At 43.1% G+C, this 72,089-nt stretch overlaps 1 protein-coding gene across 1 annotated transcript; it reads left to right on the forward strand.

Moving 5' to 3' along the window:
* The first annotated feature begins 10,960 nt into the window (after positions 1 to 10,960).
* DACT2 (dishevelled binding antagonist of beta catenin 2) lies at positions 10,961 to 27,817 on the forward strand. The gene is made up of 4 exons (XM_050949055.1): positions 10,961 to 11,194; positions 16,803 to 16,935; positions 19,165 to 19,452; positions 24,276 to 27,817. Exons 1-4 carry the CDS (start codon positions 10,961 to 10,963, stop codon positions 26,072 to 26,074), a joined length of 2,454 nt encoding a protein of 817 aa, XP_050805012.1. The 3' UTR covers positions 26,075 to 27,817.
* Positions 27,818 to 72,089: the final 44,272 nt, after the last annotated feature.

Raw genomic sequence — 72,089 nt, forward strand, 5'->3', positions numbered from 1 at the left:
TTGCCTCATCTGCAAAATGGCGATAAAACTTACTTAGATCCTGGGCTGGAATCTGCTGCATCTGTGCAAAGAAGCATTATACTTTTTTCCTGGTTTCCATTGCTCACTTTCCAATCTGATCTCCAGCCCTTTCTGGTCCCCTCAACCTCTCTAGTCTCCTCCATGAATCTTGTCTTCAGTGCCATTCTGAGCCCTTCTTTCCCCTGATTCACCCAGACTGATGTGACATAAAAATTCATAAAACTACTCTGGGCTTCTGATGTGTCCCCACACTTCCACAATCTCCGGAGCATTCTATGTTTCTCCAGTTCCCCCATCAACCACTAGGTCTCATATTCTCTCACTGCTCCCCGTGTGTGTATGTGTGTGTGTTGTGTATATATTGGTGTCCTATTCCCTGTCTGTGTCCTGCTCCCCACGTGTGTGTGTATACTGTGTATATGGGGGGGGTGCTCTGCTCCGTGTGTATATAACTGTATATATTGGTGTGGACACACGTGCATCTTTGCATTATCTGAAATAGAGGCATTTACATGTAGAAAATAAAGTTCAAAAGTGTGAATGGGCAGGAGACAAGTGAACAATGGTGTATTTAATGCTGGATACTCACAGTTGTGTGGGAAAACTCATCCCCATGTTTGGGCTAGGAATGTTGCAAGGGGATCAAACATAACCCTGTGAAAAACAAACTGAAATAATCACAAAAACAGATGGACATCCTCTAATCCCCACTAGCCTAGGGCAGGATTTTACTCATGTTTTTAGAAGATTCCCTTTTCTAAACACCGCTATCAACCAAAATTTGTTTTTTCTAGCAGATGCTGTAGCTGCCAGCTATGCTCGAATTTCCTCACTCCCTATCCATCACCTTATAAGCTTCGGTCAAAAAGTCACTGTTTCAATTCAAATCAAATTCACTGAACTCTGACAAGAGGTTGTCTCACCAATTATTGCTTTCTCTCTAACTAGAGGAAGTAATCCTTGCGACATCAGCTGCTTCGAGGGGAATGTTTCCAAAGGCAGCTCTTCGGCCACTTGGATATAATGCTCAAAGATTATTTTACTTACAGTCACTTCACACAGGGATGCATGATAGGGCACATTTATGGAAAAAAGTTTTGTTAACTCAGAGTAAAGGGTTGCCTAACACTGCCTTCTGCACCTCCAGAACATGCAGGGTGGCTAAGTGTACGCCTCCTGAAAACCAGCAAATGTTTCCCCCACAGCCTGAACCCTGCAGCTGTTAAGATATGCCCCAACCAGGGCCAACTCCAGGCACCATCCCAGCAAGCAGTTGCTTGGGGAGGCCAACAGTGACGGGCGGCATGTCCAGGTCTTTGGCAGTGATTCGGCGGTGGGTCCCTCACTCCCTCTCAGAGCGAAGGACCTGCCACAGAATTGCCACCGAAGACTGAAGCGGCGGCGGTAGAGCTCCTGCAGATCGTGATTGCAGCTTTTTTTCTTTCTTTCTTTTTGCTGCTTAGGGCAGCGAAAACCCTGGAGACAGCCCTGGGTAAAGAACTAAATCTTGGGAAGGTTGGCTAAGGCAGTGTCAATTCAAATCCTACAGGAACCTCTGGGACCAGAAATGCTAGTGTAATGTTTACTGCTTCTGTGCTGTGGTTTGGACAGTGACCTAAGTGATGACAGTAATTTGAATCCCTTGAGGAATCAGGAATACAACTCCCCCCTGCCAATTTTGGCCCAGGCTGGGGCATCTCAAGGGTTCTCTCCTCCCTGTCTGAGCAAAAATCTATATCCACTCTATCTGGTGTGCCAGGAGACTCAAGTTATTGTCTCCAAATATCTCTGTCGTGACAGAGCAGCCCGTCCACAAACTAGTTCTAGTTGCATCACCTATCCTGCCTGCAGTGGAACTGACTCTCGCCACTCAAAGTCTGCATGCCATAGGAGAATATTGCACACCGAAGCTTAGCTCTTGCAGCAAGGGGGCTCACCTGAATAGTTATGCAGGGAGCCCCAGATTTGCTTGAAGTAGCCCTGAGCTTTGTGGTTGAGGCATCAAGGTTGTGCTACGTTGAAATCCCAATAGGTTCAACTCAGCCTCATCATTTTTCAAAATTAGTTGATTTCTTTGCAAACTGTTTCAGGAAACAGTAGGTTTCACTGTGTAGATGGGGCCATTTTCTCTTTGGCTCAATATCCTCACCTGATAACTTGCTTCATGTATCTGTTAGTAGAAATGATGAGAAACTGGAATTTCTGACCTTTTTTTTAAAAAAAAAAAAAAAAAAAAAAAAAGGTTGTTCAGAATTGGAATCAAGAGCCACAACTTGGAAAATTCCTGCAAAATGAAAATTCTGAAAAATCAGTATGGGACCATTGAAACATTTCATTTTACTAATGCTGAATTGTTTTGTTTTGATAAGGTAAAAACATTTTTGTTTCATCTTTATCATTTTGATTTATTTTTGTTTAAACTTAATATTAAAATTAATTTGGTATAAAAGTTTTAAAACAAAATGAATTAAAGATGTTTTTGCCTTATCAAAACAAAACACACAACTGTGTCCAAACAAAGAGTCAAAATTGTTTGTCTACTTTTTTTCCATGAGAAATTTAATGGAAATTAACATGTTCCTGCAAAACACTTTGAGAGAACTGTATTTTTCAACAGAAAATTGCTTTTAATGGAAAACATTTTTGACCAGCTCTGATTATTACATTTTACGTGAAGTAGTTCTGCCTGAGCTCCGTTTAGTCTCTATCACCTAATTTGTCCACTTTTTAAAACTTCTTACTATTAAAAAAAAAAAACCAACATACTAACCTTTCATAATTTTTTTCTCTTACTGATAATGTGCCTAGTGGTTAGAGCACAGACCAAGGAGTCAGGGCCATTGGATTTTGTCTCATTCTGCTCCTGACACTGAGCAAATCGCCCCTCCTCCCTGATCCTCAGTTTGCCCATCTGTAAAATGAGGTGATAGTAGTTAACTTACTCACTGGGGTACTTTGAACCCTAATTAAATGTCTGGAAAGTGCTCTGAGCTGCTTACGTGAAAGGTGTTATGTAAGTACAGTTTCATTAGGTTAGATTCATCCCTCCGTATAATTCCATTGACTTCAAATAGGTTTCCATCATAAATTTATTTGGCCCATTATTTTTATAGTCTCCTTTCTTTCAAAGAATGTAATCCCAACTTCTTTAATTTTTACTCATTAATGTTTTGTTTTTTTGAGGGGAGTTGTATTGTCATAGTGCCTAGGAGCCCCATTCATGGACCAAGACATCATTGTACTATGTGCACACAGAACAAAAAGACAGTCCTTGCCCCCCAAAAGCTTACAATCTAACATATTTTTGTCATCTGTTATGGACTACTTCTGTGCAGAAGGAAGCAGCAGGAGGTACAGGGAAGGATGGGGTAGTAGTGGGGAGTGGAACTGCTGAAGTAAGAGGCAGCTGAGTAATTGGGGGAACTTTTAGTGTCCAGGAAAAAAGAAATTTCTACTTGACTTCAGTGATTGGACAAGCCATACAGTAATTCAGTTAAGAAAGTCTTGTAAATTTTATGTCCCTGTGATCTGCATTCACTTAAGTGGCATTCGTAGAAATTCCAAGATTATAAGTTAGATATGGAAAAGACTTCACAGATAATTGAGTCCTTACTATACAATAATTCCCTTGACAGAGGAATACAGTACTAGCATACAGGTCTGCTACAGTGACAGTACCACTTTAAAATAATGGAACTCCACAAAAAATATTTGAAACTTGGTTCTGGCATTAAAACATGGTTCAGTTCAAGCTTCTGCCTTCATAATTTAGAGGTGGCACTGGTAGCACTGCTTATAGTTAAGGTTGTCCAACTCTTCCCATTATAGGGACCCTGTTTTCAGTTGCTTATAACTTTATCTGTTTGGATTGAAATTTTCTATGCCAGGTGTCTGCCTCAGGCTGAGTTCCTTTAGAAAGTGTCACCTAAAATGGTTCCAAGAACAAGGTTAGAGGAAAATATGTTGTTAAAACAATTATTACAACCTTATGATTGAGATGCTATAACACTTCCAACTGAGCATGCTTCAGCCCCTCCCAGCTCCTGTGTGCTGACTGTATAGCCCATGCCATGCTCCATCTCTCCAGGATGCTCTATTCCAGGGCTCTATGAGCTGAACAGGACTATATCTGCAATTGCTCCTCAGGGCTGCACTAAGGGTATGGCTACACTTGCAGCTGTACAGCTCTGGAAGTTAAACTTGTCTTTGTACAGCTGAGTAGGGAAAGTGTTGCAGTGTGGCCACACTGACAGCTACCAGCGTGCTGTTGTGGCCACATTTCAAGCATCTGCAGTGGCACTGAGAGCAGTGCATTATGGGCAGCTATCCTAGCATTCAAGTTGCTCCAACGTGCTTTTCAATAGGGTGGGGTGGGGTGGGGTGTGACAGGGAGCATGGGGGAGAGAGAGAGTGGATTTTTGGAGCCAACACTGTCAGCAGCTGCAAGTTCCGACCCCCTCCCCCACTCCTCTCTCACTCACTGAAAGCAAGTAGCCTTCTTTGTTTTTTTCCTCGCAGACCAGATAAGCAGCCTCCCCGAAACGGATCCCTTCCCTCCCTCCCGCACGCCTCCTCTCTTCAAGCAAACACTAGCTGTGGGTATTCCAAAGGGAGTTCATTCACAGCAAACAGGAGCTGTGGTTTTTATTTTTGTTTGTTTGTTTTTGTTTTTTAGATAAGCAGCTCCAGGAGCCCGGAGTTCATAACAAAACAAACAGAGGCATCATAACAAAACAGACAGTAATCTTTACTTAAAAGTATTATGGGACGCTTCTGGGGGTCAGTTACAGCATAGTAAGATTATTCCTTGTTTACACTGGCACCCCAGCGCTGCAGCACCAGCGCTATTCTCTTTATTCCTCTCGTTGAGGTGGAGTACATGCAGCGCTGTAGCCAGGGAGATACAGCTCTGTATGTGCCTTGCCAGTGTGGACGGGGAGTGAGTTACAGTGCTGTAAAGCCGCCACCAGTGCTGTAACTCTCAAGTGTAGCCAAAGCCTAAGTCTGTCCTGCCACAGGGCACCAGAACTGAGAGCTAGGAGACTGTCACAATTGTGCTCTCAGTACTCCCCCTGCTGGTGTCCAGGACACAAGGAGGAAGCTGCCCCACCATCTGGAATGAAGAGGAGTGAGAATTGGCAGGGAGGGGTTTGCAGGAGCCAGAGTGGGGGGACAACAGCCAGTAAGGTAAGTGTATAGGAGGAGAAAGGGGACAGGAGTTACGGTGGGCTGAGCGGTGGAGTAGAGCAGGAGTAGGCAACCTATGGCATGCGTGCTGAAGGCGGCAGGCAAGCTGATTTTCAGTGGCACTCATACTGCCCCGGTCCTGGCCACTGGTCCGGGGGGCTCTGCATTTTAATTTAATTTTAAATGAAGCTTCTTAAACATTTTAAAAACCTTATTTACTTTACATAGAACAACAGTTTAGTTTTGTATTATAGACTTAGACTTATAGAAAGAAACCTAAAAACATTAAAATGTATGACTGGCACACAAAACCTTAAATTAGAGTGAATAGATGACGACTCCGCACACCACTTCTGAAAGGTTGCCGACCCCTGGAGTAGAGTGAGCTAGAGCCAGGCTGGGGGCACTAGATCAGAAAGGTCTATAACATGAGAGAGCATTGCCATCCAGGGCTTAGAATTGAACCCAGGAGTCCATCTACCTTGTGCTGCTCTCACCTGGGATTCAATTTATAGAAATGCTGAGGACTCACGACTGCAACTGAAGTCAATAGGAGCAGGACTTTGGACACATGAAGAGTTATCTAATGATATGTACGCTAAAAAAAATCAGGCAGTAGGTATCTCAAATTGGGCACTCAAAATTAGGGAATACTTTTGACCTTTCTCTTCACCTCAGTTCCCTATCTCTAAGATGAGGATAATAATACCCCTCACCTCACAGGGGTATTCTGAAAACATATTAATTCATGCTTATGAAGCACTCAGATGCCACAGTGCTAACAACTATGAAGAAGTTCACAAGGAAATTAATAAATCTGTCTTCAGAGTGAGGTAAATGAGGCATGGGACCACTGACGGATGAGGCTAAAACGAACTACTTCATAGCTACTTATTAAGTGAACGCCAAAACTGTATATTGGAAAGTTTGGGGCTGATTCTCTTTCACTCACGCAGGTGTAAATCAGGAGTTATGCCTCTTGACATCCATGGAGTTACACTGACATCAGCAGAAGGCGAATCAGGTGCTAAATCTACTGGAAATCAAAAGCAAAAGCAAAAGTAGTATTCACTGCTGCAGGATTCTGTGTACTAATGCTGGTCAGCAAAACCAAGTATTTTGCTTTAATGTCCCTTTTGTTTTAATCCAGTGCTAAGTACAGTACAGTGAAAGTTGCATAGTTCATCAGTATGAACCTTTTCCCGCCATCATTTCTTTTCCACCTCCAATTTTATGGTTTGAATTTTTGCAGGTGGTCACACCTCTGTCTCTCATCTAGTAATAGAATAGATTACAACAAGCTATTTGCTGAGTTAGCTAAAAAAGATTAAGTGGCATCTTCAAAGGTTCTGGGGAAGAAAGTAATCAATACAACTAAGGAGATAATCAGGAAGCTGGTTTAGATAAAGATAGCACTGAGATATGCCTCATTTGGGACTGAATGTAGGGGAAGATAAAAAGATGAAAGAAAAGGAAGAGCAAAGAATAATAGCTCTCTGTGAAAGAAAGAAAAATGTGACTTTACATAATCTAAGGCTATATTCATATCTAGCATAAATAGTGGTGTATGACTGACTTGTGTGGGGTTTGAATAAAATAATCTGTACTGCATGTCTGTTTTTAATATGTGCTAAGCCAAGTGAATTTCAAAAACACTTAGTTATCTTGTGTGTCATGGCATTTTGCAGGAATCTAACAGCATGTTGTGCACTGGTTTGTTGCCACCTTCCACCCCAGAGGTGGCAGCCTTTCATGTTGTTAGTTTGCACACATCAAGAGTAGTTCTGTTCCCATGTTGGTTTCACTTTCTACCAGCTGTGTCTGACAGTCAGGGCCTAATCATCCTGCTTGCTGAGCTCTGCACACCAGGGGTTCAGTGAGAAAAGAAAACTGATGTTCATGAAAGAGTGGATAAAGCTTGCACAAGGTACCCTTTTTGACCACCCTATTGCATATCCAGTTGGTCCTTCAGGAATGTGCAATAATGCTGTGAATGGCAATTGTACCCACATGGAAGGATGGCATCTGTACCATAAGTAGAGCCATGTTGGGAGATCTGGTTAGTGTTTCCATCCCCGAACCAGTTACAGCACAGCTCTATTTTGTAGTGTAGTAGCATAACCATATTCATGGGAAAGCCTTAGATGGCGGCATAGTGAAAATAAGGATCAATCCCATTTGAACTACAAAATAGTAATTTGCTGCAACTGGGTCAGGGAACAGCCATATTATAACCAGGTATCCCAGTATGGTTCTGCGTGTAACACAGATTAAGCCAATAGCCTTGCCTACCTTAGCATTTTTCAGGAAATCTTCCTCTGTCTTATTACCAGCAAAGTGGTTCTACAGAGAGTAGTAGTGGCAGAGGCACAAGTGTAGACCAGCATTTTTACCACCATTAGTTCTACACCCGATTTGAGCAGGCCATATGTCCTGCCTACATTAATGCTCCTGCCATTGCTGAAACTAGATGGATTCCTCCCCCCAAAACTGTTAGTATAGAATAGATGCAACCAATGAGGGGGACATGACCAACCAAAAAAGATAGTGAAAGGAATGTGTGTGAGGAATGGTTGCCAGTGCAGCATGGTCCCACCATCCCACAGCAATGTACTCAGGACAAGGGCAACTTGATACTCAAGCTAAAGCAAAATTTCTTTAGAGCAGAGGTAGGCAACCTATGGCACACATGCCGAAGGTGGCACACAAGCTGATTTAAAGTGGCACTCAGGCTGCCCAGGTCCTGGCGGCTCTGCATTTTAATTTAATTTTAAGTGAAGCTTCGTAAATATTTTTAAAACCTTATTTACTTTACATATGACAGTAGTTGAGTTCAGGGCCGGCTTTAGGCCGATTCGCCCGATTCCTGGGAATTGGGCCCCGCGCTTTAGGTGCCTTTTAAATTTTTTTACTTACCCTGGCTGCGGTCTGCTCCGGGGTCTTCCATGGCCCCGGCCCCCGCTCCCGCTCCCCTGACCAAAGCGCCGGCGGGAGCGTGGCTGCCCCGCGGCCCCGGCTGGAGCCCCGGCTGGAGCTCCGGCCGGAGCGTGACAAGCCCCACGGCCCCGGCTGGAGCTCCGGGCCCTTTAAATAGCCCCCAGAGCCCTGGGGTAGCAGGAGGCTCTGGGGGCTATTTAAAGGGCCAGGGCTCCAGCTGCCCCTGCCACCCCAGTCCTTTAAATAGCCGCCGGAGCCCCGCCGCCCCTATGCATTCCCCAGGGCTCCTGCGGCTATTTAAAAGGTCCGGGCGGGGTAGAAGCAGGGGAGTCCCGGGCCCTTTAAATAGCCCCCAGAGCCCTGGGATAGTGGGGGGCTTGGGGGCTTTATAAAGGGCCAGGGCTCCAGCTGCCTCTGCTGCACCCCCTGCCCTACCCACACCAGCCCCGCTCCCCCGCTGCCTGCAGCCAGCTCTGCACCCCCTGCCCACAGCCAGCCCCTACCAAACCCTCTGCTCTGTCTGCAGCCAACCCCTGCCACACACCCCTGCCCGCACCAGCCCTGCACTGCCCATCCTGCCCTGTCTCCAGCCAACCCCTGCTGCACCCCCCTGCCTGAAGCCACCCAGTCCCATACTCCTGTCTCCAGCCCTGTCAACCCCTGCTATACCCCCCCATGGCCCTACCTGAAGCCAGCCTGCCCCCCACTCCCCTGTTTCCAGCCAGCCCCGCACCTCTTGCCCTGCCTGCAGCCAGACCCTACCTCCAGTCAGCCCCTGCCCTGCCTCGAACCAGCCCCATGTCCACAGCTGCCCTGCAGTTCCCAGGCCAGTAACCTGCACACCTGCTTCAATGAGGGGGGGCAGGAAGCAGCGAGAACCCACACATGTGCACACCCCCAGGGAGTGGTGGGGACCCACACATGTGAAACGGCAGTCATTAATAACCAATCAACAGCATATATGATGCAATGTACATAATATACAATTGTATTATTTATATAGTTGTGGAAAGTAAATAATACATGGAAGAAATGGAAGGCTTTTTTTTACACTTTTTTAAGTCATCCCTGCCAGGGCCCCACCAAAAGTGTTCGAATTGGGCCCCACACTTCCTAAAGCTGGCCCTGGTTGAGTTATATATTATAGACTTATAGAAAGAGACCTTCTAAAAATGTTAAAATGTATTACTGGCATGCAAAACCTTAAATCTGAGTGAATAAAGGAAGACTCGGCACACCACTTCTGAAAGGTTGCTGACCCCTGCATTAGAGAGTATGCCAGAGAACCAGAAGAGGGGAAGCATGGGCAGCTGGTGAGTGTCTCTGTTAGCCCAGTATTATTTGCTGCTTTGAGGAAGCATATACCCTTGCTGAACTGATCTCAAGTATTTTGAATGCAGCACACAGTGATCTCCGCACCTGAGATCTGGGCAACTGATGGCTACGGTAGCAACGATTCATATCCTAGTGGCAGCAGTAGGAAATGTGTTTCCTGCGGTGTGCCTCATCTACGTCCATTGTGTTCATTGGACCCCTGTAGTGTCAGTGCTTCTTTTCTTCCTCTACACTGCTCTGGCCTGTGTATTAGTCTTGCTGTCTGCTGACCAAATGTCTTCTAGGATTCCTGCATGCCACTGCCTGTGTTTGAAATTGTTAAGTGTAGGCATTTCTGGGTAGCAACAGCTTTGTTGGGTTAGGTTTCCACTGTCAGCTGCGCTTTCAGGCACCATTTACCATGTACCCTCAACCCTCCATATGATCTTTTCTGGGGTGAGACATGCAAGCCAGCCACATCAGCTCCTTACACATAAGTCTCTGGCACCCTATCTGGGTGACCATGGAGGAAGCACTGTTACTGCAACTTTGAGTGCAGTTTTAGAGTGTTGCCTAATCTCCATCTGGGGGATGGGAGAGGGCAGCAGATCGTGAGTGAGAGATGAAGTTACAAAATGTGTATTTTGTATATGAAATTGTACATATGGCTAGAACTAACTTTACACTGTGTGAAACCTCAATGGACCAAATTCTGATCTCACACTGGTGTAAATCTAAGATAATACCATTGGTTTCAGTGGTGTTACTGGCAGATTTACAGTGGTGTAAGTGAGATCGGAATTTTGGCCCTTTGACTTCAGAGGGCTTGCCTCGGCAATCAGTGCAGAATTTGGCCCCCAGTAAGAAGGTAAGAAAACGTGTATATCCAGATAGCTGCTTGCTGTGTAATGTAAAACAGCTGAGCCTCAGCCCTTACTGCACCTCCCCCCGCCACACATTCCAGACTTTTACTGTATTTTGAACTAAAACTCCTTGGGATTAAGGCTGCACGAAGCCTCCTCTAATCACTTTGCTGCCGGATTGATGCAGCCTCCACGCGTGGGCCACAAGACGGCGCAGAGAAGTTCTCTTCATTGTGAGCCGTGTCCCTCTCTTGCTGGGGCCCGCTCCCCTGGGCCAGGGAGGGCAGAGCAAGACGTAACCTGGGGGGCTGGATTTGCCCTTGCCGAAAGAAGGCTCAGCAGCCAGTCACCCGCACCAGCCGCCTCCCGCCAAGGGGAGGGGAGCTGCCGAAGGGGCGGGGGAGGAGGGAAAGGAGGACCATCCGCGGCTAGTTTCCACCTCTATCCACGCAGATAGCTGGCCCCAGGGCGCAGAGCCATAGGCACAGCCCTCCCCTCTGCCTCCCGCCCCTTCTCCAAAACCGCAGGAGCCGCAGTGGCTCCGCAGCACTCCCTCTGCTCCGGGAGAGGGCGAGCAGCTCCGGCCCCCCTCGCTGCTTGCCCATTGCCATGGCCCGGGCGGGTGGCAGCCTCTAAAGATGCTGGGGGAGAGCCAGCAGCACCGGCCGGGCGGCTGGGATCGCTGCAGGGTCGGGGAGAGGCTGCACGCGGCCCTGGCCGGCCTCCAGGAGCTCCAGGTGCTGCGGGAGAAGCAGCGGGCGCTGGTGAGCGGGGCCCTGGCCATGCAGCCGCAGCCGGCAGCCCGCGGGGACCAGGCGCGTAGCAAGGAGCACAGGCTGGAGGCCACGCTGACTGCCTTGAAGGAGCAACTGGTAAGGGCTGAGGCGCCACGGCAGCGAACCGCCCAGCTGTTTGGCCAGATGTTCTCTCTAGAATACGGTGTTCGTCATCTGAGACGCCGAGAGTGTGTTCTGTGTCTGGGGGCAGAGTGCCGATTAAGCGCGTGTGTGTAACTGTTTCTCTCCATCGATCATACCCACCTATAGAGGGTAGGTTAGACCTCCGGTGATAACACACTGAAACACGAACTGGCCCAGTAAACAGGCTGGGTCTGTACAGTATTGAGTCCACGCAGCGGTAGAAACACGAGCTCATGCACAAGCGCCCGTTTGTGGATGCGCTCGCTGTTGTCTTTAACTTGTTCCATTCATAACTCTATGCCAACGTGTGGTGTGAGAGAAAAAGCGTTGCCACTGTGCAGTGCGATAGAAAAATGATTTTTCCTCCCTTCACATCATGACGCATGTTACTAAATGTTTTTTTAAGTAACATTTCCTGTCTGTATCAGATTATTTGAGCAAGTTTTGGATTTGGTTACTCCGCACATTTGGATATTTCAAGTTTATTATAAAAAGTGTGAGTGGATTGTCCAGTGTGAAAATGATTGTCTGGGGCAAAACGGTAGGAACGAAGGATGAGTGATTTCCAGGACACTGGTATTTGTGCCTGTAATTAACGTCTGTTTTACCTTTATTAATTATAAAAATATTATAAATATTTTTTATTTACTGTCATTTAGCCTGCTTGGAATAAGAATAGTGGCTGCAGCTATCCATTCCTGCCAAATGGTTTACAGCCTATTTCTGTAGTTTGGCATTGAATCTAATTCTTTTGCGCATAAAATGTATGTTTTGGCTAAGTATGTCAAAGACACTTTGTCTTTCACAACATACCAATTCCCATCTTATTCTATGTGGTATGCAATTTTGTTTGTTTTATACGTTTATTATTTAAATAGAGTAGTACCTAAGTACACAATTCTCCCCATTACAAGTTGACATCTGATGTAGATTTAACAAAACTGGAAATCAGCTCTAAAAGTCTTGTTTCTGGACAGTGGAAGCTTTGTTTAGAGCAGTGATTGACCACTTGATAGATGTAGGCTCTTGTACATGTCTGAATATGCATTTGAAGGAAATCTGTTCTTAATTATTTAGAAGTGTCTTTGAGTGTCAGGTAGAAAATGTAGCTATGTCTTTTGAGGGAAATAATTTTGCAAAGACACGGCTGGCAGTATTAAGCAGCACTGACAGCCTTCTTGCATGCCAGTCATAATACATGGGCACTGGTACATTCAGTTTCAGAATTCATGACTACAGCCACTGTTATAAGGGGTTTTTTTATTTAATAAGATTTGGTCACAGTTTTTACTGAGTGCATTTTCATCAGACTAAAGTACATAACATAAATATAATGTGAAGGTCATGTGCCAGACAATGCTGAATGCTCTAACCTGAACTGTTTTTAAATAGGACAAGGAATAAAGCTGATGATTAACTTGATTTAAGTAGTATACATATCAGACTTGTCAGCACTCATCTTATTTAAAAGTAACCATTTAGAGCTGAAGATCAAACTTTTTCTAATGTATATATGTGGGGGAGTAAGGGAGGGGGAAGGATCAGGAAAACTGCTGGCTTGTATCCCTTAAATACTTTGTTCTGGAACGGATTGCCTGATCAAAAGAGGGAAATAATTGAATTTGTTTGATATTAGCCTTGCATTTAACATTTGTAAATTTTTGTGGAAGGAAAAAAAAATCTAAATTAGGACTGAAACTAGTTTCATAAAAAAAGAATACAATCAAAGGCTAGAGGCTTTAATCTCTCTAGTACTGGCAATTACACACATCAGTAAACTCAAAGTTAATTCAGAGCTCTCTCCCTCCCCATATTGGTGTTAGACTTGGTCATCAGTTATCAATCAGGTGTGAAAACAGAAAGGATATTCATTAAATGTAGGCAGTTTTATCAGACAGAATCTCAGAGTGAAAATTGGCTTTAACCTTCAGGGAACCTAAGCACCACTTGTGAAAACACAGCAGCAAGCATATCTTGATTAAAGTCAAAATTGCAGCACAAGTGTACTGCCAACCACTTGATTACCTGTCATTGATAATTTTAACTAATGGCTGCACTTTATGTTTTTAACAAAAAAGAAAAGATGATTTAAAACATTTATTGCCTGCTCAAGACCACTGGGTTCATATAAACACTTAGTGACCTCTGACCAAAGTGATCCATTGGTGTTTGACACAAGGTGTTGTGCTGTAATTACACATTTGTTTATATATTTTCCAACTAAGACATGAAAGTGGGTGATTAGTTTTATCAGGACTTGTCTGGCTATTAATTATGCTTTCAATAGGGTGAGGCAAACTAGACCATAAAATTATACTTTTGAAATAAAAAGCAGATATAGCTGCAGGAATCTTGAGAAATGTATTGTCCTAGTTCACTCTTGGAAAAGGACTGCTTTCACCAGGTGGTGTCACTGCAGTCATGGGAAATAAGTAGAGATACTTTTTTCCTGGGGGATGATGCGAAAAGGCACAAGAAAGGCGTGAGTTCTAATTAATCTATGGTAGAGTCTAGATTTCCAGGTCCCAGATTGGCAAACACAACATAGGTAAAGTTCTTCCCCTCCTCTAGCAGCTCTTAAGTCAGAAGACGCAGATACAACATAGGAATGGTTAAACATGGGTTGGTCTTGCAGTGTAGGTGAAACCAAGTTTTAAGCATATGCCTGAACTGCACTACAGCCTTTGGACTTTAGCAGGGTTGTAGCCTAGTTCAGGGACACAGTAGGGTGTCTTCTTCATAGCAAGAGCAAACCATATCAGGTTCGCAATTGGATCCCTCCTCTCCATCCCCAGTATTTGTAACAGTGGAGATAGGATGAAACTCTCATTGCAGAGATGGTGAAGGGGAGCAACATTGAGTGGCACTACCTAGTTGCACTGACTCTTAAGAAAGCTAATCTAGTTTCCTGAGATGACATTTTGGTAGCATTGAGTAGAAGGAAGAGGAAAGAAAGTACTCAAACTTAGTAAAAAATAAGTAATTCTGAGGTTCTTTAGGTATGTAACTGGGCAGAAATTCAAGGCAATATCACCCACTATTTCTCAAATGTTTTCCCAAATAATATTATTTATAAAATGAAGGCAATTGAGTGCAATTATTTTGCATTGTCTAGTTCCAAATGAATTATCAGATTATGAAAATGTGTTGAAGGGACATATAGGTTTATGCTGAAATGTCAAGAGAAAAGACGTTCCAGTCTCTTGGGTCTTGACAGATTCTATACACTTCAGATTGTCATTATCTCTCTGGTTTTATATGGGAGAGAGAGGGAAACGTTTAAAAAAAAATTGTGTACCAGAAATCAGATGAAGTAATGCGTACTGTCAGAGCCTAAACTTATACCCACAGAAGTCAACAGCAAAGCCTCCATCACTTCAAAGCTGCAAAGCTTGGCCCTAAATGTTTGGCCAAGATTTTCAAAGGTGACTGGTGATTTTCAGTGCCTCAGTTTGGTGTGCCCACCTGCCTTCTGAGAATCAGGTTCCTTTAAGGGTCTCAAATTGGGCACCCAAAAACTGAGGCCATCAAGAACACTAGTTGCTTGTGAAAATTGTGTCCCAGTTGCCCACGCAAGCAGTGTACTGCAAACTTCTTCACATCTGTACGCCTCAAAGCAAATAGATAGTTTCATTCTGCCTCATGAAAAATTCATTTTGTGAACTGAGAAATCTTGAGTTTAGGATTTATTGTTCAGGGTGCTGCTTGCTGCTTTTTTAAAAAAATAGTCTGAGTTATCTGAATAATTTAAAGAGCACTTGTTCTCTTGAAGCCTAGAAGGAGTTAACGAACAGTGTAAAGTCTCCCAAGAACATGAAAACCCCGTAGTGGGGGACAATGGGGAAGGGTTAACAAGGATGATGTAACTCATGCATATTGGTTAAAGCGAAAGCTCAAGGGTGTAATAAATAATCTCTGAATATCTGAGAGCCTTGTTGAACACTTTGTGGCCTCTCTGCCATTAATCAGAAACAGAAATTACAGACTGAATGATTGGCTGGCAAAACATTAATCATTAAGCAATTAATTCCAGCCATCCAAACAAAACTTTGTGATTTCCTGAATAGGTGGGACCCAGGGAGGCACAACATGTTTAGTTTTCTCAAAACAATGAAAAGAAACTAAAGGAGAGTTTAAAAGGTAACATATTCATCATGAGATGGAGAAGAAGTTGTTCTTTACTATTTAGATCTTACCTTAACATTTCTTTGTGACAAGAAGAACAAAACCCCTCCCCCTTGTTTTGTTAGGAAGCAGTTGTTGGCTCGTGCCTAAGCTTTCTTGTACATATGGCACTAATAAAGGACCTCACACTTCTTGTGCCTTGCAAGTTTCATCCAGTTCTTTAGGATTCCAGAGTAGGCTGGAGAGATCTTTTCAGTCCCTTGAGCAAAGTTGCCAGCTCTTACAATTTTATTGTGAGTCTCATTAAAGCTCCAGCTCCTGGCACCTTGGAATTACATCAGAATATCAGCATCAGTTTTTGGTGTTTGATTGTTCATTTTGTTTAAGTTTTTAGTTCTCATGGTTGTGGAGAAAAGCCTGAAAACATGAACCCTAAAGGTTCTAAAAACTAGAAGCCAAATAAAAATAATCCCAAGTATATATATTTAAATCTCATGATTTTTAAGCCAACTTCATGGTTTTGGGATCCTGAACTCACTGGTTTTGTTTTATACCCATATAACTATAGAGAAATGTCTTCAAAGTTCGGGTCTTGTAAGCAAACCAAATGTGCTTGCTGTGCCCTGTGTGATAAGAAGATACATTTACATTCTATAGTGTCCATTTATCGTGAAGGATAAAGTGTTCTTACAGACTGTACGTACTGTGTATGTATTGCTTATCCTCCACTAAGACCAAGTCTACACTACCACTTTTGCTGGTATAACTTATGTCGCTCCGGGGTGTGAACAAAACACCCCCCTGAGTGACATAAATTACACTGACTGAAACGCTGGTGTGGACAGCACTATGTCAGTGTGAGAGCTCCCACCGGCAGGGAGGTGGTTTTGTGATGTCAATGGGAAGAGCGGCTACATGAGCGATCTTACAGTGGCGCAGCTTCATTGATACATCTGTGTTGGTGTAAGCTCATTAGTGTAGACATGGCTTAAGATGCAGCAGACCCTTCTGAGGTGGAACGTAGGAGATGTTGTTACCATTCTATATCAACACAATTACACAGGGGACCCGATGCAACCCCACTGGAGTCAGTGTAAAGTTTCCCATTGACATCAGAGGAAGCTGGCTCAGTCCCGGTGTGTTACAGAAAAGGAAGAGAAGAACTGTTTCAGTGTGCAGGTACACAGAAAATGTTTAGGGTAGGTAGGCAGAATACAGGATATTCTGAGAAGCAGAGTGTTTTATATTTATGTCAGATTTCAGAGTCATTACATTAGCCAATTACTGTAGTCCTTAGCTGAGCAAAACTTTCAGTGGGACTTTTGCTTCAGGAGTACATAATTGGCTAATACGCCTGGCAAATTCACTATATGACCCTGAGATCCTAACTGTGACTATTCTTTATTTCCCCCTTCTTTCCATGACCTGTGAATAGTCACGTTTAAGGAGACAGGATGTTGGCTTGAAAAGTCACCTGGATCAGCTGGATCAGCAAATAAGTGAACTGAAGCTGGATGTCAGGAAATCCTCTAGCGAATACCTCGACAGTGACAGCAGACCCAGCTCAGGTAATGCACTCTTGAGAATTTATTTATTATGGTTCTAGTGGAATTTGTATGAATTCATAGACTCATAGAGTTTAAAACCAGAAGGAACCATTAGGTCATCTAGTCTGACTTCCCATACAGCACAGGCCATTCAGTTTCACCTGATTACCCCTGTATTGAGCCTAATAACTTGTTTTTGGCTAAAGAATATCTTTCAGAAAGGCATCCAGTCTCAACTGGAAGACATTCAGAGATGGAGAATCTACCATTTCCCTTGGTGGTTTGTTCCAGCAGTCAGTCACCCTCACTGCTAATGATTTGTATCTGATTTCTAATTTGAATTTGTCTGCCTTCAGCTTCCTGCCACTGGTTCTTGTTATGCTTTTCTCTGCTAAATTAAAGACCCGTTATAGTCTAGTATTTTTCTTCCTCTCAAGGTACTCATACTCTAATCAAGTCAGCTCTCAATCTTTTTGATGAGCTCTTTTCAATCTAAGGAATTTTCTCCAGCTCTCAAACTGTATTTGTGACTCTTTACTGAGCCCTCTCCAATTTTTTCAACATCCTTTTTAAAAATGTGGCCACCAGGTCTGGATGCAGTGTTCCAGTACCAGTCGCACCAATGCCATACAGAGGCAAAATCAACCTCTCTACTCCTATCCACTTCCTTATACAGCCAAGGATCACACTGGCCCTTTTTGCCACAGCATTGCACTGGGAGCTCATGTTCAGTTGCTTGTTCACTATGACCCATACATTCTTTCCAGAGTCACTGCTTCTCAGGATATAGCCCCCCCTCCGTCCCTTCTGCAGGTATGGAACTGCTAAATGCAACTCAGTGCATTAATTAAACATAAATAATATCTCTTGTGTGAAATGGAAAATATTGGGATATTTTAAATTGCACACATTAAAAATTCCTGCAATTAATATTTTTCTGTAGTGCTGTCTGAGAGCTGAGCAGAAATTAGGCACCTTTCCATCATTCCTTGTCTTCAGGTACAGTTAGGATTTTGGGTCCTCTGTTTTTGGCTGCCAACTTGAGACACATGAAAGGTGTCTTATTTTCAGAAAGTGCTGAGCACCACGCTCTGAAAATCAGACCCTTTTAAGCTGCCTCAGGTTGGATAGCCAAAAACTGAGACACTCGCAGTCACTAGTTGCATTTGAAAGTTTATGCTGTTGTTTTCAGAAAACAAAAAGATATAGGAATAGATTATCGAAAGGCTAGCTCTCATTTGAACTTCAGGCTTGTTAAACATGATCATGTGCTTAAAGTTAAGTGTGTGCTCACTTGTTATGCTGGTTGAGGGCCCAAAGTGAATAGATCAAGCCCAATAAACTGTGGTTGAACTGGAGTGCATCTTGTAGAAGGACATGCAATCTCAATCAAAAAACCCAGTGATCATGAATTTACCACTGTAGCAAATGGCAGAGAGGATTTATTGTTTATTCATAGGGCCCTACCAATTTCACAGTCCATTTCGGTCAATGTCATGGTCACAGGATTTTAAAAATTGTACATTTCATGATTTCAGCTATTAAAATCTGAAATTTCACAGTGTTATAATTGTAAGGACCCTGACCCAAAAAGGAGCAGTGGGACGGGGATGTCGCAAGGTTCCTGTAGGGGGAATGGGTTGTGGTACTGCTACCATTACTTCTGCACTGCTGCTGGCGATGATGTTGCCTTCAGAGCTGGGCAGCTGGAGAGCCCAGCTCTGAAGGCAGAGCCGCCACCAGCAGCAGCGCAGAATAAGGATGGCCTGGTATGTTATTGCCACCTTTACTTCTACGCTGCTGCCTACAGAGCTGGGCCCTCAGTCAGCAGCCACCACTCTCTGGCCACCCAGCTCTGAAGGCAGCAATGCAGAAGTAAGGGTGGTGTGGTATGGTATTGCCACTCTTACTTCTGGGCTGCTGCTGGCAGGGCACTGCCTTCAGAGCTGGGCATCCAGCCAACAGCCATCGCTCTCCAGCTGCCCAGCTCTGAAGGCAGCACAGAAGTATGGGTGGCAATACCGTGACACCTCCTCACTCCCCACAACTCTCTTTTGGGTCAGGCCTCTCAATTTGAGAAACGCTGATTTTCTCCCATGAAATCTGTGCTGTATATGCTGTATAGGGTAAAAGCACACAAAGGAACATATTTCACTGTCCGTGATGCATTTTTCTTGGCCATGAATTTGGTAGGGCCTTATTTATTCACTGTACGCCAGAAAGATGTTTGTATTTATTTGAACTCTACAGGCTTTTACGACCTGAGCGATGGTGGTTCCTGCTCACTGTCCAACTCTTGCACATCTGTGTACAGTGAGTCCATATCCTCCTCCCACACCAGTCTGTTGCCAAGCTGTCAGCAGCCCAAAACACGGCTCAGTGTCTTTGATTATCGGCCCAAGTCTGCAGACGAAACCACTGTGCACACCACTAAGTTCCAGCACCAGGGAGTCTATGTCCGTGATGGATGTCGAATCAAGGCTACCATGGACATTTCTGGAACTCCTGCCAGGTCCAGACCAAGGCCAGTTTCCACAGGTAATTGGTTGCAGAACTGAACGATGTGAAGGGAAGATGAATGTTGATAGTCCCACTTATTACGTTTAGCATCATAGTGTGACATATATGAATAGTGCAGTTAATACAATAGTGTGCATTTGAAAACACACAAAAGCAAAAACAAAACAATAAAATCAAACTACTTACTGCCTAATTCTCAGCTATAGCATAGTCAGGCACCTTTAACTAATAACAGACAAGGAGGATATTTGCAAGTAGATCAGTATATAAGGCCTGAGAAGTTATTGTAAGACTTGTTTGATTAGTTTTGATTACATTTCCCAGCATTTGAGTTTGCAAAATCAGCAAAATAGGAGCTATTTTGTGAAATATCTTGCATGAGCTGAGAGAGGTGTGTGAAAATTCAACCAGGGAAAAATAGCAAAAAATTGTTAACTTATTGAGGAAGATTGCAAAACTCTGAGCAGAAGGAGCTGCCTCCTTTCAGTTTTTGGTATCTGTTTTCCCATTCTGTTGTACAGTGAGAATGATCGCATTTACCTACCTACCTACAGTCACAAGCCTATGGATAGCTTAAACCTTGTTTACACTCAGATTTTACTGTTTACAGATCAGGATAACAGACACAGAGAGGTTAATTGATTTTTCCTGGGCTCAGTGTGGTCTACTGAAATAGGCAGGGGCCTGAGAGCCAGCCTTGAGTTGAAATCCTGAGTCTGATGTTGACTTACTTTGTAACCTTGATTCTTGCAAGTCTTCTGTTTACCCAGATATAAAAAGTGAATAATAATTTACCTCCTACAAAGGGGTCTTGTAAGACCTAACTAAAGAATGTTTATAAATTGCTATGTAAGAGCAAAATATTAAGGACCCTTAGAGGCAGAAATAGAACTTTAGTTAATGGTTCCAGCCCTGTCCTTGTTCCTCTATATCTGTGTTTCTCCACCCTAGCAGTTTCTCTCCATGACCCAAGAGTTTTCAACAGATAACCACTATGGGTTGGGGGGTGCTGCTGGGTGAGGGAATGAGTGATGTTGGGTGGGAAAGGTGGAAAAGGTAGGGATGGTGTGTTCTAGGATGCTAGAGCTCATCCCTTCTCTCCCAACCACTGCCTGCTATTTGCTCTGTTTTGGGTAAGTGCAGCTTCCAGATGCTGTGAGCTGCATGAACAGTCTGGCTGTGGAGTCCAGGCAGCCAACTCCACAGCATCTTGAAGAGGCAATTCCTGCAATATTGGGGTGCAAAGGAAGTGAGGAAGAGCTACTGTGAGTCACAATAGCTTCAACAGGAGAAGAGAGCAAACTTCTCCTTCCCTCTCAAGTGCTTGTCCTCTTTGGGCCCTATTGCCTGCCAGTTTTAGACAGGCTGAACTTTTTATTCTGCTTGCAGTTGTAGACGTGTTGGTCCCAGGACATTAGAGAGACAACAGAAGTTGGTCCAATAAAAGATATGACCTCACCACCTTGTCACTCGCTCTAGCAGGGGTGAATTTGCTGTGAGTCAATGATCAGCCTCTTGCAACTCCCTACTCGGTTCCACCCCACAGGCTGAGAATCACTGCCCTAGGGTTTCTCAGCCCATGGGTTGCAACTCAAAATTGGCTTGCTAGTATGTGTCCAAGTCTTGCAGGACTAGCTGGGCTTGGCTCCCCACTTTGGGCTTTACAACCTGGTGCATGGGATCATATTACTGTTCAGGTTTGGCCCAGCTGTCCCTCTGTCATGCCCCCCGGGGGAGGCAGCATTAGGTCTGGAGGCATTTTGGGAGGCCCTTGGGTCCCAACAGACCATCAAGGTTTACAAATGGGTCCTGAGCCAAAAAAAGGTTGAGCACCACTGCTCTAGAGCTTGTGGTTGGCCTCTCGAGGGGGTAGTGATGGTGACCTCTTGGAAAATGTGCTTCATTACTCCTGTTTGAATTTTTGTACAGTTTTTTATTTTCATCCTGGTAAAGAGTGGGTCAGCAAATTTGTTGTGGGACTGATACCATGTTTGTAATAGTTTCACAGGACTGATTTAGTCCCTTCTCTTGACTCATTTTAGACAAATAGAATAGAACTGTACATGAGTCCTCACATAAAGAAATATTCCTAACGTTATCTAAGCTAGAATGCGGGTTAGAATTTTAAACTCCAGTCCCTTTGCCTTTTTTTGAATAGGATGTGGGGAACAGATTAATTTGTTCTGTGCTGGATGTAGAAGACAGGTAGATGCCAGAACAACCCTCTTTCTTTTGTATCCAGCCACACACAACTAAAAGCCAGACAAAAAGATACCAATGTTACACCCTGTGAATGAGTTCTTCAATCTAAAAGGAATTTCATGGGTGTGTGTGTGTGTGTATGTATTTAAGATTTGAAATAACAAGGGTGCAAATGTCCCAGTGCATGAACAGCAGACAGTTCGAAATTTGTAAGTCTCCCCATGTTGTCTTCTAGTAGTACAGAAAAGGTTAACATAATTTACTTAGAAAGAACAGGAGTACTTATAGCACCTTAGAGACTAACAAATTTATTGTAGCATAAGCTTTCGTGGGCTACAGCCCACCTCATCGAATGCATGCAGTGGAAAATACAGAAGGAAGATAGATAATACACACAGGGAGCATGAAACAATAGGTGTTACCATACACATCATAAAGGAGAGTGATCAGTTAAGGTGAGCTGTTGTCAACAAGACAGAAAAATAACTGCTTGTAGTGGTAATGAAAATAGCCCATTTCCAGCACTTGACAAGGAGATATAAGGAACTGGGGTGAGAGGGAGATAAGTATGGGGAAATAGTTTTACTTTGTGTAATGGCCCATCCACTCCCAGTCTTTATTCAAGCCTGATTTAATGGTGTCCAATTTCCAAATTAATTCCAATTCAGCAGTCTCTCGTTGGAGTCTGTTTTTGAAGTTTTTTTGTTGTAATACTGCTACTTTCAATATCGCAAATCTGACGTCAAGAATTATAACATTCTAAAACCAGTCGAAGAACACTTCAACCTCCCTGGCCACTCGATTACAAACCTAAAAGTCATAATATTACTACAACGAAAACTTCAAAAACAGACTCCAATGAGAGCAAAGCAGTGAAACAGGGAATTTACCTGGCTCCCTGTGGAATCCCTGTGCAAGAGGAATTCCTGAGTGGTGTAGAGCTGTTAGTTACTCTACAAGACCTATTTTCCCAGCCCCTAGCTCAGGATGTTCTCAGGGGAAAAGGGGGCTATGTGGCTGTCGGCAGCCAGATGTAACTTACATCAGCCCTGAAGTTACTTCAACTTATGATGGGGACTGAACAAACTTCTTCCTAAAAACTCCAATTTCAAGGGAACATGTCTAAGAACTTGTCTATACAGAGAATTAGTGTAAGGCAAGGTGAGGTGTAAATCTACCGCGCTCTAGCATGCCATGCAATAAGTTGCCATGTGTAACCTGCTACCACACACTAAAAGTTGTGTAGTGCGCTTTGACCTACTGCTGAAACAGCAGGTATGTCGAAGTGCACTAGTGGAGCAGCAGGGTCCGTACCGCCAGTTACTATGCTGTATATTCACTCCCCAGCTGGCCATGTATTAACTCTGCATTTAGACAAGGCCTCAGACACAGTGGAGGATCTAAGCCAATATCTAGTTTTCTTTTAGGGTGAAGATAATTCTTAGTCTGTTCCTCCAAATGTCTTTTTAAAACACACACACCTACCTGCAAAAGAATTTTTCAATTTTCCTCCCATTTAATAAAGTCTCTTAAGTGTGTGTTGCCTGCTAGAATCAAAGACTCCAGGAACAGAGAATGCAGAGCGGGTGACTCACTTCAGAAAGGCAACTCTCTGCAACTTTGGTATCAAATGAAGGAAAAAGATCCAATTAAGATGTTTCATTGGATTCTGGGGGAGGAGGAGTGAGCCTATAAAATGCAAATACATCTAAATGGCTTTCCAGTGTAGTTAAAGTGTTAGTGCTCACTGCAGTGTCTCACTGAGGCAGAATGTAAAAGAACACAGCAGTAATTGCCAGCTCTGAAGGGATTAAGAGACACTTTGACTTTAGCTCCATTTAGCTCCAGTCAAAGCAGTTGGTTCAGGACTGTAGATTTCAAAAGACACATGAACCAGTATGGGGAGGGGAGTTTGAATTCACAGTTAACCATTAGAACCAATACTATTAACTGCTTACCTCCTGGGAATTTCAAGAATTTATTTCCTCAGTTGCTATGGGAAGCCTAACCCTGAGAGAGTCTCTAGCTGGCCCTGAGAGAAAAGAATTAACAAATTCTGCTAGACTTTACTGGATTTTTTTATATGACATTTGACTTTAGACTTCCTGGTACTTAGATTCCTTTTATATCTCTCTTGGGGGATCATCTTTTTTTTGTGCCTTTTTGAGCTGTGTAGTTTTAAAACATTTTAATGGCACAAGCATTAATTTCTCTTAAGTGACCAGTTTAAACCTCAAGTAAGACATGAGTTCAGTCCTTTGCTTTTAAAATCATTGGTCCAGATTCCAATCATTATATACCAGTGTAAACCTACTGAAAGCAGCCGTGTTACTCAGGAGTTACACTGGTGTAACTGAAATGAGAATCTGCCCTTTTGCATTTACCATTCATTGATTTTACATAGGTGTGTTTCTAAAGCATGTTTTCCTCATATTTTTCTGGTCTCAACAAGAAGATAATACAAAGAAATGCAGAGTGCTTGGGGTATTAACTTATTTTTGTCATGATTACACTAAAATACTCATTAATGACAAAGGATATTAAATAGTCTCTGAAATATCTCCTTGAAATATAAGCTGTGGCACTAGAAGAAATTACCTGTGATATAACTCTTTGATTTATTTCCATTCGATATCCAGGTGACCTGGAAAGATGTCTGCCAGAAGACACTAGATTTCAGAAAGTGACAGACCCCAAATCCATGCCCCCCCTTTGTCAAGGAGTGGAATTCCAGTTCCAGAGTGTGGACCCAAAATACCAAAATGACTTGGTCTCCAAGAGCGGCAATGATGTGTATCCTTACCCAAGCCCTCTTCATGCTGTGGCTTTACAAAGCCCACTTTTTTCTCTGGTGGGGGTACCATTGGAAACAGACAACAACCCTTCCCCCAGTAAACCCATGCCTAGTGTTACAGGCCCCAGCTTGATTAGGACTAGGCCAGTCATTGAGGCCAGGCCAGGGGGTTATATCAACAAACTGCTGCAGCTGACAAGATGCCGAGGGAACAATCACGCAGATGCCAGTGAGAGGGTTTCAACAAAGAGCCAGCCATCCACAATGCCCCAGAGACTCATTATAACCCCCAGCGCTGGTGGAGTGAAAATTAACAGCAGCAGCAGCAGCCAGCTGGAAAAACAAGGGAGCTCTCTGGAAGGTAACAAAGCTGAAGGGAAACTGCAGAGGGAGGTGCCTGAAGAGGAATGTGCCAAGCAGCAGGAGACTGTGCACTGTGTGAATGTAGAGCAGCCATCCACCCTGCCTGACCCAGAGTCATCAGCTGTAAATAGTTGTTACCCTGCCAAGTCAACAGCCAGGGGCTCTCCTCTGGCAGAAGCAGTGAGGAGAGGCCTGGAGCACAGTTCCTCCTGCTCACAGATATGCTATGAGGTCTCTAGTCCAGGTATCTTGAACACTAAAGCTATCCTGCCCAGAAAGCCTAACAGGAGGTGCAGCACCCTCAAGCTGGTTAATGCAGGGGGTGATGAGCCAGTTACTCAGAGTGAATTTGTTCATGCCCAGTTTGTCCCTGCAGAATCCCATCAAGTCAGAGTGAGGTTTGCCAGCTCCAAAATGAAGTCTGTGAAGGTGAAGAGAAGGAACAGTGAGAAGGTGCTAAGGCCTGGGAAGCAGACCTTTTGTGCAGAAAAGTCAAGGGGAGCCCATGGAGCTGCCAGGCTGCCTGTTGAGTGGAATCTGCCTCAAAAACAGCATGGAGGAAAGAGCCTTGTCAGGAGACCTACATACACTGGAGAGGTTACTGGCAGGTCTTGTTCAGAGTCCAGCCTATTCCCCGTGCAACTCCGAATGCCCCCAGTGCCATCCAGGCCTGAACTTTACCGGGCATCTGCTAATGCACTATATTCTCTTGAAACGGCTTACATAGACACAGCCACCAAGAAAAAACAGCGTAAATGGCAGTCCACTGTGGAGATCTCAGCAAAGGCTCACCTTGCCAACCTCTCTAGTGGCTTTGGCCTAGGGCCACCAAGACAGCCAGTAAGGAGAGCAGGGGTCCTGCGTACTGTAAGCATGAGGGCACGTTCGAAGCATCACCACCATGGAACATATGCCAAAAGCGAGTCAGACCATTCTGAATACTCCGCTGAATGTGCTTCCCTTTTCCACTCCACCATTGCAGAGACCAGCGAAGGTGAGGTCAGTGATTACACAACCAACCGCTTTGGGGACAGCGAGTCCAGTGAAAGTGATTCAGAGGGCAGCAGCAATAGCAGCAGCCTCACTCTTGACTATGATGATGCCGATGAAAGCGAGTTGGTCTGGCCCGAAGCTTCTGTCAGGCAGCCAGCAGCTGCCCAGGCCTCTTCCAAGCCTCTTCCCCCCATGCCCAAAATCTGTCGCATCAAAGCTTCAAAGGCGCTGAAGAAGAAGATTAGGAGATTCCAACCTGCTGGTCTAAAGGTTATAACCATGGTTTAAGTGAGAGCAAGCATCTGTTTATCCCAATGAGATATCATGCTGGCTCTGGCTCATTTATAAAACAAAAGGACTTATGCCCAAAGAAAAGGACAGTTTTAAAGGAACTCTGAACAACCTCCAGATCCACATAAAGGACCTTTTCATTTGCTAATGGCCACATATTTGACCCTGTATCTAATTTCCTCTTTTGCCATGTAGTCTGTAAATATATATTTGTGTATATAGCGTGGATGCCTTTTCTTCCAGTACTTCAGAGGTCACTGCAACTAAAAACGAGGTGGCAAGCCCAAACAGCCTCGTCCATAAGATTTTCTGGGGAAGGCTTTTAGTGTCTGTTGCCCACGTGCACCACAGAGCTTCCCTTGTTTGAGATACAAAGGCCTCCCAAGAAGGGCAGCTCTTCCCCAACTGAAGATACTGAAGCTTCCCTACACTAAGGATGTCTCCACAACCTGAGATGTCAGTCTTCTCCCACTGAGACACCTATGCACTCCTCCTATTAGCCACCCATCTTTTCCTGTGCCCATCTGGCAGAGAACTAGGGAGCTCTCCTCAGTTTCCTCCACATTAGGATGGACCATTCCCACACCAGCCCCAGTCACTAGGAGGCTGGGCCCCTTCTTCAATAGAAATAATTAAAGTTTGAGAGGAGAGGATGTATTTGTGAATAAGAACAAGATTTTGATTCTGTTTCTGTTTACAAAATTGAGGGTATAAATAAGGTTTAAATCCTTCTTTTATGTTATTTCATTTATTCATGTTTTTTTTTTGAATGGGTGAAAGAATGTTATGAATGCTCCATATCAAAGTGTGCAAATAGCTGGGTTTGAGAGCACAATAACTCTGCTCGTCCAGTTGCACACTCAATAAATACTATTTAATGTACTCCAGAAAACTGTTACTGTCTGGCTTCCTGAAAGAAAGTGATTGTTTTATTAGCGGCTGATCTGAAATGCAAAGATTCTAAAGGGCCAGTGCTTGCCAGCGGTACCAAAGGAAAACAAAGAAAGGTCCATGGTTTCACTATAGTTTTGTGTGTCTGTTTTTTCCAGACAGGGTGTTTCTCAGTCAAGGGTTGCTAGAGTTTGGTTGACCTTTATCACTAACCCTTTTGGATCTGTAGTTTAAGAAGCCTTGGGCCTGTAGTCCACTATATGCTCAGGGGCGGCTCCAGGCACCAGCGCAGCAAGCACGTGCCTGGGGCAAGCCATGAGGGGCAGCCTGCCGGTCGCTGTGAGGGAAGCAGGCAGATGGCTTTCAGCGGCACACCTGCAGGAGGTCTGCCGGTCCCATGGCATTGGCACCAATTCGGCAGTGGGGACGCCGATGTCGCGGCACCAGTAAACCTCCCGCAGGCAAGCTGCCAAATCCACATGACCAGCAGACCTCCCGCATGCGTGCCACCGAAAGCTGCCTGACTGCCATGCTTGGGGTGGCAAAAAACATAGAGCCGCCCCTGTATATGCTGATGGAATTAGCTAACTGCTTAAAAAAAAAAAAGTACTTGCACTCAAGGGTTAATGTTGATAAAATATTAAAATAAGTTTTAAATAAAATCGAGACAAAAACAGAAAACCTTCCTGGTTTTGTGTGCACTCCCATTCTATGGGCTGCGGGAGACAAGTCTTTTCAAGCAGCTACGCTGAGGTCTGCAATACCTACACAGTGGCACCAGAGTGATTTCACTTTTTAACTAGGGATAGTAAAAGAAACGTACATATTGACGTGTGAATTTACCAGTTAAAGATGAAGCCAATTGTACTTCGCATTTAAAAATGAACATATTTAAACTGTAGGCTGACATTAAATGTTTCTGTGACTAGAACTGTGTGTTTCTATTTTGACAAAGTGGTGTAAAAATGTAAGCAATTTTTGGTAGTCAGAGCTAGGCTTTGATGTTTACACTCCAGTAAGACAAATGGGGGAATTTCACGCTTCACACTTGGTATTCTATTGTGTCACTGTGTCTGGCTACAGAACAAACAAGATGATTTATGGCATGATGGCTTTCTTCAGCACCAGAGGTACATTTTTCATAAAAGCTTTGATTCTGGAGAACATGGGAAAAGTTACATAAGGAACTTTAAATACATGGATTTTCTTCATGTGTGGGATGCTGTTGCTTCTACTTAGAAGAAGATCATTGTCCAATCCTTTGATTTAAGTCAGTTTAGTTTCAACCTACAAGAGCATCCTGTCTTTGTACCAGGTCACAATCTCATTATCACATACGTTGAAAAGTATATTGCTGCCCCCTCACATTCATACACAGAAGTAGATACTTTGAGATATGTAGCAAAGTACTCTATACATCTGAGTCTACAAGATAGCTCCATTAATAACACTCATGGTGCTTTGATTTTTGAGTTAAAAGCTCTGAAAAACATTAGATTGGCAAATATTTTGAAGTGCTTTATGTGTATATTTAAGTAGCATGAAAACTGTACAGCGTATACCATAAAGACTAAAAACGTTATCAAATATATTCTGCAAGCGCAATGCATTTTATAAAAAAAAAAAAAAACTGTAACCAAGAGGCTGCCACCACAGAGTTGGGTGCATTTTGGTGCATGAAGTGCCCTATTTTGGATGAAAAACAGCAAGGTTGCGTGACAGTTTCCATTCTAACTCCCATTTTCACTCACTCAGAATTTTCTGAAACCCTTCTCTTTCAGGTTCATATCCTTTGTGCTTGGCCTGTTCCCAAAGGTGAATTTTATGGAAAGTTTGTAAGTGGTTTGAGTACTGTGTGTATGTGGAAAATATGGCCACACTACCACAGCTAAGTACATGTAAGCACATACCTTCACCCATTCAATGACTTCATTGAATCTCTGTGTGGGCTTCGCATTAACACCTGAGTTCAGTCCATAACGTGATCAGGACTTATATACACACTCTTCCCTTCATAAAAATCTTACTGCTTTGTTTTTAAGCACCTCTCTTGCTGCAATGGCATAGGGGGGGTTGTTTTTCTAGGTTAGTAACAATTCTTTTGCTATCTGTGCCATGGCATTATTTTTGACTAGAGATCAGTTCATGGACCTCTTGACTGTTTGTTTGTTTTTTGAAGGTTTGAAGGTTGTTGAAGGTTCAGAAAACTAGTCTAAACTGATGTATTTATTTTTCTGTAATCTAAACCCATCCCCCCTAAAAAAGAGGTTAAAGTAAAAAACAACACAAGGCAAGGAAGAAAGAATCCTAGCCTGTGTGTTGGGAAGAAAAAAGTACCTCATCAAGTTAAGGCTGGCTCAAATGGGTGCTCTAGAGACAGTATCTCCTTAGTGGAATTTGAACACCAGTAACACTAGGATTCAAGTTCAACTTTCAAATCTACGATGGTCAAAAGTTGGACCGTCCATCCTATTTTTGTCTAATCCTGGAATTGTCAATGCTAGGGGTGGGTTTTTTTTTAAAATGTAAGAAAGTCAGCACTGGAATAACTTAAGATGACAAGGAGCCAGAAAAATGGGGTGTAGTAAGACCCCCAAGCAACTGTAATTTATGACTTTTCACACTTTCTACTGACTCCTTGGCATATATATTATACTAATGCAATATCCTTTACATATTACCAGAGTGTGCATAAGTACCTTTAAGGGACTCTGTCTGATTCTCCACTGCCTTACACCTTGTGTAGTCATTTGCACTGGTGCAAACTGTCAAATCAGAATTGCACAAGTGGTAACATTTTGCATCCACTTTGCGGTTGTGCAAAGAACTACACAGGGTAAGGCAGTGGAGAATCAAGCCTAAAAAGTCTAGTTAGTTAGAAGAGGTAGAACCAGGTCTAAGTTAAGCATCACCTTTGAACTTGGTCCAGTGAGCGAGCATGCATGTAGCAGAGATTGTGACAGAGAATGTGAGGGGGGAGATAAAAGGGAGAGTTGACTGAAGACTAGAAAGCGAAAGGAGATCTGAGCAAAGGAGAAAGTTAAGAAAATAAGACAAAAGCATAAAAAATTCATAGGCTTTGAGGCAAGATGGGACCACTGTTATCTCATCTGACCTGCCTATCACAGGCTGTAGATTTCATCAGGTTTTCTGCAAGGACAGAAAACCCATGGAAGAGGAGAGAGCTCTGAAGCAAAAGGAGACGAGCAGGAAAGGGTAGGACTCTCAGCAGAGGAGTTGGTTTTGTTTTTTTTAAAGAGCTGGATCTGCAGGTACAGGGGTAAAAAGTACAATGAAGGGGTTTGGGAATGAGGGAAACCAGCCAAGAGGACACCAAGGAGGGGAATCCCATTTCTCTCCTCATTCTCTTTAATATAGCTTCCCGCTAATTTTATTCTGAAAGGGAAGAGGTGGAGTTTTTGGCTGAGAGAAAGGAAAGAGGTGAATAGGCAATCGTTGCTCCCCACTCCTCTATACCCTGATCCCTATTCTATTTCTGTTGTATTCAGGTTCTTATACTTCAGGGCTGGGCTACACTGGAAAAGTAGATTGTCCCAGCTATGTCACTCGGGGGTATAAAGAATCCACACCTCTGAGCGATGTAGTTAAGCCAACCTAAGTCCCTGAGTCGGCAGTGCTAGCTACTGCCTCTGGAGGATGTGGATTACCTATGCAGACAGAAGAACCCCTCCCATTGTCATAGGTAGCATTTACACTGAAGCTCTACCACAGTGCTGCTGCAGTACTGCTGCAGTGTTTCAAGGGTAGACAAGCCCTTACTCATCACTGTAGTGCCTGAGCACCTTCCAGAAGTGCAGTAAGGAGCATGGCTATATGTCAGTCACATGTTTATTCTCTCATCCTCTCTTGTGGGAGAAAAATGTACAATGGACTGTCTTGTTTTGGTAGGGTTTTATGTTTTGGGGGTGGGGGGTAAGATACGTGTTGCTATGTAAAAAGAACAGGAGTACGTGTGGCACCTTAGAGACTAACAAATTTATTTGAGCATAAGCTTTCATGGGCTACAGCCCGCTTCATCGGATGCATGCAGTGGAAAATACAGTAGGAAGATATATATACACAGAGAACATGAAACAATGGGTGTTGCCATACCAACTATAAAGAGAGTAATCAGTTAAGGTAGGCTATTCTCAGCAGGAGAAAAAAAAACTTTTGTAGTGATAATCAGGATGGCCCATTTGCAACAATTGACAAGAAGGTGTGAGTAACAGTAGGGGAAAAAATAGCACGGGGAAAGCTTATGCTCAAATAAACTTGTTAGTCTCTAAGGTGCCACAGGTACTTTGCTTTTTGCTGATACAGACTAATGTGGCTACCACTCTGAGGCCATGTCTACATCTAAAGTTTTGCAGCGCTGGTTGTTACAGCTGTATTAGTACAGCTGTATAGGGCCAGCGCTGCAGAGTGGCCACACTTACAGCAACCAGCGCTGCAAGTGGTGTTAGATGTGGCCACACTGCAGCGCTGTTGGGCGGCTTCAAGGGGGGTTCCGGGAACGCGAGAGCAAACCGGGAAAGGAGACCAGCTTCGCCGCGGTTTGCTCTCTCGTTCCCGGAGCCACCCAGCAAACCGCAGGGAAGGAGTCCTGCTTGCTCTGGGCTCCGGGAACGAGAGAGCAAACCGGGAAAGGAGACCCGCTTCGCCGCGGTTTGCTCTCTCGTTCCCGGAGCCACCCAGCAAACCGCAGGGAAGGAGACCTGCTTGCTCTGGGCTCTGGGAACGAGAGAGCAAACCGGGAAAGGAGACCCGCTTCGCCGCGGTTTGCTCTCTCGTTCCCGGAGCCCCGAGCAAGCAGGTCTCCTTCCCTGCGGTTTGCTGGGTGGCTCCGGGAACGAGAGAGCAAACCGCGGCGAAGCGGGTCTCCTTTCCCGGTTTGCTCTCTCGTTCCCGGAGCCCAGAGCAAGCAGGACTCCTTCCCTGCGGTTTGCTGGGTGGCTCCGGGAACGAGAGAGCAAACCGCGGCGAAGCGGGTCTCCTTTCCCGGTTTGCTCTCGCGTTCCCGGAGCCACCCAGCAAACCGCAGGGAAGGAGACCTGCTTGCTCTGGGCTCCGGGAACGAGAGAGCAAACCGGGAAAGGAGACCCGCTTCGCCGCGGTTTGCTCTCTCGTTCCCGGAGCCCCGAGCAAGCAGGTCTCCTTCCCTGCGGTTTGCTGGGTGGCTCCGGGAACGAGAGAGCAAACCGCGGCGAAGCGGGTCTCCTTTCCCGGTTTGCTCTCTCGTTCCCGGAGCCCAGAGCAAGCAGGACTCCTTCCCTGCGGTTTGCTGGGTGGCTCCGGGAACGAGAGAGCAAACCGCGGCGAAGCGGGTCTCCTTTCCCGGTTTGCTCTCGCGTTCCCGGAGCCACCCAGCAAACCGCAGGGAAGGAGACCTGCTTGCTCTGGGCTCCGGGAACGAGAGAGCAAACCGGGAAAGGAGACCAGCTTGATTACCAGAGGCTTCCTCCTTCCACGGAGGTCAAGAAAAGCGCTGGTAAGTGTCTACATTGGATTACCAGCGCTGGATCACCAGCGCTGGATCCTCTACACCCGAGACAAAACGGGAGTACGGCCAGCGCTGCAAACAGGGAGTTGCAGCGCTGGTGGTGCCCTGCAGATGTGTACACCTTCAAAGTTGCAGCGCTGTAACTCCCTCACCAGCGCTGCAACTTTCTGATGTAGACAAGCCCTGAAACATGTTGCTATGTGACTATGTTAGAGAAGGCAAGGTCAAACAAATGCATTTGAAACAGAAGGTGGTAAGGTTTCTCCTGAATCTCACCTTACTCAATTCATAACAAGTAATACCTGCTAGTATATTCTCTCTTTGAAAACCTGGGCAAGCCACAGTAGATTGAAATAGCTCAACACTTCCTCTGAAACAGAATCACAGATTCTAAGAGCCTAGTCGCCCTGACTATTTAAGGCTCCATGCTGCAAGATGGTGAGCCCTCTCAGCTCCAGATGAAGTCAATGTGAATTGAGGATGCTCATTAGGATCAGGCCAATACACAATACAAACATTTCTATTTTTGTTTTCTTCACAGAGGCAATCCAACAAATCCTCTTCCCATATGTTTCTTCAGTAACTTAATGCTCTGAAAGAATGCAAAAAATGTCAAGAATAATTAGCAATTCACTTAAATGTCTAGCACTGAGCCTGCTGCATTTTAGGGGTGAGAAATGTGTCACTTCTACAGTCATTTTAATTAGCAAATGTGTAGTTCAAATGGCTGTGGTAGAAATAAGTTTGTGTAGCTCTCCCAGTGCAACAGCTAACGTCTATTGTTGTTACCAGACACCTCCACTGAATCAGGATCATCCATCAGTGAAATGTATGGAGCAGTTCAAGAGCAGCCTTTGTCAAAGACAGAAATTTACACTTAAGGATGGGAGCAAATTGCCCATAGCCATCAAAAAGGAAGGAGAATTAAAGGAGCTTTAGGAGGAATTTACAGTACAGAACATAATGATGAATGTAATGACTTAATTCATTTATTGCTTTAATAATGTTGGAATTAGATAATTACAGATGCTCTTGGCCTTGACACAAATTATTTTTCCTTTAGATTAAGTGTGTTTATGTATGCTTCAAACAGAATGCTGAAAGTTTTCAAGTTCACACCAGGACTAGAGCTCATTCCCAATGTCGATGCTGTGGGGCAGAACCAGGAAATATCTATCCTATTATAAATGCCATGCTTCAGATAAAACCTTAGTCTGAGGTTGCTTCTGGTCCACTAAGGTGCCTATTCAAGTGGAAGGTAATAGATCCCTTGGTACTCTTTGAAAATAGTAGGGGTTAACTTGTGTGCGGGCCAACTTCTGTCTTCTTTTTAATACGTGGATTCTTCTGCTGGCTTCCACTGGCATAACCCTGGGTGCAGAATCCCCAGTGGTGCCAAGTCTGCCTAGGGGAGGCTTGCAGAGAAACAAGGTGCCCACAATCTCTGCCTCTGTCAGGGTACCTGGATCCAGCCAGCCACTTCCCATAAGAAGACAGTACCAATCAAGGACGTTGAGGTGGCTAGGGACTGCACTGATTCAATACATCATCCGGGCAACCTTCATTGTCAGGACTCCTATAAAGACCCACCTGCAGTTAAAGGCATGGTCCCTGGTGTATTTAGTAGGGAACGGCAGTGCAAAAACCATAGGCACTACCTCAGGAAGATTACTCCCAAGGCACAGTGAACCCTCTAGCACAGAGGGTTAAATTTGAACCCTGGGTTCCACCCAGGATGAATCCAGTCCTCTGCATATCATACCCTACCAATGAAAATGCTTTGAGATGTGCAGCTTGTGTATGTACGTTGGACTATAAAGCCATCTTGAAAACCCTAAAAATTCAGCTTTTCTGAAATTTGCCATGGAGCAGTATACAACTGCCTAGCTTTATACATCCAGTCATCATCCTTTACAACTCAGCATTTACCCACAGACACTACATAGTGAGGTCTGGGGTACCACGGTTATTTCCTATTCTGGGTACAGGGATCTGTTGTGGCACTTCAGGTATAAGTGTATAGAGGTCTGAGTAAGTGCTCATGTAATACCAACGGACCCCAGTCGTCAGTGGGCAGGATTGAATCTGGGACCTTGAGAGCTTCGTGCATGAGCTAAAAGCCAATGGGCTCTTAGCTAAGGCTGTAGCGCAGACTCATTTAACTCTCTTTCTCAGTGGTCTCGGTGCCACTGGATGGGACAGAACACCACACCCAGGAGGTGTGTGGGTTACACTCAGTTCAATTTTTGGTATTGATATTTTTCAAACTTAAAATCATTGTTATTTTTCCAATTGCACTGCAGTGCTGATGATTTCTGGAGTAAGAGCTGATACAAGAGCAGAAGTCTAGCCTCCATTAATTCTGTTAAGTCCGTATGTTGTTATAACAGACTGTTGTTGACTAAGATTGATTTTTTTTAAAAAGGATCCAGCATTTTGCCCTTCTCTATCAGCTGCTAGGTAGACCAGCATTTGTAAATAAAGACGTAGTAGTTCAAATCCATCCTTGGTGTAACTTCATTGAAGTCAGTCCAGGGATGAATTTGGCCTATTGCGTGCAAGTCTTAAGATGCCAGTGAGTGGGGATGATTGGAATAACAGATGGAAAATGAGAAGAAGGATTTCAGAACATTCTTTCTTTAATAGGCCACAGTCTAGAGAAATATCATCCTTTATTTGTGGCTTCTCTGTGGGAAAGGCCTCCACTGGATCATATATATTTGTGATAGAGTAAGGGAGCTAATAGGGCTGCACTAGAGACATTTTTCATATTCATTTCTGTTTCGGAAAATGCAAAATCAAGTACAGAAACGAGTCTCAGTAAACTGTAAGCCTCCCCATCCCTACAAGGCCACAAACCTATGAAGACACTGCAGACCTATTAACTTTGCAGACGAGGCTACCCAAAATCCCACAGGAAACCTAAGGCCAAAAATTGCAAACTCAGGTATCTAAAATCAGGCACCTTGACTTCATGAGAGCAACACTTCTGACAATCAGGTCACTTATTTTGGGTACAAAACTTTACACACCCAAGTTAGAAAATATCAGCCTAACAGTCCTTCAAAAAGATCCAAGATATTTTCGCATGCTTCCTGATGCTACATCAGTCCACACACTCTCCAAATGCCTTTAAATTAACTCCTACTCCATGGCGCCAGAGGTTTAGAATGCTCAGATCCTTTCCAATTAAAAAAAAACAACACAGAGGACCCTTTGAAGCACTTACACCTTCAGGGGAACAGCTTCTTATTAGTCAATATCTATATGTTCCAGGCACCTCGCGAATGGTCAGCAGCGCAATTCTAAGCCAATGAGCCAAACTAAAACTAGCAGTGGGCAAATTCCAACAAATCCAGAGGTTCAGTTCTGAGAAAAACCCTTGTGTCTGGATGCTTAGCTGAGCTTCATGGATCAATATTGCTAGAATAGCTTTTTGTGCAGCATTTCTGCTTGTTACAGGCTGGGAGCTGGAAAAGTAGAGTCACAGGGAAATGAGGGGAAAAGATGAGTTAACGTTTCATCACCTCAGAAAGTTTGGTTCGGTTTGATATCAGGGTGAAGGGTTTGCTTGGGAAGTTGTTATTTCATCACAATGTATTTTCCAAGCCCTACCTATTTATGCACTCTCTGTACAGTACTTTGGAAATGTGCCCTTATCACTGTGTTTTAAGCAGAAAGAGGTTGAGCTTCAAGAAAAAGAAAATATAATTGTTCTATCTCCATACTGAGCATACTGCCTCCCTAGTACATTCCAGGCTGGCTTAGCAACAGACACATTGCAGTTTACAGTGCTAGATTGTTTCTAAAGCTTAACTGAGGCTAAGTCAGTTCAATTTTGAGTTTCCAGCCATGGGGTTCTTAGCTTTTGCCCAAGGCAATTAACTGATTTCCTGTCTTTGCTATTAAAATTAAGAATTAGAAAAGTTAGTTCTCTATTCCTTATTAGGAAGGTCTGATCTGATCCTGAGTCACTTCACTTGGCCACACAAAGGCAGTAGCAGAGACAGTTGCAACCAATGTGACAATTGGTAGCATCTTAATATGTGACTTGGAAACTATTTTTTTTAACCTTTCTCTATAGTAAGTAGGTGAAAGAAGGTAATTGCTGGGGACATGCTGAAAGCATTGGAACTAGACAGATTCCCAGGCTCAATTGCTCCATAAGCATTTTATTGCATTGGGCTAAATGAATGGATTTTGTGTTCAGTGGAGGAAGGGGATTTTCCTGTGTGGGCGCGCATGTGTGTGTAGTCCTCTTCAAAGCCATTGCTTTGGAAGTAAAGCAGAAAGGGCTCTGGGCTACAAAGGGATGCTTATGCTTCTGTATCATCACATTATGATTCTGGCGATATTATCAAATGAAATGAATCCCTAGTGTTAAAAGCAGGGAAAATAAGGGGAAAGGAAGTACAACTGACCAAAAGTAGAACTGTGCAAAATTTTTACAACACACTGAAACCAGACAATTTTTTATTTTACAGACTTGAGCCAGTTTGACCAAGGATTGAGAGCTTCTCTTTGAGAATGAGCTGAATTTCTAGGAGATAATTCTTGCCAGATTTCTAGCCAAGTTTTGCAGCCCAAGTGGTTCAAATAAGCTTCTGATGAGAAATCACACTCTTACTTGCTTATCCAAATTGAACTTGAAGTCTAAATCATTTCAATTTCACCCGTTACTAGTTGGCACATTAGAAAACACAACTCAAACAGGGCAAAGATGCTATACAAATGTAAAAGACTTCTATTAAAATGTGTATAAAATTGTTGAGGCGTTTTCTTGTCTTTGGTGCTGTTTGTAGGTCATGTTTGTTCTTGGTGTATTAACTGTTTTTTCCTGAGCCACTTTTGTTGTTGTTACAAAATCATAATTTATTGTTTATTATTTCCATTTCAGTAGTGCCCCAAATATGCTACATGCTTTAGCAGTGTTAGTTTCTAATATTCAGTATAGATGCTGAACAAGAATTGGGATAAGGAGACTAAGAGCCCAAAAGAAAAATAAGTTCCACAGTACCTGAGACAAGAAAACCTTTTTCACAATATGGAGATGAGTTAGCATAAAAATACACTCCAAAGCTAGGGCTAGATAACAAGAGAGGACTGAGATAATGACAAGTAGGGCTGGCAAATAGGCAGGGAGATAGATAACAAAGGATATTTTAAGTTTTGTTTTTATTTCAGGGTTAATAATTCTGAAACCTTGTCGTTAGTATGCAAACACCAAACAATCTCACATATTAAGTAACATCAGTGTTGTGGTCAAGGAACCATCTGTGTCACATAAATTCAAAGAGATTGGAGGCCAAGTATTTGGAGTGATCGAATGACAGATGTGTTTACATCCTCAACAGCCAAAGGATTCTTTCCAGGCTATACCTATGGTGACAGCTGCTCAAGGGATTACATATCTTCCCTCCCTGCCACGCCCCCTCACTACCCTTCCACCCACATTCAATCACATCTCTAACTTAACTCAGCAGCTGGGAATATCTCCTAGATTGGCAAGAGATCATCTCTGAAAGAATTTCTCTTTCCTCCAAGAGACTCATCAAACTGTGAAGATTAACTTCAGTGTGTGTACGAAATGTTAATAATGGAATGTTTGGACATCCATCGGCACTCAGACTGCACTGCTTATCTTTAGCAATGCATTTTCTGGTCTAGGGTTCATTTCTGTGTCACGGGGGTATGCACATCAAAATACAAGTTAAGGGAGTTTGGGTGTAATTACCCCAGAGGCAGGCATGAGGCTAAACAAACTGCAGAAAAGGACAGAAGACTCTTAGAAGTTAGAATGTAGGCTTCCTTGGGGAAGTGCCAGGACAACTGGACTGATTTTTCCACTGCCTTTCTTCTTGTGGTGTCATTTACACCTGTGCAAAATGCATGTACAATGCTACCACTCTGACTGAGTGGCCTTATGCACCCCCTTCTCACTGATGTGAATGATCTGACAAGGCAATGGTGAATCAGTCTCCCCTGCATGTGTCTGATTCTCCACTCCCACCAATTTTGAACCAAGATCCCTTCACTGACACCAGTAGAATTACACCTGATTTACACCAGTGTGAGTGGAACATCAGGCCCTGTCTCTTTATTCTATATTGAAACACCCTGGGCAGCCATAATGCTATATGCAAGTGTTAGATAACAATAAAATCACTTTACTTTTTATGGATTATTTCATACAAATTCTATCCCAGAATGTCTCTGCCAATCAAATAATATAATTATGGAATTCAAAAATAGCAGAAGGCAAGAGAAATTAAGAGTAATAGGCCAAAGGCTTCTTTCATATGGGATTGAAATGTGATAGAGAACCGATGAGGTGAAGAGATGGAGGTTTTTTTGAATGGCAAGAGCTGCAAATGAGGCCCATGTGAGACTCCAGAGAGGAATCCTAGTTAAGCAGGAGACACAGAAGGAGAGCAGACAAAGCCATCGTCCTCTCATTAGAATGGAGCAAATCTACTGAAGAATTTAAAACAAGGGTCCTTATTCCTCTCTTGTACTAGATCTACAGCAGCGTAACAGCATTAAATTCAATACTGTTGCTGTTGCATTACACTGGAGTAGCTGAAAGGAGAACCAGGCCCCAAAGTAGCAAGTTTGAACTGGATCCTGAAACTAAAGGGAAAAGACTAAATATCTCTGAGGAGGGGTGAGGCAAATGAACAATCACTGTACATGTAAGAAGATGGACAGTAGCATTCTGGTCAAAACAAGGCTCAACCAAGATTTCTCAAATTTGTTGGGTTTTGTCTACACTAGGATTATTTTCAGCACTGGTGCAGCTCTGCCTGGTCCTGGCATCTGTTGTCAGCTATGGGTAAAATTCCTAGTGTAGAAAGACTATAGACTTTGGGGACTGATGGTTCAAGGACTGGTGATGAGATATGGATTTTTTAATCTCTGGGCCCCTGGTTCCAGTCTAGAGTAGGCAGACAATTTAACATTTTCATCCATGGCCAATAATTTGGGGTGCTTTGATTTTTGGTTGCCCAATGTGAGACACGCATCTTTTTATTGTGCCTCATGGCTTAATCCAGCTCCTACTGAAGTCAAAGAGAGTCTCTCCATAGGCTTTAGTGCAAGTTGGATCAGGCTCTTTAACGATTATAAAGTCACTTGTTTTTTCAATCACACTCATGACAAACTGGAAAGACCCAACATTGTATTGTCTATCATGTCTTCTTATAGATTACTTAATGAGGTTGAGCTGAGGTTTTCTTTAAAAAAAGAGTCAAGAAAATAAAAAAGAAAAGAGGAAAATATAAGAATCTGATGGAAAGAAAAAAATAATGTGGTGAAACCCATTTGAAAACCTCTGGGGTGCGGAGATTCGCCACATAAAAAAGATTTTGATTTTTCAGCAAAAAAATCGAAAGCTAAAACTTTTTCGCTTAAAAATTGAAAATTTCTACTACAAAAAATACCCCTGCTGTGCCTCATAGAGCTTTTAGTTCAGGTGCACTGTGCCCCTCTTCTCCTATATAAACCTAGCTTCCTGGTTGGGTTACATATCCCATCATGCACCACACTCTCCCCTGGTGCAGAGCTACCATGGTGCATCAGGAGAGTTCGTAACCACAGTGAACCATGGGAGATGTAGTCTGACTGAGGAACTCAGCCCATGTTAAAGAATGGAGATATGAGGCACCTGAATTATCAGTCCAATGAGGAACCGGGGCAGCAATTGCAAAAATCTTTTTTTTTATTCCAGCTTTTGGCCAAAAAGTCAAAGATTTTCAGTTCAGTTTCAAAATGACAACATTTTCCAGAGAAAGCAGACACTTTTCATTCAAAAAAATCATATAATCAAAAACACAAGTTCTGGTCAAAAAATAATTTTGAGGGAAATATTTTGACCAGCTGCATTTTAGTTTAGGGGGCAGGTCTGGATAGAGGACTAGATCTTCAGTTGCAATGGAGCTACACTGCGAATCAGCTCAGCCCCTCTTACTTACAGGTAAAAGTTAGGGAGATAGCATTCAGAACAAATAATCTATTTAGGAGAGAGTTTCAAAGCAGTCAAGTGATGCTTGTGTTCTTTTTTCTACTGAAAATCTCCCTAAGGCCCTAACCTGAAGTACTGAAAAGACAGGGATCACCAAATATTGATTTTTCATCTCTTTCAACCCTGTCCCATCCAACTTCAATGCTGGACCAAACACATAAGCAAAATAGATTGAATTATCCTACAATTTATTTTCTTGAATACACAAAGGCCAAGAAATTCACAAATCTATAGAAACCATTCTTTCTCACTGACAGAATAGCCTATGGCAGTTTATTTTGTTTTGTCCTGTTGGAAGTGGCTCTTGCTTCTCAATGCCAGTATTGTGCACTGATGAGCTATTTCAGAAGGAAATTGGCTATCTATTGACGAGTAACTGGGAGTTATTTAAGCACTTCTGCTGGAAAACTCATAGAAATCTCTTATCCTGTATCACTCTGTTTTCATTATCTATTGGGTATAAAGCAAAATCAAGACAAATAAGAAGAGACAAAATAGGAAGACCATGGGGGATTTAATTGGTCTCAGGCTAGCTCAAAAAAAACTCACCATCAGACTGACACTAATTAGTACTCAGCAATAGTTTAAACCAAGGAAATAGGCATACTTTTGCTGCATCACACCGTGTCTCTCAGTGTTTAAGCACTGGTTAGAGATACTAATGTTAGGTTCTAATGTTGTTCCTCCCCTGACCATGACTTGCATCACTAGTCCAATGTGGCCACAGTAGGTATACAAAGAGGTATATTTTAGAGTAGCTTGAGGAAGCTGTATTTTACACCCTTGTTATATGCCCATATAACATATATCGGGAAATAGAGGAAGGGGACATGGGGTACAATTTCCATTATCAGAGCATAATTTACTTATTGGTCTTCCAATTTTTCACCAGCTGCAGTAGGTCTCTGCATTTCAACTGCACTGTGCCTGCCAACCTGTGACAGAGCTTCCATTTTCATGTATATTCAAAAAAATTCGTTGATACAAAAATCTCCATAGTTAAATCACATTCTTTAATGCAACCAGTTGCAAAAACAATGCTTGCAACAAAATGTCCACTAAACTACATTACCCACAAGGCCAAGGGCTTCAGGTCAGGGTTCACATTAACAACTCCGATATAAGAAGTTCCAAGTGCTGGCTAGAAAAGAAGTTCCAGAAAAGAAGGGAGATAGCCAAGGTAAGTAGTAGCTTCCTAGCTCATTACCCATGTTACTGAACAGACAGACCCACAATATGAAAACAACAGATAAGATAAGGCAGCTTTCATGATAAATAACCCACTCCAGTATTTGTCAGGCTTGTCTGAGTTGCTCAGTGTCATATTAGTCTAATTTATTCACTTGTTCCCAGAAAGAACAATTTACTGCTAAATTCAAAAGTCCTCTTAAAGTTACAGGCCTTTAAATATATTTTCTGTTAAAAAACCTCCTTTCCACAGGTTGAACTGTAACAATTTTCAGTCCCTGAATTACCTGTCTCCAGACTCTCATTCATCAGCAAGTTTCTCTAGTTCATTCTGAGTCCCCCTCAGATCAGCAGGGCTCTGCATAGGTGCAAAAGTCCAGGGTTGTTGATCCTGAGAGCCTAACAGACTAGATTCAGTCCCCCTACCTAGAAGTTACATACTCTGTTGTCCGTTGTCAGTCTTCTGTGCTATGCATTCACCCACTTATGCTTTCAAAGAGGGCTATGCAAAATGACCACCATTCACTTAGAATAATCATTTATGAAACAACATACAGGTGACCTGACAGCAAGACCTCATCTTTAAACACCTCTGAATTTTAAACAAGCTCGGGTTTGAGTCCAAGGTTGCAGCTGGAGCCCACCTCTAGTATTTTTACAGGCATTTGTGAATTTGAGCCACAGCAATACCCTTTTCAGGTGAAATATACAAAATGACAGCCACACCAAATTACATCCTGCCATGAATTTGCCCAGGATGGAAATGTTGCCATGATTCCAGTAAAATTATCTTTTGCTGTGAAAATCTATTTTTCTTTTTTTCATCCTGCAAAATTTCCCCTTCCCCCTTCACACACCCTTATTTATGGTTTATGGCCTGTGTTATACAGGAGGTCAGACTAGATGATCTAATAGTCCCTTCTGACCTTAACATATCTTGGAATCTTTTAATCTATTTTGTGCACTGTAATTTATCTTTGGTGGGAAATGGTCTGTAGGCCTCGGACTCACTTCAGCTTTCTCTGGTGAGCCTGGAAAACAAATTAGAAGTAGCTTGTCATGACTTAAATACAAGTATTTATGGACTTAGTGTGCTTAACAACCTTTGACTGCAGGTAGCTTTAGTCATATGTAGCGCAGGAATTATTGGAAGAAATTGAATGAGATTAACAGATTTGGGGTCTTTAAAGAAAAATATGTTTGTATTAGTAACATTGGTATAATGTTCCAGCCTATGTAAAATACAAATACATATCCATAGGTGCAAACTAGGGCAGATGTTGGTGTTTATGCAGCATTGGTCTGAAACATTGTTGCAAAGTATAATGAAACTCTAGATTAAAATGATAACAACAAAAACCCAAGAATCTACCAAAGGGAAAAGAATTAAACCTAAAATCCCCATAATCTTGCTTTTCTTTCCTCCAGTGAAGAGGTGATTTATTATTTGCATTCCAGAGGACAGAAAAATAGGAACAAACTTGTGAAAATGCAGTAGAAGCAATAACACTTGAAAAGCAATCACCTTTCATTTCTAGATTTCCATGTATTTCTGTGTTGTCCTTGTCTAGCGGTCCTGTTCCTGAGCCTTTTTAAAGAATTAGTCACTTCACTGTTGGCCAGCACCTTCTGTAGTCACTTACACCACTGCAAAGTGAGTGTAAAACATTATCCTTTTTTACTGATTTTGAAATATTTGGCTGATTTTTTTTAAAAAACATTATTTTTATTTTAGTATCACTCTGCACTTTCAAGTTCCAGAAGCAGAAATGTCATAATACCTGTTGTTTCCATAGAAAAGGAGATAACTGATACTATTAAGTGTAAATGGTCTTGATCTTAGATTGAAAGAACAAAAATGAGAGAACTGAAGTAAATTCTCAGAGAGAAAGAGCGAGCAAGCATACAGGGTGTGAATCCTATAAATGCCTTCACTAAATACACAGTGGCTGTTAGTTTCCATAGATTGCAATATCGTTGTAGATTTAAAGGTGCAGTGCGCAGTCACAGTCATAGTGATATAATCACTGGAATTTTTTAAATTAAGGTTGGATTTTTTCCCAAAAGATAAGCTCTAGGTCAGGGGTCAGCAACCTTTCAGAAGTGGGGTGCCGAGTCTTCATTTATTTACTCTGATTTAAGGTTTTGCATGCCAGTAATACATCTGAACATTTTTAGAAGGTCTCATTCTATAATATATAACTAAACTATTGTTGTATGTAAAGTAAATAAGGTTTTTAAAATGTTTAAGAAGCTTCATTTAAAATTAAATTAAAATGCAGAGCCCCCTGGACCAGTGGCCAGGACCTGGGCAGTGTGAGTGCCACTGAAATTCAGCTCGTGTGCCGCCTTTGGCATGCGTTCAATAGGTTGTCTACCCCTGGTCTAGATCCAACAGGAATTAATTCAGTGGAGTCCTATGGCCTATGTTATACAGGAGGTCAGACTGTATGAATACAAAGGTGTCTTCCGGCCTTATCATCCATATAGCTATGCAATTCATAGACTCATACACCATAACCACAAAGCATTTTGTGGCATATCTGGAAGCTATCAGTAATGGAAATGCCACAAGAAACCCTATTTTCACAAGTATTTAGATTCTCCATTGCACTACATTGTTTACACCAAAGCAAGGTGGGGATAAAATGCTGTCATTCTGATTTACTAGCTTTTTGCACCCACTTTATACTGATGTAAATTACTACACAAGGTATAGGGCAATGGAAAATCAGGACCTAGATCTCAAGTCTATTCTGCAGTCTCCAGGGGTTTAACTACATGTCTGAATGTTTGGGTGTTTAATGAAATTGAGCTGGAATTCCCATCACAAATACCCATGTGAAAAAGGGAACTCTAAACCTGTGCTCCTACTTTTCATTTTCCCTTTTTGTTGATAGATGTGTAGAGATGTAAACTAAACACACACACAATCTCTTAAGCCACTTAATTTAGCCATGCCATTTACAGTAAAAGTGAGAAACAAACTGATGAAAAGAAGTTTGTAAATACAGGCTAGCAGCCAGAAAGGCTAGGAATTTCTCAGCAGGACACTGTACTTACTTGGGTGGGCTGAGTAAAGCTAACATACATACTTTTCCCTTTAATTACAGACCCACCTTCCTACAGCATCAGGCAGGTTGCTGAGTAGTTTTGGATGCCATCTGTGGTATGGTTATTTAGGTACTCCAATGTCATAGTGTACATATTATTTAAAAATAAAAATAAAAAAAATCCCCAACTTTATATCATGTCCCTGCAAGCTCTCTAAGCCCTTACTGTACATATGAATGAAGAGGAACTTGTGAGAGCCTGATTTTCTTGCATGACAAAGCACTAGGCTGGCTTTTGATGGCAGGTCATTCAGCCACAGGGTGCCACAAGACCAAACTGTATCTTATGCAACAGATAACGTCCTCTGGTCCTAAATGAAAGCTCCATCACAGGGGGTCTGGGAGGAACTTCTCTACTTTTCTCATTTTGTTCATCTTTTGGTTGCCCAACTCAAATGCACCTGTTTTCACAAAAAAAGTCTCTTTGTTAGCATGGATTCCTGCGCAGTGTTAAAATCCACTGAACGTGGTCAAAAGGTCACTTATTGTAGTCCATCTCATCTAAAAAAGTCTGCTCTGTCCTGTTTCCTGTTTCCCTTGGGTACAATATTTAACTTATGTAAATTGTTCTTTCTTTATCCTCCAGCACACTCAGGTGCATAAGGTAGCTGCTAGTTGCCGACGTGTATTTTGGTCTTGTGCTGGTCTGTTCAGCCGCCTGAGTGTCATGTTGAGGGATCTGGCATCTTTCTCTATTGTTCTGCATAATGTTTTTCTAGATTGCCCTCTTTCTTTCTCTATTGTTCTGCATAATGTTTTTCTAGATTGCCCTCTTTCTTTTTTCAGCTGGGGAAGTCATGTTGGTGGCTTCCTTCAAGCATGTCCTAAATATTTCCGTCTTCATCATCTTACCACATTTGATGCTTTGAGTTGATTTGCTGTACTTAGAATTTCTGATATTGCAAGAAACTCTTTCCAATGGACTCCGAATGTTGTAGGTTTCCATGACTCCACTCCGTAAAAGACAGATATGATGCCAGTGTGAAAAATTTGCATTTTGCACTACTTTCCTCATGACTTGCTTAGCCTTCCATAAGAATAAGGTGTGTTCACTCTCCCATACTCCTATCTCAGATGGGAATTAATAATTTATTCTCAACCTTGCTGGGCCACAAGCTTTTTGGTGAGATATGATTGACAGATATAAGCATCAACACTGTTCATCATGTTCAATTGATAATGGTGCTAAGTAGCCTTCATCGTAGCTCCCTGAAAGTTTATTGCTCAGCCTCCCTCCCTCATTTCCTCTAAAGCTTTCACAGCTGTTGTGATTGCATGCTGGGTTTTTCCTCTTTCCGAAGCTGAACAAAGATTTCACTGGTTTCACTTCTTCCATTCTTGGTGTCAGATGTCCCAGGGTCCCATTTTAGTGCCTGATCCTGCACCATTGAAGAGAATGGCAGCTTTACCATTGACTTCAATGGATGCAGGAGCGAGGCCTTTATGGCACTGCATGGTACTTAAAAAGGAACTTATATGGGCATTATCCTCCTCCTCCTATGCTCAGTCAAACGTGGGCAGATGAATGGGGATAGATAGATTGCCAATCTATTAATAGCTCAATGTACATTGCTAAAGCAAAGTTCATATAGTTTGTGACCACATAAAATACTATCTTCCTGATAAATGCATCCGTCTACATTTTCCATAATAAATTATCTAGGAAAGCTCTGCATTGTACATGAAGAATATAGATCATTTGACTTAAAAGAACATTTGACATGGGGATGTATGTATCCTGGGCTAGTAGGGACTAGGAGCACCCAATTCCCTTTGTCTAAACAAGTAACTGTATTGCTTGGCTCTGAGGGGATCATTGCTTGTTCTGCATCTCAGCCTCAACCCTGGCACAGACTGGCACAGACTCTCCCATCTGTAGTACAGGGGGCAAATGAAGGAAGGTTCAGTGGTCAGGGAACTAATGTGGGATCTGAGAGACCTGAGTTCAATACACTGCTCTTCTTGTGTGATTTGGGGCAAACTACTTCATCTAGCTATGCCTCAGTTTCCCATCTGTAATACAGAGAGAACAGCACTTCCCTACCTCACAGGGGTATTATGAGGATGAATAGAATCATAGAATATCAGGGTTGGAAGGGACCTCAGGAGGTCACTAGTCCAACCCCCTCCTCAAAGCAGGACCAACCCCCAACTAAATCATCCCTGTCAGGGATGAATACATTAAAGATTGTGAGGTACTCCAGTACTATGGCAATGGGGACCATATAAGTATCTAAGGTAGATACAAGGTACAGAAATGGAACCTTATGAGTGTTCTACCTGTAGCCTGCCTGGAAGGTCCTGTGCTGGTTTTCTGGGACATGAGTGAATTTTACCCATCAGGTGTAATGTTAGGTTACCTGTGGGGAATTATGGATGTGTTAAAGGGAGAGCAAAGGTCTTATTGTGTGTGTACCTATTTCAAACTTAGATCTACCTCATGGTATCCGGGGTGTGATACAATGCTTTATTTGCTGTTCACTGGGGCTTGATCTCGCATTTCCTGCACACCCCCATTGCAGTTAACGTATGTTTTAGTTTCATACAGAATACAGCATCCACCTATGGCTTATTACTGGCCATGTATTTGCCTGCAGTTCAGGAAGCACTCCAATGGCATTAATATTGAATCTTTGTTCTGCCTTCTTTGATATTGCTTACATGGCTTCTGTCTGCTCTGTTAATTCCCAGTGACATCTTTAAAATTGAATTTCTTCCCTTTGAAATGTGGAAAATAGTTTAAATCCCATATGTTGACAAATACAAGGATATAAAATCCTTTAAAATAATAATTAAACTTTGACTTAACTCAGAACACCTCCCCTCTTTATGCTGAGGCCCAATATGCAAACATTAGAGTGCTCTACCACAGATAAGCAAGGTTCTGGGATTTCAGTCAGTGTCATGGCCAGTTCATCATCATATGCTGACTCACATACAAAAAACATTTCTTTCTCTGTTTCTTAGCACACTCATTGTGAGTTTGTATGGCCCAGAGTAGTTTTCAGTGCATAATGGCTATTGCTAAATGGATGCCTGGTTGTTGTTTTTAAATTAAATGTCTTTTTTGGTTTTTTTCACTCGGAATTTTGGAATGTTGTATTGATTGTCTGTTATCTGTCAAGGCATCACTCAGTAACCAAGCAGCTCGCTGTTGGAGACCGTCTTGCTTTTACAATTAGCAATAGAAAGCTATTGTCACTAGACAATGATGCTTCTGAGGTCTGGTCCAGTGTTTTGGGAGGGTTTTCTTACTCTGCAATTAGATCTAAAGCATACATGAACTGGTTGTGACTTGGAAAAAAATGTTTAGTTCAAAAAGAGAAGAACACCACTGCACCATTAAATGCTTCTAATGCATGTAGAGATTGGTTGCAGAATCCCACCCCCCTAATTTTGTAAGTTTCTGCCTCCTTTTCCCAGTTAAAATATTGCACATCAATAAAAAATATTGAAATATGTTTCTACAAAAGATACGCCCAATTAAAATTGCATTTTACATTGTGTTTAACAAAAACCTAGTTGGAAAAAGATCAAATCAGCTTGAAAGAGAGAGATTTATAAAAACAGCCTTGCTGGGAAAAGATGGCCATTTAAATGATAAATTAGATGCAGTTAGGGCTAATTTTGGCCTTTCTTTGAGCCTTCATAAAATCCCGCACTTGGAAACTGAACTGGTCAGGAGGGACAAAGTCAGTCCTAATTATGTTTTGTTTGGTATGACCGTGTAAACTGCTAACCCATTCTGAACATGGCTGTTTGCATAGATATCAGCTACTAATAAAGTATATGGTAGACTGTGTATATTATAAAATATTGATTATACAAACCAAAATCCTGACTCTAGTTTTTAAAAGTTACAGAGGAGCTCTGTCAAATGAGGGTGTAACTATTTTTCACCTGCATAGCTGGGACAGTATAAGCCCTAGGGTAGACACATATATACCGACATAAGTGCTTTTGCTGGTATAGTTTATGGCCAAGATCCAAAAAGATACTTAGGCATCCACCCCCCAGCTTTAGGCATCCATTTTAGGATCCTCTGTGATCCACAAAACTCCTGCTCGGCTACTGCCTAACCCTTTAAGTGCTTAAACTCACTTGGCAGCCCAGTTTTTGCAGTGCAATTTCCCTAGGTGCCTAAATTTCTGCCTCTGGGCATGTGCACAGCTGCCTCACTTTAGGCATGCTGATGTCCATCTGCCGCTAAGCACCGGTGATATCTTTATCTACAAACTGAGGCAAGATAGGCAGAGGAGTGCCTACCTTGCCTGATGGGAGCAAACCTATAGGTGTGCTCAGGGACCACCTATCTCTATACAAAACAGCTGATACTTGACCAGGATTTGAACCCCCTGGTTCAAATCCCCCTTCTGCCTGATGAGGTTACAGGATTTAAAGAGGTATTTCCCCACCTGTCTAACTTCTGGACAAGAAAGTGATTCATGTTCTTTCTCTGGCCCAATTAATATTCAGTTATTTAATTAAAGTTGAACAACTTCAGTAGGAGAGATGCAAAGGGACCCATATCAGAATATCACATAATCCAGTGGTTAGAGCACTTATCTGAAGGGTGGGAGATCCCTGTTCAAATCCCTTTGCTTCATCAGAGAGAAGAAGGACTTCAATGTGGGGGCTCCCACCCCCATCCTAGGTGAGTACCCTAACCAATGGACTGAGGGGGTGCTGCTCCTCTGCCTTCTCCTCCTGACTGCTTAGTGGTGAGGTAGGCAGGCACCTAACTCATTCTCACAAGAAAAGACACCCTGAGCAGCCTGACTCCAGGAGGGTGGTTCCCAGTTGTGGATCGCATGCAGAAATAGGTACTGAACTCAGTGAGAGGGGTGGGGCTTAGCACACACCTCTCTTATCAGCATTGTTCATTGGCTAGCTTAGGTGTAGCCCTGCTTAGCATGCTGGCCTTTGTGGATCCCATTTCCAGGCACCCGTCTCTCCCTGTTCATTGTATAGGGACCGTTAGTGCCTCACTCTGGGTTTGTGGAGCCCAGTATAGTTCTATAAAAGCAGCAAAGAGTCCTGTGGCCGACGTACATAGCAGAGGGGCATTGCTGGCATATGATGGCGTATATTACATTGGTGGACATGCAGGTGTATTAAAATGCTCTGCTATGTACATCGGCCAAACTGGACAGTCTCTATGGAAAAGGATAAATGGACACAAATCAGATATTAGGAATGGCAATATACAAAAACCTGTAGGAGAGCACTTCAACCTCCCTGGCCACACAGTAGCAGACCTTAAGGTGGCCATCCTGCAGCAAAAAAACTTCAGGACCAGACTTCAAAGAGAAACTGCTGAGCTTCAGTTCATCTGCAAATTTGACAGCATCAGCTCAGGATTAAACAACAACTGTGAATGGTTTGCCAACTACAGAACCAGTTTCTCCTCCCTTGGTTTTCACACCTCAACTGCTAGAACAGGGCCTCATCCTCCCTGATTGAACTAACCTTGTTATCTCTAGCTTGCCTGCATATATATACCTGCCCCTGGAAATTTCCACTACATGCATCTGACGAAGTGGGTATTCACCCACGAAAGCTCATGCTCTAAAATGTCTGTTAGTCTATAAGGTGCCACAGGACTCTCTGCTGCTTTTACAGATCCAGACTAACACGGCTACCCCTCTGATAGTATAGTTCTAGTGATTTTTCTAGGTGCCTAAAAGTTAGATGTTGCTATGCTGAGCATCACAGAGTCCAGGTCTTTCTGTGGATACAGGCCTATGTCTCTCAAGGAAGTGGTGGTAACTATGCCAGCAGAAGAATGTTGATGCTGTATATGCTATGTCTACATTAGGATGGTTTGCCAGTATAGCTATGCCAGCAAAACTTCTCTAGTAGTAGTAGTAGTTTCATTTTTTATTTTATCATTCTAACTTTTCAGACTCTGGATGTCATTATTTTATTGCATTCAGTGATGAAAAGGGGGGGAAAAAAGGAAGAAAAAGAGAGGGAGAAGTTTTTCTTTAAAATGTAGAAAACTATATATAACAGCTATACAGGCCAGACCAATAGTCCATCTAGGCCAGTATTATGCTCTGACAGTGATCAGTGCCAGATGCTTCAGGGGATGAACAAAACAGGATAATTATCGAGAGATTTATCCCCTATCTTCCAGTTCCAGCTTCCGACAGTCAGGGGATGTAGGGACATCCAGAGCATGGGGTTGCATCCCTGATCATGTTGGCTAATAGCTATTGATGGACCTATCCTCCATGAACGTATCTAACTCTTTTTTTTGAACCCAGTTATAGTTTTGGCCTTCACATCATCCCCAGGCAATGAGTTCCCTTGGTTGGCTGTATGTTGTGTGAAATACTTCTGTATGTTTGTTTTAAACCTGCTGCCTATGGTTTTGGGCAACCCCTGGTTCTTGTGTTATGTGAAAGGGTAAATAACACTTCCCTATTCATTTTCTCCACACCGTTTGTGATTTTATAGACCCCATCACATCCCCCCTTAGTCATCTCTTTTCCGAACTGAACATTCCAAATCTTTTTAATCTCTCCTCCTATGGAAACTATTCTATACTCTTAGTAATTTTTGTTGCCTTTCTCTGTAGCTTTTCCAATTCTAATAGAGCTTTTTTGACATGTGGCCACCAGAACTGTACGCAGTATTCAAGGTATGAGCGTACCATGGGTTTATACAGAGGCATTATGATATTTTCTGTCTTATTATCTATCACTTTCCTAATGGTTCCTAACATTCTCTTAATTTTGTTGACTGCAGCTGCATATTGAGCAGATCTTTTCAGGCAACTATCCACAATGACTCCAAGATCTTTCTTGAGTGGTAACAGCTAATTTAGACCCCATCATTTTGAAAGTACAGTGGGATTGTGTTTTCCAGTGTGCATTACTTTGCATTTATCAGCATTCAACTTCATCTGCCATTTTGTTGCACAGTTACCCAAATTTGTGAGATCCCTTTGTAACTCTTCAGAGACAGCTTTGGGCTTAATTTTGTATCATCAGCAGATTTTACCACTCCCTCTTCATCCCCTTTTCCAGATTATTTATGCATGTGTTGAACAGCACAGGTTGTAATACACATATTTGAAGGTCCCTGCTATTTATCTTTCTGCATTGTGAAAACTGACCATTTATTCCTACCATTTGTCTCCGATCTTTTAACCAGTTATTGATCCGTGAGAGGACCTTCCCTCTTATCCCATGACTGCTAAGTTTGCTTAAGAGCCTTTGGCAAGGGTGTCATAAACAGATAGCTAAGGGTTAATGTCTCTTTCACCTATAAAAGGGTTAACAAGCAATTTCCCTTTGTTGTAAGACTCAAAGCATCTGAGTCTGGGGGTCCCCCATGGACGGTTTTGGGGAGACCACAGTGAGCTAGGCGCTGTATAAATCCCTGGCTGGTGGCGGCGTTATCAGGTCCAAGCTGGTAACTAAGCTTGGAGGTTTTCATGCTAACACCCATATTTTGGACGCTAAGGTCCAGATGTGGGAAAAAATGTTATGACATGGTGGCAGAGGTGGGATAGATAGAATCCAGAAGCCAGTAGGAATATTATATTTTCCTTTTCTCTGCTAGGGGCTTTTAAGCAGAGAGGGTTTGGTTTTAAAAGGAACCAGAGAGAAAAAATTTTTTTTCTGTTCTCTCCTGGCAGTAGCTTGCATATTAAGCAAGGAACCATTAAGGAACTATTAAGGGTCTTTTGTGAGACAATAGCACTCCGATTAAGAGTCAAGTACCCAGCACAATACACATGCAAATAAAGTGGTTTTTTTGGTTTACTTTACATTTAAAAGATTAGCTAGAGGAAAACCCGAGGAGACAGAGCCAGCAGTTCAGACAATAAACACCAGAGGGCACCCCAACACAAGAAAACAGGAACCATGCCTTCCAAGGCAAAAATGGTGGCCGAAGCACAAATCAAAGAAGCAGAACACAAGCGACAATTGGAAAAAAGAGAAAGAGGTAGAGCTGAAAGAAAGAGAAGAACAGATCAAACAGGCAGCCCATAAAAGAGAACAAGATGCCAAAAATGCAGCCCACCACAGAAAACTACAAGAAGAAGAGGCAGCCTACTGCCGAGAAATGAAAAAACAACAAAAAGAAAGTGAAGAGAGGGAAAAACAGAGAAAACATGAACTGGAGCTAGCGCAGGCTGGGCAACATGCTCCAGCCAATCCTAACAACCCTTCGCCAATTATGGTTCCAGATCCCAAGAAATTTCCCACCTACAAGGCAGGTGATGACACTGAGGCCTTCTTAGAAAATTTTGAAAGGGCCTGCCTTGGGTACAGCATCCCTGAAGACCAGTACATGGTAGAATTGAGGCCACAGCTCAGTGGACCTTTAGCAGAGGTGGCGGCTGAAATGCCAAAAGACAGAATGAACGATTATAAACTGTTTCAAAACAAGGCCAGATTAAGAATGGGGATAACCCCGGATCATAACCGTCGGCGTTTCAGAACTCAAAAGTGGAAACCAGATGTGTCATTTCCCAAACCCGCCTACTACGCTGGAAAAAATTATGAGGCCTGGATATCAGGAAACAATGTTAAATCCATAGACGAACTGCACCTCCTCATACAAATGGAGCAGTTCTTGGATGGTGTTCCTGAGGACATAACACGGTACATACAAGATGGAAAACCCTAAAATCTCACCGAGGCGGGGGAGATTGGAGCCAGATGGATGGAAGTGGCAGAAAGCAAGAAAGCTACTGTCAAGGGGAACGAATACCCCAGAGGGCACACCGACCATAAACCCTACAACCGAGGGCAACCAAAGACCCCACCTACAACCCAAGGAAAGCCACAGACACCCTATTCTTCCACCTCACCAGTCTCCAGTAACCCACCTCGACCCAGTGGAAGATGCTTTAAGTGTAATGAACTGGGACATATAAAGGCCAACTGCCCAAAGAACCTCAACCGAGTGCAGTTCATTACACCACCATCACACCAAAGATCCCCAGGCCCAGATGCCTCTCAAATACCCTTGGAGCGAAGGGAAATTTTGAGAGTGGGCGGAAAGAAGGTTACCGCGTGGAGAGACACAGGGGGCACAAGTGTCAGCTATCCACCAATCCTTCGTCGATCCCAAATTCATCAACCCAAAGGCCCAAGTGACAATTTACCCCTTCATGTCACAAGCTGTAGACTTGCCTACAGCTGAACTGCCTGTCCAGTACAAAGGCTGGTCAGGAATGTGGACTTTTGCAGTCTATGACAATTATTCCATCCCCATGCTACTGGGGGAAGACATGGCCAACCAGGTGAAGCGGGCCAAGAGAGTAGGAATGGTTACACATAGCCAAACCAGGCAAGCTTCCAGACCCATTCCTGTTCCTGACCCGTCCACAGGCGCCCCGTCTGTGTTACCAGAGACCCAGACAGAGGTAGTGGACCCAGATTCCATGCCAACCACTGAAACAACCACAGTGCTTCCAGTCCCAGACCAGGAACTGGAAAAGCAGCCAGCACCAGAACCGGTGCCCGCACTGACGACAGTGCTTGCAAATCCATCTCCAACCCCAACGCCAGAGACGCCAGCGACCCTGAACTGGCAGAAGCAGCAGACAACCACACCCAAGAGGCTCAGCCAGAGCCTGAAATAACCCCTGGTGCACCAGCGGAGAGCGGTTCACCAGCAACGGAAACAACCCCATCACCTACATCGCTTCCAGAGGGACCAATCCCAAGTCCACAGTCTGAGGAAGAACTGGTGACCCCAGCCTCAAGGGAACAGTTCCAGACTGAGCAGGGAGCAGATGACAGCCTTCAGAAAGCTTGGGCGGCAGCACGGAGCACCCCACCGCCTCTCAGCTCTTCTAATCGATCCCGGTTTGTTATAGACCAAGGACTTTTATACAAGGAGACTCTTTCCGGTGGACACCGGGAAGAATGGCAGCCGCAAAAACAGTTGGTGGTTCCAACTAAGAACCGGGGGAAGCTCTTAAGCTTAGCCCATGAACATCCCAGTGGCCATGCTGGGGTAAACAGAACCAAAGACGCCCAGAGGAAAGCAGTACGTACTGACTTTCGTGGACTTTGCTACCCGATGGCCGGAAGCAGTAGCTCTAGGCAACACTAGGGCTAACACTGTGTGCCTGGCCCTAACAGACATTTTTGCCAGGGTAGGTTGGCCCTCCGACATCCTTACAGATTCAGGATCTAATTTCCTGGCAAGGACCATGAAAGAACTGTGGGAAACTCGTGGGGTAAACCACTTGGTTGCCACTCCGTACCACCATCAAACCAATGGCCTGGTGGAAAGGTTTAATGGAACTTTGGGGGCCATGATACGTAAATTCATCAATGAACACTCCAATAACTGGGACCTAGTGTTGCAGCAGTTACTTTCTGCCTACAGGGCTGTACCACATCCCAGTTTAGGGTTTTTACCGTTTGAACCTGTGTATGGTCACAAGGTTAAGGGGCCATTACAGTTGGTGAAGCAGCAATGGGAGGGGTTTACGCCTTCTCCAGGGACTAACATTCTGGACTTTGTAAACAACCTACAAAACACCCTCCGACACCCTTTAGCCCTTGCTAAAGAAAACCTAAAGTATTCTCAGGAAGAGCAAAAGGCTTGGTATGACAAACATACCAGAGAGCGTTCCTTCAAGGTAGGAGACCAGGTTATGGTCTTGAAGGTGCAACAGGCCCATAAGATGGAAGCATCATGGGAAGGGCCATTCATGGTCCAAGAGCGCCTGGGAACTGTAAACTACCTCATAGCATTTCCCAATTCCTCACTAAAGCCCAGAGTGTACCATGTTAATTCTCTCAAGCCTTTCTATTCCAGAGACTTACAGGTTTGTCAGTTTACAGTCCAGGGAGATGATGCTGAGTGGCCTGCAGGCATCTACTATGACGGGAAAAAAGACGGTGCCGTGGAAGACATGAACCTCTCAACCACCCTGGAACGTCTGCAGCGGCGACAAATCAAGGAGCTGTGCACTAGCTTCGCCTCATTGTTCTCAGCCACCCCAGGACGGACTGAACGGGCATACCACTCCGTTGACACAGGTAATGCTCACCCTCTTAGAACCCCACCCTACTGGGTGTCTCCTCATGCCCAAGTTGCTATAGAACGGGAGATCCAGAACATGCTACAGATGGGTATAATACACTCATCTACCAGTGCATGGGCATCTCCAGTGGTTCTGGTACCCAAACCAGATGGGGAAATACGCTTTTGCGTGGACTACTGTAAGCTAAATGCAGTAACTCGTCCAGACAACTATCCAATGCCACGCACCGATGAGCTATTGGAGAAGTTGGGACGTGCCCAGTTCATCTCTACAATAGACTTAACCAAGGGGTACTGGCAAGTACCACTAAATGAACCTGCCAAGAAAAGGTCAGCATTCGTCACCCATGCAGGGGTGTATGAATTTAATGTCCTTCCTTTCGGGCTGCGAAATGCACCCACCACCTTCCAGAGGCTGGTAGATGGTCTACTACCAGGAATGGGAGAATATGCAGCTGCCTACCTCGATGTGGCCATTTTTTCAGACTCCTGGCCCGAACACCTACTACACCTGGAAAAGGTCTTTGAGCGCATCAGGCAGGCCGGACTAACTGTTAAGGCCAAAAAGTGTCAAATCGGCCAAAACAGAGTGACTTACCTGGGACACCAGGTGGGTTGAGGAACCATAAACCCCCTACAGGCCAAGGTGGATGCTATCCAAAAGTGGCCTGTCCCAAAGTCAAAGAAACAGGTTCAATCCTTCTTAGGCTTGGCCGGGTACTACAGGCGATTTGTACCACACTACAGCCAAATCGCTGCCCCACTGACTGACCTAACCAAAAAGACCAGCCAAATGCAGTTAAGTGGACTGATGAGTGTCAGAAGGCCTTTACCCAACTTAAGGCGATGCTCATGTCTGACCCTGTGCTCAGGGCCCCGGACTTTGACATAGCATTCCTAGTAACCACAGATGCATCTGAGCGTGGTATAGGAGCAGTTCTCATGCAGGAAGGACCGGATCACAACTTCCATCCTGTCGTGTTTCTCAGCAAGAAATTGTCTGAGAGGGAAAGTCACTGGTCAGTCAGTGAAAAGGAATGCTACGCCATTGTGTACGCCCTGGAAAAGCTACGCCCATACGTTTGGGGACGGCGGTTCCAGCTACAAACTGACCATGCTGCACTAAAGTGGCTTCATACTGCCAAGGGAAACAACAAAAAACTTCTTCAATGGAGTTTAGCTCTCCAAGATTTTAATTTTGAAATTCAACACATTTCAGGAGCTTCTAACAAAGTAGCTGATGCACTCTCTCGTGAAAGTTTCCCAGAATCCAGTAGTTAATAAGTGTTCTTAAAATGTAGAAGTCTGTTAGTTATATACTTAGTAGTATATGTAAAGGTGCACGTGTTGTATTAATCTGTTTATTTTACAGTCTAGGAAGAAATCGCCGCCAGTGAGGTTCCCCACTGTCTGCAATTTGGGGGGCGTGTCATAAATAGATAGCTAAGGGTTAATGTCTCTTTCACCTATAAAAGGGTTAACAAGCAGTGACCTAAAACACCTGACCAGAGGACCAATCAGAAAACAAGATTTTTTCAAAACTGGGTGGAGGGAAGTTTGGGTGTGAGTTCTTTGTTCTTTGTCTTGGTTCGGTGACCCTCTCAGCTCTGAGAGTGAACTCTCTCTATCTCCAGCTTTGTAATCTTCTGTTTCCAAGTTTTAAGTACAAGGATAGTAAGACAATAGGTTTATATTGTTTTTTTTGTATTTACATGTGTGTAGTTGCTGCAATGTTTAAATTGTATCCTTTTTGGATAAGGCCGTTTATTCATTTTTTTTTCTTTTAAGCTAATGACCCTGTATTTGTCACCTTAATACAGAGAGACCATTTTTATGTCCTTTTCTTTCTTTTTATATAAAGCTTTCTTTTTAAGACCTGTTTGAGTTTTTTCACTGGTTGAGGCTAAGGGACGAAGGGAGAGGGAAATCTCTTTGTGTTAGATTTACTAGCCTGACTTTGCATACCCTCTGGGTGAAGTGGGGGGGAGAGATTAGACCTCTCGGTACTTGTGTTTCCAGGACTGGAAGCAGGGAATCTCCTAGGGTCGTCCAGGGAGGGGAGCCTGGGAGGAAGTAACAAGGAAACAAGGGGAGGGGGCTATTTCCCTTTGTTGTAAGACTCAAGGCATCTGAGTCTGGGGGTCCCCCAGGGAAGGTTTTGGGGAGACCACAGTGAGCTAGGCACTGTATAAATCCCTGGCTGGTGGCGGCGTTATCAGGTCCAAGCTGGTAACTAAGCTTGGAGGTTTTCATGCTAACACCCATATTTTGGACGCTAAGGTCCAGATGTGGGAAAAAATGTTATGACAAAGGGACCTTGTCAAAGGCTTTCTGAAAGTCCCAGTATGCTACATACATTGGATCTCCTTTGTCCACATGCTTGTTGATCCCCTCAAAGAATTCTAATAGATTGGTAAGGCATGATTACCTTTACAAAAGCCATGTTGACTCTTTCCCACCCTACTGTCTTCATCTTTGTCCGAAAATTCTGTCCTTTACTATAGTTTCAACCAGTTTGTCTAGTACTGAAGTTAGGCTTACCAGTCTGTAATTGCCAGGATCACCTCTGGAGCCTTTTAAAAAAAATTGGCATTACATTAGCTATCTGTCAGTCATCTGGTACAGAGTCTGATTTAAGTGATAGGTTACATACCACAATTGTTAGTTCTGCAATTTCAAATTTGAGTTCCTTCGGAACTCTTGGGTGAATACCATCTGGTCCTGATGACTTATTACTATTTAATTTATCGTTGTTCCAAAACTTATTCTATTAACACCTCAGTCAGGGACAGTTCCTCAGATCTGTCACCTAAACAAAATGGCTCTTCCTACCTCCGCGGCCAGAGGATCTGTCACCCCCACACCACCACCTCTGCGGCCAGAGGAGCTGGCTCTCCCCTGGGGCCCCAGGGCTGGAGGAGCTGTCATCTCTCTCTCCCTGGTCCGGCGTCAGAGAAGTTCAGTCTCCCTGCCTCAACTCCAAAGGAGTTCTGTGCCCCCATTGATTGAGGGGGGAGGGCAATGACCCTGCTTGCTGCCCCTTGCACATGCCCCTCATTTAATTTAAACTTCTATGATGGTGTTTTTAAAAAAGTTTCTATGCAGCTTGCAAGCATTTCCTTCTTGTGGCTGTTCCTATTTATTTCCATTTAACTAGCTTCCTCATTTTTGTGGAGTTCCCTTTTCTGAAATAAAATGTTACTGTGGTGAGCTTCTCTGGTATTTTCCCCCTTACAAGGATGTTAAATTTAATTAAATTGTGGTCACACTTACCAAGTGGTTTGGCAATAATCCCCTCTTGGACTAGATCCTGTGCACCACTTAGGACTAAATGAAGAATTTTCTGTCCCCTTGTGGGTTCCAGAACCAGCTGCTCCAAGAAGCAGTTATTAATGATGTCTAGAATGTTATCTCTACATCCCATCCTGAGGTGACATGTACCCAGTTAAGATGATGATATTTCCCATTATTATTGGATTTTCTGTTTTTGTAGCCTCTCTAATTTCCCTAAGCATTTCACAATCTCAATATTGATTAGAGCAGGTACAAAAAATTGAAAAATAGTTTCAAGAAAAAAAAAGTCAGTGTTACAGAAACCACTTAAAACTTTCACATACAGTATATATACACCAGCTGGAAATCTGGCCCATGATATTATGGGCCAGATCATTAACAGATGTCTTGATGTGCCCAAGTGTGTTTGTATAATATGCCACATGATACCATGTGAAAAACAATTTGACATGTACCTTTGATTGTTTCATTTGCTCTTTTCTCACTAATACATCCCACTGGGATTTACAATAACTTTGAAGATGCTATATTTCTTGGAAACAGCTGTGTAATGGGCAGGCTGCCCCCTCACTGGCCGAAAAGGGGTTAAAAGCAGCCCTAGGGAGGCTAAAAGCTATGCTCTAGGAATTATTATGGGAAGTTCTATGGCCTGTGATATACAGAAAGTCAGAGTAGATGATCACAATGATCCCTTCTTGCTTTAGAATCTATGAATACTGGCTTAAGGCCCAGGTTGGGTAGCATTCAGTTCTTGACCCGTGATAGCTTTTCTGTACATAAAAAGTCACTATTTTAAAGTCTGTTACCCATTGCCCTACAAGACTTATATTAAAATTAGCCTCAGAGTTCAAATTATTTGTATACATATGATGTGGATTTGTAAGACCCTTCTAGATATAAATTAATTTCATGCAAAATTCCTTCCCTAAATATAATGGAAATTACATTACTGTAGTTTTCAGTCAATTACAATATAAAACATAAGGATTGCAGGTCTGAAACTGTTCCTTAGTTCATACCAAAAATCTATATGCTTTCAAAGTTTTATGCTAGTTAGGCTTAGTTTACGGTGTGTTGCATGTTTGTTTATTTAAAAAGTAATATGAATTTCCCTATGTATTGGCTATATATTTCTCTAGAAATTGGACACCTATTGAAATGCTCTGAGTGATATTAGTAGTTAGGCCTGTCAACCTAGGAGACTCAGGACTTGAACCTTGGTCTCCCTGTTATAACCTAGTCCCAGATTTGGACCTTAGCGTCCAAAATATGGGGGTTAGCATGAAAACCTCCAAGCTTAGTTACCAGCTTGGACCTGGTAAAGCTGCTACCACCCAAAAAATTGGTGTTTTGGTGCACTCTGGTCCCCCCAAACCTTCCCTGGGGACCCCAAGACCCAAATCCCTTGAGTCTCACAACAAAGGGAAATAAACCTTTTCCCTTCCCCCCTCCAGGTGTTCCTGGAGAGATGCATAGAAGCAAGCTCCGTGAATCTAAACAGAGGGAATCCACCCTCCCCGTTTCTAGCCTTGGAAAACAGAATTACTTCCCTGTTCACCCAGAGGGTATGCAAAGTCAGGCTAGTAAATCTAACACACACAGATTTCCCCTTGACTTCTTCCTCCCACCAATTCCCTGGTGAGCACAGACTCCATTCCCTGGAGTTCCCCACTAAAGAAAAACTCCAACAGTCTTAAAAAGAAAGCTTTATGTAAAAAGAAAGAAAAATACATAAAAATGGTCTCTCTATATCAAGGTGACAAATACAGGGTCAATTGCTTAAAAGAAATATGAATAAACAGCCTTATTCAAAAAGAATACCATTCAAAACACTCCAGCAACTACACACATGTAAAATACAAAAAAACATATAAATCACTATCTGATCTTTTGTACTTACAACTGGGAAACAGAAGATTAGAAAGCAAGAGACAGAAATCCTCCCATAGCCGAGAGAGAGACAGGCACAAGACAAAGGACTCAGACACAAACTTCCCTCCACCCAGACCTGAAAAAGTCTTGTTTCCTGATTGGTTCTCTGGTCAGGTGTTTCAGGTTACTTCTTTCCAGGTGAAAGAGACATTAACCCTTAGCTATCTGTTTATGACACTCCCACATCCCAGGTGAAGTACCCTAATCACTAAACTAAAACTTATGAGGAAAGCATCTCCTCCTCTCCCTCTCATCCCCTCACTTGCTAAAATCACATAGGTGCCTAATGTCAATAGAAGATTTGCAGCTGAGAATCCCAGGTGGAGACAGGTGCCAGATTTAGGCACCTATCTCCAAGAGAGGGTCAGAGTTTAGCACATGCCCCTCAGCCTGGCATCTTCCATTGGCTAACTTAGACAAGGATCCTCCTACTGTGCTGGCTTTTATGAATCCCCTTCTGAGGCACCTGTCTGTCCCAATTCATTGTCCAGGGAGCCTAGGCTTTGTGAATCCCAGTGATTTTCTAGGCACTTAAAAGTTCAATATGGCAATGGTAAGGCCAACGCTTCTTTGTGTCTCAAGTCCTAAGTGTCTTAGGCACTTTTGAAAATTTTATCCCAGTCTGTACTGAGGGACAACTCCAAACATGCCGGCAATATGCAGGAGGTCAGACTAGATGATCATGATGGTCCCTTTTGACCTTAAAGTCTATGAGTGACAAAGGACTTCTAATGGAAAAAAAAATCATAGATGCCCCCATGGAAAAACTCTGGGGCACTCAGCATAGCACATGCTGTGTATGTTGTGCTGAGCAGCTATGCTGTAGTGCTATGGGGAGACTGAGGAGTAACAGTTCAAGCCTTTCCTATATGCACCTGGGATTGCTCATGCATAATGCATGCTGGAAGGAAGTCTACCTGGGGCTAGACTTTTGGATCTTTTAAATTATTAACTAATAAATAAAAGGCAGCTTTTGAACCAGGTAGAAGAAACATATGCACACGTTACAAGGGGAAGCCATTAAGTAGATGAAAGGAAATAGGGAACGATCAGAGAAACAGAATATGTCGTGTAACCAACTATTTGAAACTTACATTATGATTGCTGTATGAGATAGCATGGCTGTGCTAAAACTCAGGTATGCTTTTTACTATTGAGCACTAAAATATCAGATTCTTACTGCTTGATTTTTTTTTCTCCCTGATTTGGTATAGATTGGGACTAGGCTTCTCAAAGTTGGCTAAGAGCATTAGTTGGCTAACTCTCATTGATAGTCCTCTCTGAAAATTGCAATCTGCGTGTCTGCCTTTTGAAAACTAAAAATCCCACTCATTATGTATTAATTTGCTGCAAGCCCTCCTACTGATGCAAGGGTTATGCTTCAAGCCAAGTGTTTCAAAGAAGGATATGATCAGGCAATTCTTGCAGGTTAATTAAATATTGACTGTGAGGAGGAAGTGGTATGTAAGAGAACTTCAGAAAGGAAGTGCCAATGCTGTGTCAATGCCTTTTCCCTGCTGCATGAGACCAAGGCAGAAAGGAGCTTTCCTTAGATTTTATTTTTTAAAACTTCCTTTTGTCTTTGTCTTTCCTGGGTGTGTAGATGTAGGAGTGAGCGTGTGAGGTTTGCTGCTGATCAGGATGTTTGAATGCTCTTTCTCATATTATTTTTAGGGAGGGTGAGTGGAGCCAGTTTTTTATTTTTATTTTTTTAAACACAGATTTGATGCCTGGTCCTGCAAACTCTGCTGAGAGTGGTGGTCCCACTGTAGTTATTACACGTTCAGACCTTTGTGCACTTCTGCCATCTACCACTGAAAAGAGAACTGGTTAAGCACAGGTATGGATCAGACAAAATGCTACTGTAATGTCCCAGGTGAACTCCCTTCCCTTTTCTTCAGCAGGAGTTTATATAGCCCCTTAGTGCAAGGTGTTCCCATTCCTGACTACAGATTTGGGACTCTGCCAGAATTCAACTATTATAGACTAGAACATAGTTTTCAAACTCAGTAAAACCAGGGATTTGTCCTTGTCCACACTGAGCTAGAGCAAACTGTTTTGAAAGCAGTTTAGTAAACTAGGTGTGAGCCTTCAGGTGGTGAGTGCCTAGACCTCTGTGTAGGAACTGTGCACTCTGTCCCTCATTCTCTCACTGATATGATGACTTGTGAGTGTTGGAAATTACTTGATCCTATTTATCACCTAGAAGTGAAATAATTAAATAATGCTTTCTGAACTAACTCATGCGAATGAAAGGACTCTGGGCCTGGTCTCTTTCACACATGTACTCTCTCTTGATATTTAGCTGCACAGAGAAATGCATTTCCCTTTACCTGTAAAAGGAGTTAAATCCCCCATAAATCCAAAAATACTTTTGGAGAACACAGCGTGTTATTAACAGGTTAGAAAGTTGGGAGCCTTGGTGTTATGTTCAAGTTACCTGTAGTTATGACCTAAAATGTAACAGTTTAAAAGGTCTGCAGTAAGTTTCCATACAGAATGCGGAGAGGTCAAAGACCACCTTTATCCTCACACAGCACTCCTCTCATTCTCCATTAGAATTGCTTAAGCAGTTGTTAAATTTACATGCCTCTCTTTCCCCCCTTGGTACTCATGTTTGGTGAGAGGAAATAAAGATTGCCCTATCCCCACTTGGCCAGTCTTGGTTAATTTTAAACCAGGACCCTGATCAGAAACTCGCTTTGGATACAACAGCCCACTGGACTGGGATGCATAAAAGGATTGTCTATATTTCTTGGCATCAAGAGCAAGCCATAACCTCAATATGAAATTGAATATGGTGACTGGATAATGGATCTTCTCTCTGATAAACACGAGGTGTTTATAGAAAATGGAATGTTATGTATTTCATAGTGCCCAAAATTATGCCGGATACCTCATAGAACATGAAAACTGTATGAGATTGCTGTGCCGAGCAATCTAAGGTTCTGATCCAGCAAAGATTTGTGCATGGGCTTAAATTTACACACTGTGAGCAGCCTCAACGACTTAAATGGGATTATTCCCAGTATAGGAAGTGCTTCATATGTGTAAATCTTTCCAGGAATAGGATTTAATTGCTTACAATATACAATGAAGAGGCAACAAACCCGTGGCACAGGGAGCAAAGAGAGAAGTCAAAGTAATGAGCAAAGTTATTCAAAAGAGTTTGTGTAACATGGTGCAGCAATTGGCTACAACCTCTTGTGGACATCAAGGCAGAAATGGGCCTATAGGAGAGATTTAAATGAGGGCAATGGCCCGACCAACCCGCTTTAAACTCTTTCTGTCACTTTGCATAACCCATGTCATGTTCACGCCTGGCTGAGCATCTGTGTAATCTTATTGCTGGGACCCCTGTCTTTCCTCCCCATGACCCAACCTCCTTCTTAAGTGCCCTCTGTTGCATTGTGTATGAAATTAGATGGTAAGCTCCTCAGGGCCGAGACCTGGTGCAAAGTATACATCCTGCAAGATGCCTCACACAATTGTGAGTGCTGCAGAACAATAAATATTAATGCTCCATTATTATTGTGTACAGTGCGCATCTACTTTAAAATCTATTCATTGCAGGTTGGGGAAGAGAGAGAGTTTGTTACTTATTCATTAGTTCAATACACCATTGTTAAATAATTAGAGGTTTAAAGACAAAGTTGTTAGTTTGTCTAAAGCAGCTTTTTCTTTTAACCTGCTGGGCAGCTAAATAGAGCAATTGGTCTAATATGTTTAGAGGTTAAATACTGTAGCCAAAAGATTCTATTCCAGCAGAAGGTTGTATTGAGCTATTATGCTGTGGAGAACTTGGGATAATGGGAGCTATCTTCGGAAATTGCCCTCCAAAATGAGAGCTCTGTATCAAAAGATGGAAGGGAGGAGGCAGAGAGGAAAAGAAATCACAATAAAGCTAAAAGGAAATAATATTAAAGTAGGGCTGCACGGCCTCTAAGTGTTCTGTAGGACAAATGTGGATGCCATAATATTGTGATACTAGGCCATGACACAATTGGCACACTATGATGCAGCCTTAAGTTGCTGATGGCAAAGCAAGATGCAATATTAGCTTATACTGTGATGTCATCCAGTTGCATCAGCCTTGCAAGTTATTTTGTTTCCCTTTTATCAAATTTTCAAAACTATCTGACTCTTTGCACCTGAAAGTGCTCAGGTTGCAAAAGCAAGGGTGGGCTTTGTACATGCAAGACTGGTAATGCCCATGTGGGGACACAAATGTCTGCTTGCATGCACAGGTGTGGGGTTTGCATTTGCAAAACTTGTATGCAGAAGTTGGGCAGGTGCAACAGAAGTAGATAGCTCTGCAGGTTGTGTTTCTTTGTCATGCTGGCTAAGCTTGTAGAAAACAGAAGAGGTACAAACCCTAGTCTGAGAGTGCAAGACAAGTCAGAAAACCTGCACTGTTCAGAGGTGAGTCTAAAACCACAAAATGATAGGGTGATTGGAGGTCAAATTAATCTCTGGTATCACTCCAGTGAAGGCATAAAGTTGATCCCCATTTGTATCTTTCTGCGTAATAAGTCTGTCTTTTAAAAGTATCTACTAAAAGAAAAAAATATGATGGCAAAGGATGGGCTCCATTCACCTTTCCTATTTTTATTGGAAGCCACTCAAGATTTTCAAATTATGACAAACTTTTTGAGTGGGCTGTTCATTTCATCACATAATTAATGTGCATGAATTCACACTACGCAGCCCTGACTCTAGCATAATGGATTTTGTCTGCTTTATATTGTCTGTCATTGATGCCTTCACACTGCTGAATTTTTCTGCTAGAGGTAGACAGAGCAATAGCTTATTCTAGCACTGGTAAAAATCAATCGTTTATATTGTTTTCTATTTCTTGCCTTTAGTTGCAACATGATTATATCTTTATATTCATTATAGGAATGTTTCCCCAGACTTTCAGAGCAAAGCCCTTTAGTAGTACTACTTGTGTTTACGGTATATAGTACTCAAAAGTATGATAGGAGCTTAGGCGTATGAAAGGAAATAGGTCTCTGCCCTAAAACAGCTTCCATTCTATCTAAGGTATTCATGTGACCCCTCCAGTAGCTGAGCACCTTACAGTCTTTAATGTACAACTCCCCTATGAGGCTAGGAAGTACTAGTCTTACTATTTTATGGATGGGTAAGTAAGATACAGAGAACAGGAGTACTTGTTGCACCTTAGAGACTAACAAATTTATGTGGGCATAAGTTTTTGTGGGCTACAGCCCACTTCATCGGATGCATGCAGTGGAAAATACAGTAGGAAGATATATAATATACACAGAGAACATGAAACAATGAGTGTTACCGTACACACACTAACAAGAGTGATCAGTTAAGGTGAGCTATTACCAGCAGGAAGAGAAACTTTTTGTAGTGGTAATCCAAATGGTCCATTTGCAGCAGCTGACAAGAAGTTGTGAGGAACAGTGTGGGGAGAGGGGAATAAACATGGGGAAATAGTTTTACTTTGTGTAATGACCCATCCACTCCCAGTCTTTATTAAAGCCTAATTTAATGGTGTCCATTTTGCAAATTAATTCCAATTCAGCAGTCTCTCGTTGGAGTCTGTTTTTTGAAGTTTTTTTGTTGTAATATTGTGACTTTTAAGTCTGTAGTCAAGTGACCAGGGAGGTTGAAGTGTTCTCCAACTGGTTTTTAAATGTTATAATTCTTGATGTCTGATTTGTGTCCATTTATTCTTTTGCCCCCGCTCAGGGACCCTTGCGTAGAGACTGTCCGGTTTGGCCAATGTACATGGCAGAGGGGCATTGCTGGCATATATCACATTGGTAGATGTGCAGGTAAATGAGCTTCTGATAGTGTGGCTGATGTGATTAGGTGCTATGATGGTGTCCCTTGAATAGATATTTGGACAGAGTTGGCAAGACACAGAGAGTAAGTGCCACACAGAGGCTCTCTGGTAGAACAGGGAATTGAACTCAGCTCACCTTAGGCTCAGGCTAGTAATCAAACAGCCTGACCAGCCTTTCCCTCAACCCTGGTGGTGTTTAGTTACTTGCCAATTTTACCAAGACAAAGAGATATGATTACCTCAGTATCTGCAGTATTCCTTTGGACTTCAGTGGAATTATTGTGGATTTTGACCAATGCAAATAAGTAGTAGTAAACAAAAGCTATGGTTTGCGGCAGTTAAGGTTGCAGCAGGATGTCCCCCATCCACCCAAATGCTTAAAAGAACAGAAATAAGAAGTTAAGTGGAAACAGGAGTTGTGCATTTCTTTCTGCCATAATATTGTCTACAATGCTGCTGCTGCTGCATGCTGTAAGGCTTCAACTTCCATCTCCAGCAGCTACCAAAAGCAATCAATACATATCCCCAGCTTCATCAAACCTGCACTCTAATGCAAAACCTTAGCTAGGACCTCTTGTGCTTTATATCAATTATAATAGCAGATCAGCACATCTGTCTGTCACACATGCCATGCAATTGGGAACTTATTGTGCCTTCACACTGCTGAGGTCAATGTTAAAGCTTTGGATTAGAGTGCAGGTTTATTGAAGTTGAAGTATGCATCGCTCCTGATGGTGTTGAGCCACCTGAAAAGTGCGAGGGGTTGTGATGTGCCTCAGTAAATTCTTTGTTACAGTTTATCCCCATTTAAAATGAAATTAATAAGTACACAAAAAGAAACCCTCCATGTTTAAAAGTGACAACAGGACCTGTCAATTGGAGGGAACCTCTGTCAAGGAGATTGTCATCACTCACTTTCAAAAGCACAACCTAGCCTCTCACAGACTTCTGCACTTGGATACAATAACAGCAGGGTGTGCATAACTGCATTACATCAGCAGGTCTGTCTGTTGCACTCCCTCTTCCACTGGGTTCCCCCACCACTGCCAATATGAAGCATACCATTCAATGTGCAAATATGTCAGTGCGACACACCTCCAACTGTCATGGCCACCACCTTGGCCAATACCAAGGACTGAACCAATGCCAGAAGTAAAAAGCATGAATGTTTTACAACTTGTGCTAAAGAGCCAGGCACACATGATGTGAGCTGCTACAGACTTCTATCTTCTGTGAATTGGGCACAGTGGGGGTCAAATAACGCAGATTGACCCATGGTTTACACAAGCAAAATGTGTGGCAAATGGCAGCCATGTGACGTGTATTTTGGTGATTCCAACCATCATTTACAGGTTAGCACAGTTTTTAAGTACAAAATGTATTTTAAAGAGGTCTCACTGTGTGAATCACATTTAGCTATGCCATCCTCTTACGTGATCGGCAGCAGGGTTTGAATCACTTGTGATTCATTATTCTGACCCTTACTCCTTGAACTATAGGAGTAATTGCTAGCTTCTCTGTAAACCACTCACTAGAGGAGAACAACTTGACACCTATTTTCCCAATGGGTTCCACAACTTTTACTAGTCAGCAGTAGAATACTGGTGATCAGGAATCCTGGTTTCTGTTCCTGGCTCTAGGAGGAGTATAATTTATAGCTGTTGAAGATAGGTTATCCTATCGTGTGTTAGCTACTGTGTGGGGCAGTGGCTAATGCTGTAGTTGATCATGCTAGAGATCTGGATTCTTACATAAACTCTGTTACCTTAATTTAAAAAAAGTTGAAGGGAGAGGGGAGGGTGTTCTGCCACTCTCCCTACCTGCCTCTAGACTAGGGGTTGAAGGCTGTTGCTAATAATCAGGGAAATGAAACGTGAGGGAATTTAAACAGCACTTAGAAGATATGAGATTTCAAGTCTTGGTCTTCCCTTTCCCAGCTCAGGGACCTTCCCCGTAGGCTAGAGGAGTATTCGATAAAGGAAAGTCAGTTGGTCATCTATATTAGCCTCCCCCAGAAATGAGTAAAACAGCATTTACATTGTGGCAGATTTGTGGTCAGATTAAACTTTGATGGGCTCACCTTAGAGCACGTATTTTCTGTTATATGAAAAAATTATAAATGTTCTGTGGACAAACATTGATGTATAACTGAAATTCTAGGAATCAGTACCTGAGGAGCAATATTTTGGGGAAAAGACCGGTTCCAGAGTGCTTCTGTGTTCTTGCAAAAGGGTACATACAAAAGTGAGACAATCTAATGAAAAAATTGCTAACGGGTGATTGACTTTTTTTTCTTACTCTTGTTATTCTCTCTGTATCAATTCATTCTTCATCAAATCACCATGGAAATTTCAAATAGTCTCAAACTTTATATTCTCTGGTTTTGTTTTAAGCTATTTCGATGAGTTTTTGTTTATTTTTACCAAACAACCATTTAAATAAAGCTACTGTTAAAACCAAATTCTGCAACACAACTTTAACAGCCTAGATACCTCTGTACTATGACAGAATTTGACCCAGTGGGTAGAGATTTCATCCAAAGAGCTATTGTGAGAAAATGGGAGAACTGCCACTTAGCAGTACCATTTAATAGAGTCTTTAGATAGTTTTCAATTAAGTGGCAAAGTCTTAGGGTATGTCTACACTATGAAATTAGGATGATTTTATTGAAGTCAGTCTTTAGAAAGCAATTTTATACAGTTGACTGTGTATGTCCCCACTAAGCGCGTTGTCGGTGGAGTGTGTCCTCAATACCGTGGCTAGCATCAACTCATGGAGCGGTGCAGTGTGGGTAGCTATCCCACAGTTCCCATAGTCTCCGCTGCCAGTTGGAATTCTGGGTTAAGCTCCCAATGCCTGACGGGGCAAAAACATTGTCGTGGGTGGTTTTGGGTATATGTCATTGGTCTCCCCTTCCTCCCTCTGTGAAAGCAACATCAAACAATTGTTTTGCACCTTTTTTCCTTGATTACCAGTGCAGATGCCATAGCACGGCAAGCATGGAGCCCACTCAGCTCACCGCTGCTATTGTGAGCATTGTACACACCTCGTGCATTATCCTGCAGTGTGTGTAGAACCTGGCTAGGAGACACCAGCACGAGGATGATTGTGAGGAGGACATGGACACAGATGTTCTTGAAAGCATGGGATGTGGCAATTGGGACATCATGGCAGCAGTGAGGCAGGTTGATACAGTGGAACGCTGATTATGAGCCCGGCAAACAAGCACAGACTGGTGGGACCGCACAGTGTTGCAGGTATGGGATGATTCCCAGTGTCTGCAAAACTTTCACATGCATAAGGCCACTTTCCTTGAACTTTGAGTTGCTTTCCCCTGCCCTGAAATGCAGGAATACCAAGATGAGATCTGCCTTGACAGTTGAGAAGCGAGTGGCGACAGCCCTGTGGAAGCTTGCAGTGCCTGACTGCTACCAGTCAGTCAGGAATCAATTTGGAGTGGGCAAATGTGCTGTGGGGGCTGCTGTGATCCGAGTAGCCAATGGAATCACTGACCTTCTGCTAGCAAGGGTAGTGACTCTGGGAAATGTGCAGGTCATAGTGGATGGCTTTGCTGCAATGGGATTCCGTAACTGTGGTGGGGCAATAGATGGAACACATATCCCTATCTTGGCACTGGACCACCTTGCCAAGAAGTATATAAACGGTAAGGGGTACTTCTCAGTGGTGCTGCAAGCACTGGTGGATCACAAGAGATGTTTCACCAACATGAACGTGAGATGTCCGGGAAAGGTGCATAATGCTCGCATCTTTAAGAACTCCAGGATGTTCGAGCAGCTGCAAGAAAGGACTTACTTCCCAGACCAGAAAATTACCGTTGTTGATGTTGAAATGCCAATAGTTATCCTTGGGGACCCAGCCTACCCCTTGCTCCCATGGCTCATGAAGCTGTACACAAGCAGCCTGGACAGTAGTAAGGAACAGTTCAACTATAGGCTGAGCAAGTGCAGAGGGTGGTAGAATGTGCCTTTGGATGTTTAAAAGCTCACTGGCGCTGTTTGCTGAGTAGGTTAGCCCTCAGTGCAACCAATATTCCCGTTATTGCTGTTTGCTGTATGCTCCTTAGTATCTGTGAGAGTAAGGGGGAGACATTTATGGCAGGGTGGGAGGTTGAGACAAATCCCCTGGCAGCCAATTTTGAGCAGCCAGACATCAGGGCGATTAGAAGAGCACAGGTAGGCACGCTGCGCATCAGAGAGGCTTTGAAAACCAGTTTCATGACTGGCCAGGCTATGGTGTGACAGTTGTGTGTGTTTTCTCCTTAATGCAAACCCACCCCCTTTGTTGATTTTAATTCCCTGTAAGCCAATCACCCTCCCCCTTCGATCACAGCTGGCAAAGGAAATGAAGTCACTATTGTTTTGAAACCATGCATTCTTTCTTTATTAACTAAAAAAGAAGTGAGAACTGACAAGGTAGCCCAGGTGGGATAGGGGAGGAGGGAAGGACAAGGTCACATGGCTTATTGTAGCCACACTACAAATCAAAACTGTTTGAATGACAGCCTTCTATTGCTTGGGCCATCCTCTGGAGTGGAGTGGCTGGGTACCCAGAGCCTCCCCCCCCCATGTTCTTAGGCATCTGAGTGAGGAGGATCTGGAACTTGGGGCGGAGGGCAGGCAGTTATACAGCGGAGGTCTGTGCTCTTGTTGGCTTTCCTGGAGCTCCACCAGACACCTCCTCATATCTGTTTGCTCCTTCATTAGCCTCAGCATCGCCTCCTGCCTCTTCTCATCGTGCTCACTTAATGCTTTCCTAGCCTCTGCCACTGAATGCCTCCATGCATTCAGCTGTGCCCTATCAGTGCGGGAGGACTGCATGAGCTCGGAAAACATGTCATCGTGAGTGCATTTTTTTTTTGACCGCCTACTCTGTGATAACCTCAGGGATGGAGATGATGGGGGAGCATAGAAACATTTGCACCTGCGGGGAGACAAAAAGGGAGAGTAAAATTTAAGATGATACATTTCTGAGAACAAAAGGGAGACTTTCAAAGTGAATCAAGCAATTCACAGCAGACAGCACGTGTGCTTTAGGTACAAGGTCGCATTTTGCCTTTTATATTGGGCGCCTGCTGGTATGGTGATGCATCATGCACAGCTAGGCAACAGAATTCGGTTTCCAAGTAGTCATGGTAAGACAAAGGGTACACGGGGTTGGCTTCTTCTGCCTTCATAACATGTGGAAATGTTTTCAAACTGCAGTGCCCT

The sequence above is a fragment of the Gopherus flavomarginatus genome, chromosome 4 (assembly GCF_025201925.1).
Source record: "Gopherus flavomarginatus isolate rGopFla2 chromosome 4, rGopFla2.mat.asm, whole genome shotgun sequence".
In the NCBI taxonomy this organism is placed as follows: domain Eukaryota; kingdom Metazoa; phylum Chordata; order Testudines; family Testudinidae; genus Gopherus; species Gopherus flavomarginatus.

Bases quoted from the DNA above. Each gene is read 5' to 3' on its own strand.
- DACT2 (XM_050949055.1), top strand. From the start codon at position 10,961: ATGCTGGGGGAGAGCCAGCAGCACCGGCCGGGCGGCTGGGATCGCTGC. The intron at 16,936-19,164 runs GTAATGCACTCT...TGAACTCTACAG, and splicing joins TGACAGCAGACCCAGCTCAG to GCTTTTACGACCTGAGCGAT. The intron at 19,453-24,275 runs GTAATTGGTTGC...TTCGATATCCAG, and splicing joins ACCAAGGCCAGTTTCCACAG to GTGACCTGGAAAGATGTCTG.